At 46.4% G+C, this 65,579-nt stretch overlaps 4 protein-coding genes across 9 annotated transcripts in view; 3 read left to right on the top strand and 1 right to left on the bottom strand.

Annotated features, from left to right (window-relative positions):
- The first annotated feature begins 26,297 nt into the window (after positions 1-26,297).
- On the top strand, positions 26,298-33,895 carry casc3 (casc3 exon junction complex subunit). The gene is made up of 12 exons (XM_040031791.1): positions 26,298-26,507; positions 27,866-27,890; positions 27,977-28,032; positions 28,125-28,355; positions 28,473-28,621; positions 28,891-29,064; positions 29,233-30,113; positions 30,446-30,619; positions 30,773-30,871; positions 30,986-31,152; positions 31,308-31,515; positions 32,053-33,895. The coding sequence occupies exons 1-11, from the start codon at positions 26,322-26,324 to the stop codon at positions 31,452-31,454; spliced, it is 2,289 nt and encodes a 762-aa protein (XP_039887725.1). The 5' UTR covers positions 26,298-26,321; the 3' UTR covers positions 31,455-31,515; positions 32,053-33,895.
- Positions 33,896-35,055: 1,160 nt separating this feature from the next.
- med15 (mediator complex subunit 15) lies at positions 35,056-45,804 on the top strand. Of its 5 annotated transcripts, none has more exons than XM_040031783.1 (18): positions 35,056-35,754; positions 37,596-37,689; positions 38,085-38,136; positions 38,681-38,704; positions 38,872-39,036; positions 39,243-39,529; positions 41,415-41,711; positions 42,050-42,181; positions 42,474-42,596; positions 42,792-42,892; positions 43,085-43,212; positions 43,423-43,557; positions 44,062-44,125; positions 44,397-44,463; positions 44,548-44,705; positions 44,779-44,945; positions 45,027-45,125; positions 45,472-45,804. In XM_040031783.1, the coding sequence occupies exons 1-18, from the start codon at positions 35,687-35,689 to the stop codon at positions 45,606-45,608; spliced, it is 2,298 nt and encodes a 765-aa protein (XP_039887717.1). In that variant the 5' UTR covers positions 35,056-35,686; the 3' UTR covers positions 45,609-45,804. The 5 variants fall into 5 exon arrangements, with proteins under 5 accessions (XP_039887717.1, XP_039887718.1, XP_039887720.1 ...); XM_040031784.1 differs by having other exon boundaries at positions 35,057-35,754; positions 42,050-42,157; XM_040031786.1 differs by lacking the exon at positions 38,872-39,036 and having other exon boundaries at positions 35,057-35,754.
- Positions 45,805-46,158: 354 nt separating this feature from the next.
- Positions 46,159-50,365, bottom strand: thoc6 (THO complex 6). 2 transcript variants are annotated; one of them, XM_040031790.1, is made up of 13 exons: positions 50,224-50,365; positions 49,664-49,755; positions 49,526-49,590; positions 48,847-48,950; positions 48,729-48,766; positions 48,534-48,582; positions 48,090-48,161; positions 47,688-47,790; positions 47,527-47,576; positions 47,375-47,437; positions 46,934-47,044; positions 46,723-46,851; positions 46,159-46,363 (listed from the first exon to the last, which is right to left on the bottom strand). In XM_040031790.1, exons 1-13 carry the CDS (start codon positions 50,236-50,238, stop codon positions 46,283-46,285), a joined length of 972 nt encoding a protein of 323 aa, XP_039887724.1. In that variant the 5' UTR covers positions 50,239-50,365; the 3' UTR covers positions 46,159-46,282. The 2 variants fall into 2 exon arrangements, with proteins under 2 accessions (XP_039887724.1, XP_039887723.1); XM_040031789.1 differs by lacking the exon at positions 50,224-50,365 and adding an exon at positions 49,889-50,161.
- Positions 50,366-58,059: 7,694 nt separating this feature from the next.
- Positions 58,060-65,579, top strand: part of si:dkey-89b17.4 (zinc finger protein 646) — a 24,459-nt gene continuing 16,939 nt past the window's right edge. Inside the window, exon 1 of the mRNA XM_040031782.1 lies at positions 58,060-58,246. The gene's annotated coding sequence lies outside the window, so the exon portion shown is untranslated. The remainder of the gene's footprint in view (positions 58,247-65,579) is intronic.

The raw sequence follows: 65,579 nt of genomic DNA, 5'->3' as shown, positions 1-65,579 counted from the left end.
ACAGGAGGCTGCACCAGATGCAGTACACCACCACCATCAACTGATAGTATATGAGGTTTATACAGGTCACTTATAACTTACAAGGGACCAAATGGCAATTAACAAACATACCAATCACCTTACACTTCATTGTCATTATGCTCTCAAAGACAACCAAGACTGAGGGAAGGCAAAATCAGTAGGAAAATAACTTCACTACAAAATAATCCATTATGGTAAAGAGTTTATCAAATGAATGAGTAGCACTGCAAAGGTGACTGTGAAGACAGGATGTATGCACATCATGTCTTATTTTGAATTTACCCCCTATGTAGGCACTTGTGTCTTGCAGGGTTATTGACTCAGAGGATGTCCCCGCAGAGATGCCTTCGGCCACAGGGCGCCCACTGTTTTGGCTGAGGGCCAACTGCTCAGCCTCTGTGAGTGGTGGTGGTGGAGGACCCCCACCTGTTTTTCGGGCCTCCGCTTTTTTTCTGTTGGCTATAACGGGTCACATTTGAGCATACAGAGTAAACAAATATGTACTTGTAATGTGCTCAGATAATTTCAATAAGTGCTTACAGAAAGAAAATTAATGTAGCCTCTAACTGCAATTGATTTACATCGGACAAACAGACCAAGCACTATGGCTCATAATACAATTACACCTCACCTGTTTGGACTATATTTTTATATTTCATTTTTACTTGCTGCCAGAAACGTTTGGGGCCTGTTGGGTTGCACCTGCGCTCACATCACGTCACAAAATAAAATGTATGAAATAAAAAATAAAATATAATAAATAACGTGTTAAATGGGTGGAAATCCCTAGATCAATGTTTAAATTAACACTCATGCATTGACTCTGTCGGCTATGTTTTGCCATGCATGCTCCCTGTCTTTTGCAGCTGGGGCTGTGTTACTTTTTTTCTGCAAAATTTGCATGTTATCGGCATATGCTGCCATCAGAATTTCGGCGTCAAGCGCTGTAAAATACATTGACCGCGCCTTCTTTCCCTCCGTCTCCATGGTGACTCGCTTAATCTGTGCTCCACTGATCAGGGCTTTATGTATCCTCGTGCGCGAGCTTAACTTGGGGTTAAAGCAACTCCGCGTTGATTGAACTAATTGTTATCAGCCTTTCTGAAACCGAATATTCCGAGTTGGACAGTTCGGGGTTACTCAACCCTGAGTATCGTTTTTCACTCTGAGTTTTCTAAACCAGCTTCCTGAAACAGGGCCCTGCTCTGCAGGTAAAACTGTGTATCTGTTGTTTGATCTGCAGACACAGGATGTGAGGTTTTAGCATGGCATCTAACTTTAAACAGTAAAACAGCATGGAGTACAGCAGCCACATGTTGCTGATGACCTGTTTGTGTTTTGCATGTTGTGATTTGTTAGATCGCCATGGTAACTCATGCTTTGCCCATCAGCTGGTGCAGAGCAGGTTCTGTTCATGTTTAAAGTTTTCACAGATTCTTTTAACACTCGGAGCAGACTGAGAACACTCGGAGATGAAGAGCGACGTGAGAAAGAGGACATGAGAGGAAGAACAGAGGTTATGTTTGGACTGCAAGAAGCTTCATTAAATTTAAAGCTGACATGTCTGTCTTTTAGAGTTTTGTGAACACACTGGATCTACACGTGCTGCATCCTGTTGTTGTTTCACATTGTGAAACATCCTGCTAAACATTTTCATGTACACTATCTCTGAGTTATTAAAGGGCTCCATGAAAATACATGTAGTTTAATGCTAAAGTGGTCGGTTTGCCGCACTGTGGTGATGTTTACAGTGATGTTATTCATGGTCAGTGTAACCAGTCAGCAGATACTAAATTTAAATTTAAGCTGTTGAATCACTCGCTGAATTCCTTTGTGCTGCTTTTAGGAGTGTGAATCAGCAACAGCAGCTCAGCTCATTCAGTTTTATTCAAAAAGCACCAAATAACAGCAGCAGTCACCTCGAAGCACTTTACATTGTAAAGTAAAGGCCCAACGATAATACAGACAAAACCCCAACAATCAGACGCCAACAATCAGACGCCCCTGTGAGGAAGAGGTTTGGCGACAGTGGGAAGGAAAAACTCCCTTTAACAGGAAGAAACCTCCGACGTAATTAGGCTCTGTCACGGTTGTGGTCAGGAACAGAAAAACTTTATTCACTGACTGGAGCTCTGGACATGTTTGATCAGTCAGCCTTCTGGTGGAGCGACACTGTCACACTTTCCGGGTTGGGCTCGATTTCCTCCGTCTCCTCCTGCAGACAGGTAGCAGCTACAGTCGTCTGTGTTGCCATCCTGTCAGTCAAAGAGACCACGCCCCTAATAATGCTTTAAGCCTTAATGGGTTTATAAAAACCTTCTCCCCCAGTACAGTTGTTATTAAGGAAGAGATCAAAACAATTTTCTATTAGGCTGTAAACTAACGTTAGCCTGCTGCAGCTAGCTTGTTTTAGTTGTGGTAGCTACCTGGGTTATCTGCCACTTCAGTATCTCCAATGAACTACTGCTGTGTAATTTATTACTATTACTGAAGGCTGCATTACAACATGCTAGCAGCAAATAATAATGTGAAGTTATTATTTGCAAAAAAGCAGAAAGAAAACATGTGACCGATGCAGAAATAGTTTCTATACGAGATCGCTGCAAAAAGTGCAGCCTTACCTAACGTCCACCTACTGTTACTCATTTATATTAAGGTTTAAACATCTAGTTGGTGTTGGTGTGGAGAGTAGCCTTCAGTAACAGTAATAAATCACACAGCAATAGTTCATTCATGTAGCTGTAAAAAGCATGATAATATATTAAGTAATCCAAAGTATTCAGAATAGTTACTCTCATTGAGTAACGTAACAGAATCTGTAGTGGGATACATTTGAAATGTAACCCTCTTGGCTTTCTAGCACCAGTCATCTTGCCTGCAAAGCTTTTGTTGAAAGATCTCTGTAACGAGCAGCATGGTTGGGACAAGGAGATCAATGAAAAGCATGCAAAAATTTGGAAAAAATGGAAAGAAGACATTGTACTCCTCTCCAACTTCCATGTGAGTAGATGCCTAAAGCCTACAGGTTTCGGATGCACTGTTGTTGCGCAGTTGCACCATTTTTCCGATGCTTCAGATTATGCATATGGAACTGTCTCTTACCTGTTGATGGAAAATAGACAAGGCAAGAGACATTGTGCCTTTCTCATTGGGAAATCCAGAGTTTCTCCGCTCAAGCAAGTCACAATTCCTAGGCTTGAGCTGACTGCAGCAGTGATTTCAGTGAGGATGGACAGATTACTGCGACAAGAACTTCAAGTTCCTCTGCAACAATCAGTCTTTTGGACGGACAGCACAACTGTGCTTAGATACATTGATAGCGAAACATCTCGCTTCAAAACATTTGTTGCAAATAGAGTTTCACTGATTCGAGAAGCAACCAAGCCATCGCAATGGAAGTATGTGACATCGGCAGAAAATCCTGCAGATCAAGCAAGCAGAGGCTTAAAGGCAAAAGATCTGTTGGAAGGAGGTTCATGGATTCACGGGCCGAACTATCTTCTAGATGAAAACGAATGGCCAGAACAGCCAGTGAGAAAGAAGGAAAACCTTCAAAATGATCCAGAAGTCAAGACTTCAGCAACGGTTAATATACTGACAGTTGAGGAAGGCATGGAACCAATGAAACGTGTGATAGACTACTATTCAGACTGGAATAAACTGAAAAGAGCAGTAGCCTGGATAATGAAGCTAAGGAACGTGCTGTGGATGTTAAAAGAAGAAAGAAAACAGTACTCAAAAATAGTCCAGAAAAATGAAAATGATCCTGAAAAGCAAAAGTTAAAGTTGCAAGTGCACATGAGGACATTTAAATCTGCAATAGGAAAGAAAGCGCTTGCTTTGGAGGATCTTGGGGCTGCCGAATCAGTAATCGTTCGTTTCAGCCAGAAGCAACATCATGGAGAGGAGATCAAAATCCTACAGGAGGGAGGACAGCTCAGTTGTAGGAGCCAGCTGTTCAAATTAGACCCAGTTCTTCGGGATGGGATGCTGAGAGTTGGCGGCAGACTCAATAAATCAGGCTTGCCAGAAAATGCTAAACAACCAGCAATTCTTTCTAAACACAGCAAAATCTCTGAAATCATTTTGAGAGACATCCATCAACGAACTGGTCACTGCGGTCGCAATTATGTGCTGGCGCAATTGCGATGCAGATATTGGATTCCTCAAGCCAATTCGGCAATTAGAAAGATAATCAACAAATGTCAAACTTGCCGTAGGATTTCTGGAAGGGTTGGTGAGCAGAAGATGGCAGACTTACCTGAAGACCGTCTTCTACCAGACAAACCTCCGTTTACAAACACTGGTGTCGACTACTTTGGCCCATTTGATGTCAAGCGGGGCCGGGGTACTGTCAAAAGATATGGTGTCATGTTTACAGTGGGGCAAAAAAGTATTTAGTCAGCCACCGATTGTGCAAGTTCCCCCACCTAAAATGATGACAGAGGTCAGTAATTTGCACCAGAGGTACACTTCAACTGTGAGAGACAGAATGTGAAAAAAAAATCCATGAATTCACATGGTAGGATTTGTAAAGAATTTATTCGTAAATTAGGGTGGAAAATAAGTATTTGGTCACCTCAAACAAGGAAAATCTCTGGCTCTCACAGACCTGTAACGTCTTCTGTAAGAAGCTTTTCTGTCCCCCACTCGTTACCTGTATGAATGGCACCTGTTTGAACTCAGCATCTGTATAAAAGACACCTGTCCACAGCCTCAAACAGTCAGACTCCAAACTCCGCCATGGCCAAGACCAAAGAGCTTTCGAAGGACACCAGGAAAAGTATTGTAGACCTGCACCAGACTGGGAAGAGTGAATCTACAATAGGCAAGCAGCTTGGTGTGAAAAAATCAACTGTGGGAGCAATCATCAGAAAATGGAAGACATACAAGACCACTGATAATCTCCCTCGATCTGGGGCTCCACGCAAGATCTCATCCCGTGGGGTCAAAATGATCATGAGAACGGTGAGCAAAGATCCCAGAACCACACGGGGGGACCTGGTGAATGACCTGCAGAGAGCTGGGACCAAAGTAACAAAGGTCACCATCAGTAACACACTACAACGGCAGGGAATCAAATCCCGCAGTGCCAGACGTGTTCCGCTGCTGAAGCCAGTGCATGTCCAGGCCCGTCTGAAGTTTGCCAGAGAGCACATGGATGATACAGCAGAGGATTGGGAGAATGTCATGTGGTCAGATGAAACCAAAGTAGAACTTTTTGGTATAAACTCAACTCGTCGTGTTTGGAGGACGAAGAATACTGAGTTGCATCCCAAGAACACCATACCTACTGTGAAGCATGGGGGTGGAAACATCATGCTATGGGGCTGTTTTTCTGCCAAGGGGACAGGACGACTGATCCGTGTTAAGGACAGAATGAATGGGGCCATGTATCGTGAGATTTTGAGCCAAAACCTCCTTCCATCAGTGAGAACTTTGAAGATGAAACGAGGCTGGGTCTTCCAACATGACAATGATCCAAAACACACCGCCCGGGCAACAAGGGAGTGGCTCCGTAAGAAGCATTTGAAAGTCCTGGAGTGGCCTAGCCAGTCTCCAGACCTCAACCCCATAGAAACTCTGTGGCGGGAGTTGAAAGTCCGTGTTGCTCGGCGACAGCCCCAAAACATCACTGCTCTCGAGAAGATCTGCATGGAGGAATGGGCCAAAATACCAGCTACTGTGTGTGCAAACCTGGTAAAGACCTATAGTAAACGTTTGACCTCTGTTATTGCCAACAAAGGTTATGTTACAAAGTATTGAGTTGTATTTTTGTTATTGACCAAATACTTATTTTCCACCCTAATTTACGAATAAATTCTTTACAAATCCTACCATGTGGATTCATGGATTTTTTTTTCACATTCTGTCTCTCACAGTTGACGGTACCTGCCTCACTCTCAGAGCTGTGCATATTGAAGTTGCAGACAGTCTTGACACAGACTCCTGTATCAACGCGATTCGACGTTTCATCTGCAGAAGAGGTCAAGTTACCATCATGAGGTCAGATAACGGCACAAACTTTGTGGCAGCGGAAAGGGAGTTGAGGGAAGCCATTCAAAGACTGGATAACGACAAAATAGAAAGAGTCCTACAACCAAAAGGTATAAAGTGGATTTTTAACAGCCCGGCTGCTTCACATCAAGGTGGAGTTTGGGAGAGACAAATTCGAACAGTGCGTCGAATTCTCAGCGCTCTCTTGAAGGAACAAGTGCCAAATGAAGATTGTCTTCATACAATAATGTGTGAGATTGAAAGCATCATTAATGGCAGACCTCTCACAAGCATCTCAGAAGACATAAATGACGTTGAAGCTTTAACGCCGAGCCATCTGTTGCTGCTTAAGTCACAGCCCCTCATGCCTCCAGGTGTCTTCAACAAAAATGATGCATACACCAGAAAAAGATGGAGACAGGTTCAATATCTAGCAGATTTGTTTTGGACCAGATGGACTCGTGAATATCTTCCACTTCTGCAGGAGCGCCAGAAGTGGCTGAAACCAAGAAGAAACTTCGTGGTCGGAGATCTTGTGCTGCTGGTGGACAGTTCTTCTCCACGCAACTCCTGGCTCATGGGGAGAGTGGTTGAGACGCTGCCAGACTCAAGTGGAACAGTCCGAAGATTGAAAGTAAAAACTAAAAGCAACATCCTGGAAAGACCTGTTAACAAGTTGTGTCTTCTGGAGGAGGCTTCATCCGAGCGATGAAGAGAAAGAATGTTTGTTCATGGACATTACAATTAGGTTGGCTCTTAATGATTAATGTGTAAGTTAGTAATTGTTTAGTTCTCTCGCCTAACCAATTAGGGGCCGGATGATGTAAGAGCCAATTAAAGGTTAATTTTATTGGTACTGGTAAAATGATTAGAGGACAAATATATATGTTTGATGTTAAGAGTATAATTCTAGTTGATTTTAAAATACTGTTTGTTAAATGTATAGAATAGAGAAGTGCAACATTCTAAAGCGCTTTTTAGTATTTTGGGCTTCCGGCGCACTGTAGTTACGTAGTTGAGGAGTTGGATAAGCTGGAAGCGACACAGTTTTTTGACCGAGTCTTGCCATGTAAACTAAAAGTGTCAATAAACATATTGTTTGCAAGAAGGATACTTGGACTTGCTCGCGTTTCAATGCATGTTGCCGGACTGACTCCTAACGGCGGTACAGAAGAGTGAAATAGGGACGGAGTGCCGCCGCTACATGTAACCTTCCCAACACTGAGCACATTTATTAGTAGATTAGCATCTTAACCTTTATAAATCACAGAACGATAAAACACAAGGAGAAACGTCAGGGTGCTACCAAACAGAAGATTTTTTAAAACTGCAAAAGTATAAAGTTGGAGCTGGTGCAGATGGAACAAGCTTGGAGATGTCCTTCCTAAATGTCTGTCATGAGTTTGTTTGTTTCTGTGATGAGCTCTGAAACCTGACTGAAACTCTTCAAATAAACCTCTGCAGATGATCTGTTAGCTGTTTGACAACTACTCTTTCAAGGATGTTTGATATAAAGGAAGGTTGGAGATTGGCCTATAATTAGCTAAGACTGCTGGGTCTAGAGATGCTTTTTGAGTAAAGGTTTAACTACAGCCAGCTTGAAGGCCTGTGGTACATAGCTGATTATTAGAGATAGGTTGATCATATTTAAGATCGAAGCATTAATTAATGGCAGGACTTCTTTGAGCAGTTTTGTAGAAATGGGGTCTAAAAGACACGTTGATGGTTTGGAGGAAGTAATTATTGAAGTTAACTCATGTTCTGGCTTTGTGGAGGGCTTTCTCATAAAGCAGCAAACTATTTCTCCAGGCTAAATGATGACCCTCTAAATTTGTGAGATGCCATTTCCTCTCCAGCTTACGAGTCGTCTGCTTTAGGGTACGTGTTTGAAAAAGGCCTGTGTGGGAGAGGTTTACACAAATGTCCCTTTATGAAAACTAACCACAGATTTCAGCTTCATCAAATATGCAGAAGTCCCAAAAGAGAACTAAACAAACTCTGCTGGGTTGTGGTGACAACTGACGTAAATTCAAACAATGTTCCATTTTCATACAAAGTTCTTTCTGTTGACTTTAATTTATCAATAAAATCTGTTTTCTGTTGCTTTTATAGAGCAGCAGGTAATAGGAAGAGTTTGTTGCTCTATAAAAAAGCTCTCCATAAAACTAGAACATCTTATTATAAATCACTGATCACAAAAAAATAATTATCCCAGGTTTCTCTTCAGCTCTGTGGCCAGGCCGACAAAGAGCCAGAGCTCTGTGGAGTTAAGCATGACTTCATGAACTTCTTCACAAATAAAATCTGCTCGAGAACATTGACAACATTCTGGATGGGTGGAGCAGCAGGTTTAGGGTGTGGTTTCAGGGACGCTAGGTGTCAGCGCCAGTGAGCATCACCTAATCACGCCGAAGGAGAGAGCAGTGGATCGGATCAGCTGACGGAGACGCTGAAAAGTACAAGCAGACGAGAATAAAGTGTCGTTTGCAGCAGTTATATCTGGGTCGTCCTGGATTGTTGGGACCTTCTCCTCAGTATTGTTAAAACATTGTGAAATGTACTATAGCAGCTGTAGAATATGTAATGTTGTTTCATCCATCCACAACATAAATTCATATATTACTTAAATAATATATGAATTTATGTATTCTATATATAATCACATATGTCCAAATGGTAATTATTTAATGTTGAAACCACCTTACCATGATGGAGGGGAGGAGTATGACCTGCTTGGCCTGCTTGGGTAAGTAGCACCCACCCATGTGATCAGGAGAGATGAGCCCACCCTCCCGTAGGCCCACCACCCACAGGGGCAGTCTGGTGCAATGTGTGCTCAAGGATGGAGGCGTGGCCGTTTGATCCCCAGCTATCAAGGCCAACTATGAGACGTGGATGTGTCACTAGGGCTGGGTACTCTCACTGATTTCTAGGATCGATTCGATCCACGATTCGATTCGATTTGAATCGGGGAAATTTAGCCTCAGACAGTCAGAAATTTATAATTCAGATCATGCATCAGTACATTTCCATATTTTTATGTCTATAAAAAGGAAGCTGACACTTGTGAGACTTTATCAAAGGTGTGAGCGTCACAGCAGAGGCCTTTGTGTCAAAGTAACTGAAGATAAAACACAGAAAAACATGAAGGAGATTTTCCTGGTCTGGGATTTTATAAAAATATTCTGCAGTCGATCAAAAACGAAAGAAAACCATTAATGAACTTATGAACATTACCTGATGCTGCTGAAGTGAAACAGAGCAAAGTTATATTAACACAGCGTTTTGCAATTTTGCATAATTTAAAGTTTAAATTTGTTCAGTATTGAACGGCAGAAATGAGGATTTCTGTTCGGAAGTAAGTAAAAGGAAAAAACAGCGGCCGACAGCCAGTAAACAGCTTGTGCGTAACAAGCAAGCGAATAATGAAGAAAACAGATTTTTAGACGGGAAACAGAGAGAGAGAGAGAGAGAGAGAGCTGTGCATGAAGTGTGATTTTATCCTGGTGGAAGCAAAACAGCAAAAGTCAGAGTGAATCCATGACGATGTTTATGTGAAGCGTAGTTTGGATCTTCTTTTGCTGCTGGTTCGGTCAATAATGTTTGGAGAGAGATCACACTAACAGCTTCAGAATCAGCACAAAAAGGGCGTGAACACAAAGCTCGACCCGCCGACAGAGTCAGCGAGCTGTCGGCTTTCAGCCCCGACCGTGTCCGTGCCGTCGGTGAGAAAGTCACAGCTCACTGATCCTGATGTGTCGGCGGGTCGAGCTTTGTGTTTACGTCTCTGTGCAGAAGCCTGTACCTGCCCTCAGTTACTGTTTTAATGTTTGGTGGTTGTTGAAGTTTTGTGAGGTTTAACCGGAGATTCTGGCGTTTCGGGCAAAATAAATTTATATTTAAAAATCGATTCAGGATTTGAATGAATCGATATCATGTAATCCAAGCTTTAATCGATAAATCGATTATCAAAACCCAGCCCTATGTGTCACCTCCATGGTGGAGAAAGAGCCTGAGTGCCTGAGGTGGAGAGATGGAAGCTAGATACCCCAGCGCCCCACTGCATGCTGGGCCCCAGCACCAGTTCTCTGGACAGGGCCTGGACTCTTCCAGTCTACAGATGCCGTCCATGAGAGACAGTAAGCTGGGGTGGTATCCTTGTATCCCCTCGGCTTGATAAGGAGGACTCGAATGTGTCCCATCTGGTAACTCAGTGGTCCTACTAGAAAACCTCAACACTCACATGGGCAATGACAGCGACACCTGGAGGCGCTTGGTGGGAATGACCTTCCTGACCTGAACCCCAGTGTGTTTAGTTATTGGACTTCTGTGGAAATCACAGTTTGTCTGTAATGAACTTCGTGTTCTGTGAGTTTGCTGTGAGTGCATGCAGCTCCAGCACACCATAGCATGAGTCAGATCTGCAGCTGCATATTCAGGTAGAGAAGAGCTGAACTGTGAACTGATCACCAGCTGGTGGCAGGTAAGATGTTTGACGCACCTAAACATGTTGTGAAGGCGTGCTGGGAATGTCTGGCAGTACGGGTAAAGAAGTGCAGAATATCTTCAGGTAAAGGTTCCTGCACCTGCAGCTGACAAACATGTCACCATCATCCTGGTTCTACTCACCTTTCTCTGTGTGCTTGTGTTAACCACGCCTCTGTTTGCAGGGGCGGGGTCTCTCCAGGATTCCCGCCCTTCGTTCCAGCACACCTGGAGTTTATAAGCACACCTGTGCTCCATCTTCTGAATCCACTGCCTCTGCTGGTAGTCTTTCATTGGTTGTTGAATCGACAGCATTAGTGTAGCTGACCTTTGGCTTAGTTTGTGCTCGTGGCTGGAGCTCACCTTCTTTCTCCATCTGTGCAGGATGTTCTGTATGTTCTGGGAGAAAGTTTGTGAATGGATCTGCTGTGGAAGGACCTCGTTTACCTGACTGTATGTGGACCTGAACTAAACAAACAGTGGAGCACATTGTGCCAAACGAGGATTGTTGCCTCAAGTTATATTTGCATGATTTGTCTTGTAACTAAACAGTTAAATTATTATTCCACGAGTCCTGGATTTAAAGCCACCCTCATCTGTGACTAAATGATGCAACAAACGCCACCATTTTCCTGCTGGAGCTCCAACTTCTAAATGCAGAAGTTATAAAAACAAAAGACTTTTTCTTTATTTTAAAATATGGAGCAACTTGAGCTTGGATTAATATCCTGAGCTTCCTTTTTCCATCAGCAGGGCAGTATTTTATTTTCTAATCTCTGACTGCAGGTGTCGGTCTTGTTGCGCTGCAGTAAAAACCACAGGTGTTCAGTGTAACTCAGCAGCTGAAACACAGAACAGGTGACGAGCAAAAGAGAATATTTGAGCAGGTTACCTGAACCTGAAGAACAGGCCCTCTACAGAGGGACGACTGTACTAGATGACGCTGCTGTTTGTGTCTGACTATGTTCAGAGCAGAGAAGCTGCAGACTACACACAGTAACAGCTGATGATTCTCTTCCCTTAACCGGACAGATCAGTGTGACGTTAAATGGATTCACTGGTTCTTCAGAGAACCTGTTTTCGCTCTCTGATGGGTTTATTTTGATCCTCCACCTACAGGAGCTTCTTGTGTGGTTTTCCATCGCTGGCACAGTTTGTGCTGATGATGATGCCCAGAGAGGTTCGATTCTGCAGCTGAGAAACTGTGGGTTCCCCGTGGGCAGTAACACAAAGCTCTGATCATGTTTCCATAAAAGCAGCAATGATTCAGTTTTCAGCCCAAACACAAACATGAAACACGTTTTAAAGCGGAGCTTCTGACACTGAACATGCTGTTGATGCTTTCTATGCTTAATATTAAACTGAGATCATGATCTTTGTGTTGAATGAATGTTTTTCATAAAGCAATAATTGATCAGCATATTCAGTTTGTCTTACCTGGTAATACCAGGGTCAGTATGTTGGTTTCAATCAGTCTCCACTCCTGAGTTACACCAACGGTCAGAATCCTCACAGGAGGATCAATCTCCCACAACTGATCACAGAAACAGCTTTAGTGAAGTTTACAAATGACCTGCTCCCTGCCTCTGACACTGGACTCATCTCTTCCTGCTTCTTAACTCAGATCAAACTGAGGTTATTGAACTCTGTCCCTAAAAAATCTTAGAAATGTGGCATCTGTGTTTTATTTGAGTAGATTTTTTTTTACTGCTTTTCCTTCCTACATATATAAACAAATATCTGCACTTTGTACGGCTCAGATTTTCAGAACAGACTCGTCACTTTTGGTTTAATGGACTTGGGCCGGTTCATTATTCGACACTGTGAGCTTCCAAACATCAAACCGATCTGAGCATAAATAGAAACACGTGAAGGGAAATCCTGTTCGATTATTAATCACCAGCAGGTGTTGCAGAACTGTGACACAGTGGGAGGTGACACAGCACCAGAACAAGTGCAGGTTGTGTTTGTGGAGCGTCTAACTAGCCCTACAGAAGAGGAGCGAGCATAAAGGGAGCATTGCTGCTGCATTTCATCTGAAATGCAACGTTTCTATGAACTCAACAAACATCAGCAAACAAACAAACTGTGTGTGTGCAGTTTGTCTCACAGTGTGTTGCAGCTAAAGCTCCAGCTGCAGGCTGTGGTGATGCACACACACACACACACACACACACACAGACACACACAGAGGCTCTGTTAGAAGCCATCGAACACTTCAAACACATTTCATGCCATCCAGAGGGCACATACGTACATTTAACAAACAAAGCCTGTACATCTCTGCCTTTGTATACGACGTCTGTGCGGTGAGAAGGTGGATCTTCCTGTAGACTCTGGAGCCGCCCTGTGTTACGCTCCCACTCTCACTGAAATTACAGCCTGTATTAGGAGGGAGCCCCACCTGCTCTGTCTCTGCAGCAGGACACGTTCAAAGGGAGAATTTCACCGTTCCTGTCCTGTACTCACACGGCCAAAGGTTCAAACATGGTTTCCTATGATCAGACTTATGTGAATTTACTGGCCAGAGACCTAATGAGTAAATGAAACATACATTTCGAGGCTGGGGGCAGGACCACTCACTGAAAGTTCTCTTTGACAAACAGCACGTGGCTGCACGCCTCCAGATGCCTGTTTTGGCTGCTGACGGCCTGCACTGATGAGAGGCATGAGGAGGAGTGGTGCAGAGCTGAAAATGAAAAATAATAATGGATTGGATTTATATAGCGCTTTACAATACCCCTATTCATTCACTCTCACATTCATACACTGGTGGAGGCAGCTACAGTTGTAGCCACAGCTGCCCTGAGGCAGACTGACAGAAGCCAGGCTGCCATATCGCGCCATCGGCCCCTCTGGCCAACACCAGTAGGCGGTGGGGTGAAGTGTGTTGCCCAAGGACACAACGACCAGGACAGAGAGCTCGGGGATCAAACCGGCAACCTTCCGGTTACAGATACGCTCCCCAACCCCCTGAGCCACGCTCGCCCCAAATTAAAACGAACTAACTGTGCAATGTTTATTTTGGGAGCTTTACATTTGCTGTGCTTGTGATTTCACTCACCGAGGAACAAAGAAGGAGTTGGATTCACCCCACACGTCTCTTGCTCGGTCTACTGACTGCAGGTGGGAACACCTGGGAAGCTTTGGTTGTCATGTTGTCCTGTAAACTTAGTGTGTTGTGATTTGATATGTAAACCAGCTGATTGTTATTATATCAGGGAAAGATGATTATAACACACGTGAACAAAATGCTGCAAATGAGTGGAGACTCACACAGACTGAGCTTCCTGTTTCTGATGTATGTGAAACTTGCACGCAGACACACACACACAGACACACACACACACACACACACACACACACACACACACACACACACACACGCACACAGACACACACACAAACGCACACAGACAGACACACACACACACACAGACACACACACACACACAGACACACACACACACAGACACACACACGCACACAGACACACAGACACACAGACACACACACACACACAGACACACACACGCACACAGACACACAGACACACACACACACAGACACACACACAAACGCACACAGACAGACACACACACACACACAGACACACACACGCACACAGACACACACACACACACACACACACACACACACACACACAGACACACACACGCACACAGACACACACACACACACACACACACACACACACACACACACGCACACAGACACACACACACACACAGACACACACACGCACACAGACACACACACGCACACAGACACACAGACACACAGACACACACACACACACAAACGCACACAGACAGACACACACACACACACACACACACACACACACACACAGACACACACACACACACAGACACACACACAAACGCACACAGACAGACACACACACACACACAGACACACACACGCACACAGACACACACACACACACACACACACACACACGCACACAGACACACACAGACGCACACAGACACACAAACGCACACAGACACACAAACGCACACAGACACACACACACACACAGACACACACACGCACACAGACACACTGAGAGTAACAGACCCGGGGGAGAAACTCACACTCCAGGAATAAAACTCTGAGCTGTGTCTGACAGTGAACATTAGTGTGTGAACTGTGCAGCTCTGTGCATTCAGGTGGAAGCATGACATCTGCTGTGATACTCGGAGCGCTTGTGGGCAACCAGCAAATATGATGTGGAGGAAATGAACGGGGGCAGTGACTCTTAGGTCTGAGTTCAACATCAGTAACCAGTTAAAGCCAGAAACAGTCAGTGCAGCGCCGTCATGACACCGAAGTTCTAATAACCCACATTGTTCCACCAGGAAGCGAAACGTCAGCGTCATTTATCTGCGTGCTGGTGTTTTGTGTTCTTAGGTTGTTCTTAGTTTTGTTTGTTTTGTCTTTCTTTGTGCTTGGACATGTCCCAAACCAGGACTAATATTTATTTATTTTTGGAACAGCGCACTTAAAGAAAACCGGTGTCATCCCTGCAGGGGCGATATTTGTGTCAATGATGTATTATTATCATTATTATTATACATTTTATTTGAAATAATAAGTAGACTCAATGACACTGTACACAGCAGAATAATAAAAGCAACATCAAAGCAAGAAGTTCACACAATCCTAAAATCGTAAAACAGATTTCAAATAGCAGAGTGCAGCGTTTGTGTGGGATGAGCTATTTTGAACAGGCGAGTTTTGAGTCTACACTGAAGGACGTGATATTCCTTACATCAGGAGGAAGGTGGAGGAGCAGAGCAGCTGAAAGCCCTGCGCCCCATGGTGGCGACACGGAGATGGTGATCTGGGCCAAATCAGAGAGAAATGCAGGAGATGAATAGATTTAATATCAGCTCTCTTTTAAGCAAGGTTAGAATAGAATAGAATAGAATAGAATAGAATAGAATAGAATGGGTTACAGCGGGCTTTGGAGAAGCTCACTTATTCGGGAGTCCTGAGTCTGACAGAGTCCGACTCACCTCATTAATGGCGAATGACGTCACTCATGGTGTCTGAAGCCATCAGTGACCAAGATAACAGACAAAGACCAACTCACCGCTTTAATGAGACGTCTTCATCATAAATATATTTTTACTCATTCTTTTCTGCTCTTTTACTTTCCTGTGATCAGATTTTATGTTCTCGGTATTAGGAACAAAATAAAGTGGGTTTGTGAATCGCCTTCATCAGCTGTGAGAAGAAACCACCACTTCTCTACAGCTGAGTGCTGTCTGAGGGAGGAACAGAAGCTGTGGGTCTGCACAGATGTTTTAAAGATAACAGCACACAGGATGTTTCTGCTGTGGACGTATGTTTGCGTGTGTGGTGGGTGAGACTCAGAGATGAAGTAACGGTAATGAAACAGTCTGCAAACATGAAGCTCGTGCTAAGAAGCCTGCTTCTCACCTCGTTCTGCACCATCTCATGTTGGAGTGAGTAGAAACAGCTTAATATTGTTTTCATGTCGCTCTCATCTTATTGTGTATTTGTCACATGTATGTACAGGATGTTGTATTTGTGTTAAATGTTATATACTTATGTGGTACATGTGTGTTGACTTTTGTTGCCATGACGCCAGGTCTCTCTTGGAAATGAGATAAATAAAGGACTAATAAAAATGTATTACACTTATGTTCTTTCTATGGTGACAAGTAATGCAGGATGTTATTGATAAGTGATAAATGAATGTATGTAGGAAGTCTGTGACTCTCCCTCATTGTGTCGGTGCTCAGAGCACTGAGCAGCAGGACAACAACTGCGTTTAAAAAACGTTTAAAAGAAAACCTGAAAATATGATCATCTTTATTTATGATGTTTGTTTTTTATTTATGACATAGCACTCACTGTGATGCGTTTAAATGCTGGTCTCTTGTGCTGACTCACAGGTTTGTGTCTCTTGCAGCTGTTTTGTCTGGCACGTTTGTTGTGACCCAGAGTCCAGATGTTTCTGTCATGGAGGGAGAGACAGTCAACATCACCTGCTGCTGGGCAAGAACGTTTGAAAGAAGTGGAGTAACCTGGCTGAAAAATCAAACAGTCATTAAGAAGGAGACCAACATAAATCAATCTCCAGAGTCTCTGAAAAAGGAGGCAAAGACCTGCTCATCTTTGAACTTTTCAAACATCAGAACAGAGGATTCAGGAACGTACATCTGTAAAGTGACTGTGGAGATTCCATCTTTAACTGAGGCTACAGGAAATGGAACCATCATCACAGTCGGAGAGAAGATGATGAACAACAACAACCACACAGACTCCAGTAAGTGAACAGGTTCAGTTTGGTGACCAACGCACCTCCAAAATATGTGAATGTCGTCTTTTACAGATTAAACGCTGTCACACATTTGTTGTAGTGAAACTACCTGAATGTCTGTCAGCTGAAAACCTTCAAACTTACAGATGTCTGTGACGATGGGCTTAGAAACATGTGAGCCTGTGAATCTGCTAGAAAAGCTTTTGTTGTAGTGAAACTACGGTGATGATAAAGAACGAATGAAGAGCTGAACTTTGTTTTGTGTGAATTTCAGCTCCTTCATCATCGCCTGTCATCTTCGTCCTGAGGAGTCTGCCCTTCATTCTCCTTGTTCTGATCTTCTGCTGCTTTAGAAACAAGTGGACCACATCACAGCGTCACAGGTCACTACAACACATCTGAACCAGACTCTGTTACACTTCATGTGTTTTGTGCTTCTTGTAGTTTGTCGGTGTGAGTTGGTGTTTGTTGGCGCGTCGCTTTGGTCCAGACTGAAGTACCAACGATGGGATTTTATATTCATGCTCCTCAGAGGATAACCCCGTCCCTGAGGTTTGGGGGTTTAGTGACGACTACAACTTTTACTACTGATAACTACGGATTATGTTCCCAATGAGATCGTCTGAAACGTTTCTTCATAGAGAAATGTTTGACTAAATGTCTTGAAGGTACCATCAAACTTTATCATGTTTAAAGCTAATTACTAAAGACAAGACAGATGTTACCAAGGTAACAGGCTAGCTTAAGGTGGCTAACAGTCATATGTTGTATCACTGCAGGGTCTTTACCTTACAATACAGAAAGCACCATGTCCATCTTTTATACGCTCTATGGTGAAAAATTAATTTGGTTTAAAATGATTAACGCTAATGTAAAAAAACTGAAAAAAGCTGCACTGTGTCAGGAGTGATGTGCAGACTCAGGGATGCGCAGAGTGATGCAGACAGCAGCAGGAAAAGACCTTAACAGAAAACGAGTGATTCATTTAGATGGATGCAAAAGTGCAAAAACACAAAATACTGAACGATACACCGAAGAAAAAACACTGAAACACTGAGACACTGAGACACAAGGACAGCTGGACCAATGCTCTGATGAGGGACAGAGAGAAACACAGCCAGTATACTGAAGGATGATTAGGGAAGTGGAGACACACGGGAACACAGCTGAACTGATTAAGAGACAAAGGAAGTCAAATTTAAGACACTGCACAAGGAGCACGAGCTCACCAAAGTAAAACAGGAAGCAGCAGGACACAAAGAGCAGGAGTAAAGCCCGACACACATCACAGAGTAAACAGTCACGACTGGACTGTGGAAAGGAGGAAACACAGCAGAGAGTCAGAGGAAACAGGATGGATGAACTAATATGAAGAGTCTATAGAAGGAAGTGACGCACGGGGGCGTTAAAATACGTGTTTGTATTGTTCTGTGTCAGCTGTGGTGAAGTTATTTCAACAGAACATGTTGTCACAGCATCATCAGTTATAATCTTGTAAAATTACAAACGCGTGCATCACTGTGAACATGCAAAGTGTAACTCGTGTTTCATGTTTCAGCTGCTGGAAGTGAAAGCATGTCTGCCCAGAGAGGAGACCAAGAAGAAGAAGAAGTGAGAGAAGAAAAGTGGAAACGCTGTAGAAACTTGTTCAGCGTTTTTGGTTTTAAATTTATCTGATGATTCCAAAAACTCTGCTGATTAAAAATGACTGATTGACTTTTGACTGATTGTCTCATTTAATGAAATTAATACTCCTCTGGGTTACCATAGTAACATGACCAGCACAGATGCTGTGGCATGCAGACTGGAGCAGCAGGGATCAGACCAGCGACCTTTCTGTTGTCAGGTGACCTGCTCCCTCCTGAGCCCCACTTCTCATGACCAACGACTCACTTTTCCCTTTCTGTTATTCTCACTGACACTTGAGGATTCATCATGTTTGATCAGGTTTTCTTATCACGTCTCTGTTCTGTGTTGAACAGATTACACAACACTGACACAATGTTGTGGGTCTGTGTAAACAGTGTTTCTGTGATGACTGCAGCTCACTGTCCCGATCGTTCCCTCTGTTACCGTCCTCCCTGTTAAACATGTTAGCATGACCTTTGCTCCAGTTCATCACCGGGTCCCATCATGCTCTGCAGCTCTGTGGGTCTGAAAACACTTTGTAGGTGTTGTTTCCTGAGCTGCTGCTAATTCTGCAGCCACAGGATGTGCCGAGGCTCAGGGAGGGGCAGCCATGTGACCAGCTGAGAGAAAGAAGACATCAAAGACGTGCTGTGGAAGAGCCAGATATGAACAGTGTTGGGTAAGTTACTTTAAAATAGTAACTTAGTTACATTACTAGTTACTTCTCTCAAAAGTAACTCAGTTACTTCAAGTTACTCGTTACTTTCAAAGTAACTAGTTACGGCAGCCTCGCCTCTGTCAGTGCGCCCCAGGGTGGCTGTGGCTACAATGTAGCTGCCATCACCAGTGTGTGAATGTGTGGATGACTGGATGTGTAAAGCTTAGGGACGAGTAAAGCACTGTACAGATACAGGCCATTTACCATTTATTTAGGGAAAGTAACTTTGGTTTTACTCAGAATTCTCTTGTTAATGTGTTGCTTCCATAACTTTGCAGTCTTCTAGCTTGCTTACTTGCCACAGTGCACTGTGCCACCTACCAACAGAAAGGAAAAGATAATGTGCATATTTCCACGAGAGAAATCCCACGCCTGGACCGTCATTGACCGCCGCCATGATTCTAGCCTACGTCACAGCGTCATGTGCGCTTTTTACATCCAACACAAAAACTGCAGTCGTGGTGCTTTGATTGTACTCAGAACTCGGAAGTTCTGCCTTCTGAATAGGAAGATGTAGGTAACACCAGACTGCAGATGAGCTGCATACAGGGCTGGACTGGGACAAATAAATCGTCCCGGGCATTTTGACTAGAGACCGGCCCACCATTTTAGGAAAAATCATAAAGCCTTTGAATGAAAACAAACACTGTTGTGACAGTGATGTTCACTGTTCTGATGGTATATATGCATCAATCTATCAACCGTTTGTTGTAAGATTCAGATAATTATTTATTAAAAGTGAGACATTTTAAATGAGAATAAGAAAGTATGTCTTTGTGCCCCCCTCTCCCTGTTAATGCCCTACCTGCCCCCTGGCAACACTTTGCTAGACCCGCCCCTGCACAGTTACCAGCTGTCAGCTACATAAAAAAAGGATCCTGGTGTTATTTGTCTCTCAGAAACAGTTCATAACTTCAACTCTTTCATGTCACCTAAAAGGTAAACCTGTTTCTCCATCACAGCTCTGATGATTCAGTAAGGACATCTCCTGGTTTCATCTTCATGTTTCCAAACCGACATCCTGACCAGCAGCTTTACAGCTGTGGCTCCAGCAAACATCAGCTGATACTAGAAATTAATATTAAATAAATTCTAACAACAGCTGATCAAGCTTAAACGTGCTGCTGTTGTTTAGCGCGACATCCGCTGGTTTCCTCTTTATGGTGCAAAGTGGACGATCAACAAACAAGAGAGAAAAGCCGATCAGCTGATCATTGATCAGTTTCATGATTGAAGTAGAAACGGGAGAGGGAGGGGGGAGAATGAGAGAAGAAGAGGCAGCTGTGCAGCGTAAACACAGAATAACTCCAGCTTTGTGTCTTTTTCATTGTAGCTGAATTACGGGACAAACTGTTCCTTTTCACCTCAATAAGAAACGCGTAATATTTTCTCTGAATACCAGACGGGACGGTTGCAACTCTAATAACTTATGAACAAAATAAAGTTAAACATCATTAACATCATAGCACCCACCCAGCTGTGTAGAAACTCCGTCATGCTAGCTAGCACGCAGTACGGAAAAAGTCAGAATAACGAAAATAAACTCCACCTAAACTTGGTTCATATCTGACCCAGACAGACTGCAGGTCATAACTTCTTACCTGAAGTTCAGTTCACACTTGGACCAGCGGCCGCTTCGGGTCTCTCCTCTTGCCTCCCCTTTCTCTCCTCCACCTGCTGGCCTCCACCACTTGCTAATGTTACTGAATCTGTGGAAGCTCCGCGATGCCACCACACGAAGTAACGAGTAACGAGCCTATCTAAATCCCAGTAACGAGTAACGCGTTCCTGGTTTTGGCATAATAACTAGTTACCGTGCTCGTTACCACAATAATAACGTAGTTACTGTAACGCGTTACTTAATAACGCGTTAGTCCCAACACTGGACATGAATAATAACTAATGATTAAACACGTGTATTAACACATAGTGAGTGAAGAAGAAACACCCAGTGCATCATGGGAGTCCCCCAGCAGCCTACTGGGTGGTTGTTACATGTACAAGATTCAAACTTGTAATTTGAACTAAATAATTTCATGTTTCTATGGTGAACATAATTAAATCATGTAGCATCTGCATGAAACTCAGCAACTTCATTTGTTCTTGTTGAGATGACAGGATACAATCTAGTCAGAGTGGTTCGTTGCTGGACTCACAAAGTTCACAAGATCACTAAGATAACCTGTCAAGGACAAAAACATACAGAAAATGCTGCATCAGTCACAGCTTTCCTGGTTGTGTTAAGCCTGGGGTGACAGCTTGGTGGTGTGATGGTTGGTGCTGGTGCCTCACAGCAAGATGGGCCTGGGTTCAAATCCACAGTCTGGCTGGTTTACAGTGTGTAATTAGAGTTATTGGTGATTCTAAGTTACCCATGAATGTAAGTGCAAATGGTTGTTTGTCTCTATGAAATCATCAACCCCAACAGTGGTTCATTAAGCAAGACTAGCACTAATCGCCTTGATTAACAAAGTAGTTGTTCAAACAACAGGATTTCATTGAGTTATGCTGAAGCTTTTAACTTGTGTTGAATGAATTAAAACTTTCACTCTACATACTTAAATAAATCACTTCAAGTCAATGTAAGTATACTACATTGATCCAAGGTAATCTGATTACATCAAACCACCAAATGCCAAATGTGTTGGTTTGACATGGTTAAAAATGGTTTATTATACTTGGTTAAATCACGTATGGGTTAGGGTTAGGGTGCCGTGACCTTTGAACTGGCGCCACATGCAGCTGTGCAGGTTAGCATCATGCTGGTCCACTCTCCCAGCCAGCTGTTGGCGGTAATGCAGCACCAACTGCTTTTGTGGAGGATGTTTTATGCATCACAGAGGAGAGGACATTTACTCAGCAACAAAAGAAATGTTAACTGAGATCAATCTGACAAACGTTGTCTCCACTGATGGGTCAAAGGAGCAGTTACTCGACTAAAAGAGGACAACCCGGACCTGCTATCACATCACTGTGTTATCTGTTCTATGCTCCTCACTCTCAGAGGGATACAGAGAGGCCATGAATACCGTCGCTCAACTTAACTTTCTCTGCTTCTTCATCTCATCAGCATCACCTGCTTCGTATTTTAGCACAGGTGAGCGACTTACTCCTACACAGCAATGTCAGGTAACTAAGTGCTGGGGCTACGTCCAGTGGTGGTCAAGTTACATGAAAAAAGTAATTAGTTGGTAATTACTGATTACTTCTCCAAAAAAAGTAATCCCATTACTTTACTGATTACTTATTTTTCAAAAGTAATTAATTACTTAGTTACTTTTTAAAACCATGGTACACAACCTGAATATGTAATAAAGCAATAAACCTTTCAGCCCAAATCTATTTTATGCATAATCCATCATATAAAACTGAATCAAGCAGGAAGAAAACACGACCACACTGCTGTCGGGAACTCCACAGCGTATCCTTTACTGCACCTTCGCTCATCAACCATACAAGGTCCGGTTCAACGACTGCTGCTTATCAAACACGACGCAGTGTTCACACAACCCGTAAGGTTGCAGAAGTTTACTAAAGAGGTAAAACATGTAAAGCCCACAAAGTCACGAGGCCATCTGCTCCTGCAGTTTCTGGAGGATCAGACGAACATTGTTGCTGACATCACACCTCAGTGATTTCCATTTGTGATTATCATGAAAGAACAGCTCTGTGTGTGATAACAGCTGTCCAGAGAAAACTTGACATTTTAAAACAGCATCTTCAGCAGGACGGTGCACGTTTCCCCTCAGGGAAAGAAATCCAGGGTGCTAACATCACCTCACATGCTGCATTTGCACAAAAACTGACGGAAAACTTTAAGGATCACTTTGATGGCTTCGCTTTGGAAGCTCAGCTCCACCTTTTCATGAAGAATCCCTTTCTGTTGAAGAATATCACTGCATTCTTACAGGAGGATGTGCATGTCTGTAAATGGGTGGATGTAGGTTCTCTGCAAATGGGACTTGTGTATTTCCAAGCTGATATACAGGAGCAATGTGCAGCGTCTGATCCTGCTGCCTTCTGGATGCAGACTGTGCCAAAGACTACGTTTCCAGGACTTACCAAAGTTTCTGTTGCCTTAACCATGTTTTGATCCACATGCAGTCGTGAATCAGTCTTCTCAACTGTTAGCATGATTTAAAAACAACTGAGTAATGAACATTTGCATACATGCTTACGAGCTGCATGGACCCCGTTTCACCCAGACTTGACTGACCTCAGTGAGAGGCAGCACTGTGCTTTAAGTTACACTGTGATGAGTTTGTCAAACCTTTTTTCTGCACTTCTTCATTTTCCTGAATGTTGAGGATTTTGTTAGGAGACTCTGTTGCACCATAATGTTCGTTTATATAGATGCTGCAAAGATTATTGGATAATTTCAGTGTTAAACAGTTTTTGTTTAATATCGGTGGTTGAACTGCACTTTTCTATTCAGCAGGTGATTTAATGGGCAATGAACAAAGAATAATTGATCCGTAGTTACAAGAAAAAATCTGTTAAATGTCGAACTGACTTTTACACTAAAGTGCAAAACTCTGAGATGTTTGTCTGGAGTCTGCAGCTTCTCTGCTGCTCTCGTCTAAAACAGCAGCAGCGCCGCCACAGCGCCATCTAGTGGTGGTTTCACCAAAATTAAGTGTCACGTCTTTGCTGTTCTTCGGGTTCAGGGGATCAAACCTGTAAAAGTCCTGTTTCACGATCACCTGGTTTGTTTTTCATCTTTATGGTTAATATTTATCATGGTTTTTGCTGCACTACATCACAACGTTTCCAAAGATGAGCTTCAGAGAGTCCGCGACGGAAGTTTGTTGATATTATATTTAGAACAATTTCAGCACATTTACTAAGTAAAGTTTTTATAAAGTATTTTTACACTTTGACATAACAAAGCACCGTGCAAAGAAATAAAAGCTCAGAATAATCACAGCAAACGATCATATATGAAAATGCAATTGATCGCAATACAAACTGAGTTTAAACACACAAGACAAGAATGAAAGAACAGAAGGTAAAAAGAAAGAAAGTTATAATCAGTAAGAATTTCAACAGGAAGTCTCGTTAAACAGAAACATTTTCAAGTCCACAGCTTTGGTGCCTGAAACACTCTGAACGCCACAGGCGTGGAAGCGCAGGCGTGGACGTCAGGCACATTTTATATTCTGCTCTAACTGTGCTGCTGCTTTTGTTCTCATCGTGCATTCGTCTTAATACATTTTCATAAAACAGAAAGTTTCATTGCATTCAGACTAAGCGTTATCATTTCAGCACCACGGACAGCGCATCAGCTCCACGCTCTGTGACCACATCAGTCACTCACAGCTTTGTCTTCACTGTTAAGCTGAATCACAACCTCCAGCTTTCTTGTTCAGAGCCACGTGAAAAGTGAAAAGCACAAAGCTGATGTATTTGATTGCAGAGTGAAATATTCTGCTGGGCTTTTTTACACTGTAATCCATGTAGTGCTTTACATAAGCACGAGAATATTTAAATGAATATATATTTAGGAGAGTATAAAATATTAGCCGGAAAAGGGTGGAGTGCCCACTCCGGGTCCGGGATGAGTTCCTGCCCCAAGTGGAGGAGTTCAAGTATCTCGGGGTCTTGATCGCGAATGATGGGAGAAGTGAGCCGGAGATCGACAGACGGACCGGTGCAGCAGCTGCAGTGATGCGGCTGCTGCACCGGTCCGTCGTGGTGAAGAGGGAGCTGAGTGTAAAAGCGAAGCTCTCAATTTACCGGTCGACCTAGTGTGCAGGAGTTCACCTGATTCGTGATTTCACTCCTTTTGTGTTAAAATACATATGTGTGGTTAATTATGATTATAAGACTGAAGTTAACCCACTCGCATTTAAAGCCAGTTACCCACGAGTCTGTCAGTGTCTGTGTTTCTGTCACTCCAGCTGACAAACACCAACATGTATTCTGGGGTCACTGAAAGGCCAATTATTTTCTTAATCGAGGAACAGAGTGTCAGGAAATTCCTAATTTTCAAAGTAAAGGTTCTGTTACAGGGGGGAAAGGTAACTAAAGGAAATGGTCAGGATCCTTCAACATTACACTTTTGCAAAACAACAGCCTTCGATTATCTGTTGGACGTTATCGATGATCTAAAGCTGTGAAACTGTTGTCTCCCTTCAGCTTATTAGCACGATGATAAATGTGTTTACTCTCCTAATAAACTCAACTGTAGAAACAACAGCAGAAGTGTCCTACGTGTGGAGAAATGTGCATCACTGGGTTAACAGAGAGTACAACAGGACACACTGACAGGGACGAAGGGAACTCAGGTCTGTGTAAACAGTGGGAACTAACTGGGGATAGGAAATAGACAGGGAACAGCACGCAGGTGAAGACGGTCGGACACACAGGAAGTCAAACTAAAGGTTAAACCTGCTGTCTGGAACAGGCACGCCCTTAAAAAGCACAGATGCAGTGCTGGGCTCCCCTGAGGCCTCGGACTTACTGTGGAGAGGTTATTCTGCTCTGAGCCAGCAGCGCCGTCTAGTGGTGACCGACGGAAACGCGCTACTCTGACGTCTTACCTGTTCCTCAGGTTCAGGTACATACCTGTAAAATATCCCCTTTTGCTTGTCACCTGTTGCTGTGTCAAACTACAAACATGTAGATTTTACTGCAGTACAACAACACTGAAACTCACAGCTCAGCTTTAATCCAAACGTGATATAAGCGTGACCTAAACGTTAAAATAAAATAAAATAAAATAAAATAAAATAAAATAAAATAAAATAAAATAAAATAAAATAAAGGGGAGACGCTCACGTTTCAGAACCACCGCCTGCCTGAAGAAAAATCCTGCTAAAGCTTTGCATCATCCATCAGCTGCACATCCAGATACTTTAAATACTTTGAGTGCTTTTACCTGAATACATTTACTTTACTAAAGTCAGACCCGCAGAACTCTGTTTGTTGTTTTCTTTAGATTTTTATTACCCACTTTGTTTCGTTTCTGTTGTACAAGTTACGTTTTATTTTCTATTTATTTATTTGTCGCATTTTCAAGCGTGTTAGTAAAAGTTTACAAACAGTAGATGGCGGTAGAGAGAAAAAGAAGCTCTTAATCGTCTCACTGAAGAAGAACTCGGATACCCATAATCCTCTTCTTCTTCCGTTTCCAACCATTCGAGTCCTAAGATGGCGGACCGGCGGCGAAGGAGGAGGCGCGCGTCCCAGGACAGCGAGGATGACGACGAGTCCGGGTCGGGTTCGGACAGCGGGAGGTCCGGGTCCCCGTCCTCGAAGCCCCGGGGACGGGAGCCCGACCCGGCGGAGCCGGCCGCGAGCCGGGTCCCGGCGAAGAGCGACGTGGAGTCCGAGTGTGTGAGTACCAGCTAGCGGCTAATGTTAGCTCCCAGAGCTCGCCCGGTCCCGGGCGGGAGATCAGAGCCGAGCTTTCCGGCGTTAGAGCATTTATTCCGGGCCAGAGACCCGCTCCGGGCCCGGGTCACTGTGGGAAATGAACCCTGGATAAAACAGCAGGTGACGTGTTCGAGTCCCACAGACAGCTCGGTGTTTGTTCGGCGTTAGCTCGAAGGAAACGGGTAACGGCTCCGTCTGACGGTTCTGGTCCATGACCCCGGGCAGCCTGGCGGTTCGAGCTGGAACAGACCGAGTAGCTCGCTTTAGCGCTTGTGCCCGAACCGGAAAGGCTCAAACTAACACGGACACCAAACGTGACACAACACCAAGGTGTGAGAGTGATGTCCGGGACCCCCGGGCTGGCTGCATCACGCACCTCCGCGTGACCCGAGGTCTGAGAGAGGCTCTGGGCTGAGCCTCCATTTTGTGGCCGTGGGTCTGTCTGAGATCATCCCGGGCCCCTGTGGTGGTGTTTAGCTGCCGTTTTTGGTCCCCGCAGCGAGGGGAAACATGACCGATTCAGTCCGAGCGCAGTGCAGGCTGAGGCGGGTTTACTGGCTCCAGGATGTTTACATGACAACAAACAGCAGATTAGTAAGAACCAATCAGCAGCAGGCTTGTTGATGAGTGTGCTGAAGTGAAATGTGAGTCCTGCCTGTGATTTCAGACCTTTGCTGTGTTTAAGCGCTGTTACTTTGGTTCCCAGTTTCCGGGCTTCTGCTTCATCTGATCTCTGCTCTCCTTCGGGTCGCCACGGCAGCTCTGCCTCCACCTCCTCCTTTCCCAGCATCCTCCTCTGTCACTCCACCCCTCTGCATGTCCTCCTTAACTACATCCATGAACCTCCTCTGAGGTCCTCCTCGTCTCCTCCTGCCTGGCAGCTCCATTTTCATCATCCGCCCTCCCTCCTCTGCACATGCTCAGACGCTCTCTGACTCCGAGCTGTCGCTCATTTCTGACGCTCAGTTGCCTTCTACAAATCAAACATCACAGCAGGTCTCACCACCTTCTCATAAACCTTCCTCTTCACTCTTGTAAATCCTTTTTTTATCCGGATGCACAGACACAAAGTGAATCTGGCTGTTGGCGTGAGATCAGACCGAGCGCTGGTTTAAAGAGACTGACTCTGTGAGACGTTTGATCTTTGAGCTGCGTTCAGACTCTGCTGAAGTAATCCGAGCTGTGCTGTTGGTGGTCTGTACGGCTGAATAACGTGCCCGGCGCTCTGTGACGCACTCGCAGCAGAGCTCTGACACAAAGACGCGTCTGATCCTCGGCGCTTTGGAGCTTAACGTTGGTTTTCTTGTTTGTCGTTGCAGGAGAGTGAAGACGGCGTTGGAGAAGGTAAGCTGCTTCTTTGCACCACTCTGAAGTCACAATCTGGGAAATCAGGCCGCTGTCGGGTGATTTCACTCCTCTTTGTTTTTCAGCCGTCCTCTCAGATTACGACAGCGCCGACCCCGAGGACAACGGCTCGCATTCAGAGGTACGACCGCCGACTCGCCGCTTCCTCTCGGCTGTGACGTCACGTTTTAGCCTCTTTAGGGAGTGTTTCTCCTAAAACTGTGTCCTCCTCAGGGAGTGGAGGAGGAAGAGGAAGCAGAGCAGTACAGCGACGAGGAAGCTCCAGCAGCAGCCAGCGAGCCCCAGCCCCCCACTACAGACGGGCCTGTGGAGGGAGCGCAGGGAGAGGAGGAGGAGGGCGGAGAAGCTGAGGAGGAAGAAGAGGCTGGAGGGCGGAGCAAAGAGGAGAGCAAAGCAGAGGAGAAGGGAAACCTAGCAGGAGAGCGACAGAGCGGAGACGGACAGGTGAGACAGCAACAGGAAGTGAGCCTCTGCTCAGGCAGAAGGGTAACAAGAGCGAGGGGAGGGATTAAAGATGGTACCTGCTGTCATCTGATTGGTCTGATCTGAACTTTCATACAGGAGTCGACGGACGACCCGGAGACGAAGGCGGGGGGCAAACCGGGGCAGCAGCTGGACGACGACGAGGACAGGAAGAACCCGGCGTACATCCCGAGGAAGGGTCTGTTCTTCGAACACGACGTCAGAGGGCACGCTCAGGAGGAGGAGAGGTAATAGCTCCGCCTCCAGATCAGCTCCGAGTCGTTTAAACAGACATTTGAAGTGAAGCACCGTGTCTGCTACGTGCTGCACGCTGACAAACTGAAGCGCTGAGAGTTTAGGGAGGAGTTAGACGGGCTGGAACGCTCCGCCCACAGATTTGCGTCACTGCTTGCACGGGTCAGTCGTAACTCTGCGCAGGTTAGGGCTCGTTTTTAAAGCCTCTCTGCTGTTACCTCATCGATGTGATGTCATTGATGTCCTCTCCGTCTGTCTTCAGGCCGAAAGGCAGAAACAGGAAGTTGTGGAAAGATGAGGGCCGCTGGGAGCACGACAAGTTCAGGGAGGAGGAGCAGGCGCCCAAGAGCCGCGAGGAGCTGATCGCAATCTATGGTTACGACATCCGAAACGGCGGCGGCCCCGGAGACCGAGGGTACAGACAGCGGAGGCCCAGGTGAGCGGCGTGTCGGCTGAACGTTGAACGTCTCCAGAGCTGCGAGCTTTGGGACGTCCGCGGGTCACCTCGCTAAATGAAGTCACTTTGAGTGAGGTCATCACACTTCCTGTAATGAGCGTAGCTGCTGTCGGTTTGATGTTTCACCTCCGTCTCTGTCTCCTGCAGACCGACTTCGTCTCCCAGCAGAGACAAGCGGTGGCGAGATGGAGGAGGCGAGCGGCCCGTCCGGTCCTGGCAGAACAGGGGAGGAGGTCTGAACCGAGGAGGAGCTCCTCCACCATCATCTGTCCACCCCTCCTCTTCGTCGCCATCCTCTGCACAGCGAAGCGGCGTCCCCTCCAGACCGCCTCCCTCCCGTAGCAGACCACCCCAGAGTAACCTGCACCCCCCACCTTCGTCTCACTACAGGAACAATGAATCAAACGCACCCCTGGTGCACCACCGAGAGCGGCCGGGTCCTCGGGCTCAGGCGGAGCCTACAGGGGAAAGGGGAGGTGTCAGAGGAGGGCGAGGAGGAAGGGCGCCCTCTGTGGTCATTGAGGACATTACAGTCAGTCAGGGAGGGGCCACGGAGCAGGACTTGAGCGTTGGCGCCGTAACGCCGGCAGCGTCGCCACAGCCGGGCGGTTACCAGTCCACTTCGCCGAGACGCCAGCAGGAGCAGCGAGGCGGCACGGACAGATCTGCATCAGGATTGGCCGCTTCCTCTTCCAGCTCCGACCCCTCCCTTCAGTCGGCAGCAGCGACCAATCGGGAAGCTTCCCCTCCCGCCGAGCGGCCAGTGGAGCGCAAGTCTTACTCGCTGGCTCGCAGGACTCGCTCGCGTCCCGCAGACCTGGGCAGTAAACAGGCGTCTGTGGAGGAGTCCGTTGCCGGGGGTAACACCTCTTCTCCCAGCAACGTGGGGGGAAAGAGCTGGTCGGGTGGAGGCGACGCGCCGAGCCAGGCGGGAGGAGGTGTGACGGAGCTGGACCAGGACGTTGCTCGGCTCAATCTGGCCAGGCAGAGCTGGAGCCCGACCTCGTACGTGCGGTCTGAGATGAGAGGTGAGCGCTTTTACACCGTCACCTCACAGGTGGCGCTCACGAGTCAGGTGGTTCGTGCTAAATGTTGACTGAACAGCTTCACCTGAGGCGCCCGCACCTGCGCAGCTTCCTGATGTCTCACATTCTCTCTGTAGATGTTTGGCTTTTTCTAACTTTGTCATTGTTCTGAATTCTCATGCAGACTAAATCTTACGTGTTCCATAAAAGTCAACATTTGAATGTTGTTGATGATGAATGTGGCTCCATGTTGGGCCCTGTTATTTGGCGCCATCGGCTGCAGGCCCCCGAGCGCGTGTGGTTGTCTGTCGTTAAACCAGTCTCTCTGACCGCAGGCCTTCCTAACCCCCTGCACATGCCCAGCGGCCCGCCGCAGTTCTCCAGCATCGAGGAAATGGGTGTCGGCAACAACCGGGCCAAACGCTACTCCTCCCAGCGACAGAGAGCCGTGCCCGAGCCGGCACCGCCCATGCACCTGGGAGTGATGGAGGGACACTACTATGAGCCCAGTAAGCCTAAGATCACGTGACCAGCACCACGTGGCTACGTCACATCAGTTTCCAGCTGTTGTGAAACAGCGCAGCGTCCTTTTATGAAAACGAGCTGCTGGAGAAGAAAACGTCGCCTCGCTGTGATTAACCCGCTGTCATTTTCTGTCTCAGTGTCGTACCAGGGACCAATCTATGCCCACGGGGATAGCCCCGCCCCCATGCCGCCACAGGGCATGCTGGTGCAGCCTGAGATGCACATCCCGCATCCCGGTAGGTGGAGTTTGCAAATAGCAAAGAGAAATGAAACATGCATGAAAGAGTTCGGGTCTTAGGAGGTCAATGGATGTTTTCACGCAGTGACCTCATGTCTTCGTCTCTGTTAAGGTCTCCATCCCCACCAATCAGGAGGCCCCATCGCTAACCCCGCCCTATACGGAGGCCCACCAGTGTCTCTTTCACCAGGGCAACCACAGCAACTGCTGCCACCGCCTTTCTACCCTCCACCGGGGGTCATGACCTTCCCCTACCCCACCATGTACCCAAACCCACAGGTACTGATGTCAGTTTAAAAGGTGGCGTGGAATTCACTCTGATTGGTTGTCTTCCTGTCTTTGAGCCTCAGTTTGTGGCCAGTGTCGTGTTCTGTGCAGGAACAATAGAGTGAGAGTTTGAAAGTGTGATCCAGGAGCTCTCTGATTGGTTGCAGGGTCAGACCCAGGTGACCTACGGAGGCGTGACGTACTACGACACGGTGCAGCAGCAGGCCCAGCCCAAGCCTTCGCCCCCCCGCCGCACATCCCAGCCCGTCACCGTCAAGCCCCCCCCTCCAGAGGTGCCCTTTGCCTCAGAGTGACTCTGCCCCTCACCCCTCCCTGCCACTCCATCTCAGCCTCGCTCTGGTCCAAAAACTGTAGGTGAGTAACACCTGAGGGGGGAGTAGTGGGTGTTTTTAGGAGGCTAATGCGAACGAGGAACGCCGCCCTCTACAGGTGGGCGCAGGAAGTGCACAGGTCGTTCTTTGTAGGCTCAGGCTACGTCCACACGTAAACAGCGTTTTTACGTTCACGTGTTGACGAGGAAAACGTAGGTTTAGCCGCACATCGTCAAACATGTGCGCCACTGATTCAGGTCAAATTTACAGACTTCTGATTGGCCAACATGTCGACACGGTTTGCATTATATCGCCACCGGTTGCTGTGGCGTGTTCTTCACAGCGTTTGACTTCGTTTTTTGTGTTTAGATGTGGACGCAGGTCCTTTTCTTTTTCCCAACTGTACGTGTGGACGTAGCCTCAGTAAGAACTGTGACGGAGGAGAAACGATGCGCAGGCACAGAACTGATCCAGGACTCGTTATCAAAGTTTCATGCTTTAAACTAATCAAGTCGTTTAAACAAAAACAAACAAACATGATTCTTGTTTCCTTGATGTTCGTGTGTCCCTCTGTCCGCAGGAGCGGGGTGGGCGGGTCGGTGAGGAGCTGCGGTCCAAAAACATCCACCATGGTAAAGGAAGGAGGGCGGGATGGAGACAGGCTCCGCCCACAGCACTGGTGGATTCAGACTTTCTCCCCCTTTTTTTTGTTTTTTCTTTAGCCCGTGTAGCAGTCGGGCGGGTCGGCGGTTCGATGCTGTATCTTTGAGCAAAATGGGACTGACGAGTTGACGAGGAGTCGACCTCGGCGCTGTCGGTGCTCTCAGAGTATTTTTATTTGTTTTCTGTTGAATCTTGGAAACGGTTTTCTGCGTCAGGCGCTCCTCCTGCAGGAGGACGCGTCGTCGTCCATCCGTCGCAGTTACAGAGTTTGAAGACAGCTCGGCTTGTTTTGGCTTCTGCTCAGTGCTCATTCCTCTAACTTTAACGTGTAATCAGCAGATAAACATGTAATAAACGGTTAATAACACTTTATAAAGGTGCGGTAACTCACGTGGGCGCTCAGAGGTGCAGGTAGAGCAAAGATCGCTTCCTCCGTGTTCGGACGGCCGTAGTTTAGCGAGACGTCGCGTGTGTTTCAGCGTTCAGTGAAACTGCAGTTCAAACTTTAAACGAGACTTCAAACCTGGAGGAAACAAAAACAGCTAGAATCAAATCCAGAGCTTCTCTCTGACAGCATCACTGCAGCTAAACGCACTCAAACATTCCTGAATGTTTATAATCCGGATATTTTGCTGTGTTTCATCAGAACAGTCTCACACGTGCGACGCAGACGCGTGAGACTCGTGAATAAACTGAGTTTAGCGACTTGTTTCTGTTTAAACGGATGGTTTTGACATTTGAGTGTTTTTGAGCTTCAGGAAAATAATTCCAGCTTCTCGTTTTTCCTTATCGTAAAGATTCAAACTGCAGACCTGTGACGGGGGCGGGGTTTAGGGTCCAGCATTAAAAGAAGAGTTATGTATTTTGTGATAAATGAAGAGAATAATTAGCAGATTAAACATCAGATAGTTTAAGTTGAATTAAGCTGAACTTTCCTTCATCCTTTATGAAGGCCTCGAGTCCTGTAACGGCGCCGCGTCCCTTTTAACGTGCGGCTGTCTGCCCTCCTGAGCGTACACGTGTCACTTCCTGTTGTGATGGGGAGTTGGGGCAGGTGGAGGCGGTTCGTGTTGCTGTGCAGGCGTACGTGTAAATAGAAGCTGCAGAGTAGAAACATATTCTAATAGGCATAGAGGAGCTTCGGCAGGGACCTCGAGCGAATCGATGGATGATGGAGAGCGGCCGTGTGGGTTTGGTTTCCTCTGTTCTCACGTCTGTTTCTTTGGGTTTATTATCGTTGTTGTTGTTGTTGTTGGGGGTGCGTGCCGCCTCGTCTCTTTGTTTTCTGCACGCAGGAAGCTCGAGCTAAAACTTGATGAAGAACACCCGGCTGTCATGTTTCTGTTTGTTTGCGCTCCGTGTTCTGGGAGCTCGTGGTCGGACGTTAGCGTTCCTCCTCTCGTTAAACTCGGGGAGTTGTTTGACTGATGGGTGAGGACAGAAGCGAGTTGCCGTTAGAAACGCCTGCCGTTCAGCCCTTTAGCAGGGTCGTCAGGAGAAAACAGGTTGAATTTAACAGGAACATTAATCGTTCCTGATCCCCGTGCTGATGTTTGATTGGGGGGATTCCTCTGATGGCGGGGCTCGGATTCAGTGGGAGGAAGTCGGGGTTTTGGTGCTTGCATCAGAAACGACACCGCTCTGATCTTCGTTCGCCTTCATCGGAGGAGGAAGAGGAGGCCTTCGGCTGTGACGGTAGCTTCAGCTCCAACCGTTAATGTCCACAGATGTTTCAATAAAGTTTAGAGACGTCTCCTGTTCTCTGGGTCTTCCTCTTTGTTTTCTTCTCTCAAATAAATCCTGCAGAGCTGGAGTTGGGCTGACTGCTGTGACCTTTGACCCGAGCCGCCCACACTGCTCACTGTAGCTATGTCCCAATTCATAGGCTGCATCCTTCAGAGAAGGCCGGAAGTGAGCGGCTGTGAAACAGGACGGTCGAGCCTTCAGATCTGCGTCACCGCTGTCTGGGTGGAGTTAATAAACTCGGCGTCTGCTCCTTGCTGTCTAAAATATAACAGGACACTGGAGGAAACTCTCGACCGTCTCACACTTCTGTTTATCAGTTTTCCGTTTGACGTTTATTCAGCTGTGTGGAAACTGTAACTTTGATCTCAGCCACACCGATTTACTCACAAACAAATAAAACACTGAAAACAAACAAACAATAACATTTTTAGGTTGTTTAAGTGACTCATACATCACGTTTAACCTGAGCAGCCAAAGACCGCAGGGGGTTTGAAAGCGATGTGCCGGGAGTCTCGGCGGCTCCAGTGACCCTCGAGCTCCCGGTCAGCGATCGAGCTGGTGGGTAACAGACATCCCTGAAAACGTCGCAGCACTTTTGCAAATATGTGGTGTCTTGATAAACAGAGCAGATATTTGAAGTTTACACAGCTACGTTCTCACCAGGAAATATGTTAAAAGTTTATTTTGTGACCCAGAAAGATTAATAAGAGTGATATTAAAACTTAGTAGCTGCCGCCATTGTTGGAAACTGGAATTGGCTGGGCCACACTATGAATTCTGGGATAGGTGGGCCACGAAGGACACACCCGACCCATCCTTCAAATCTGGGGAAAAGGAGGACTCGTTTGGAGGAGTCTTCGAATCGGGACAGCCTTTGTCACCTGGCTGTGATGTAATCGGCCTATGAATCGGGACATACCTTGTGACCGCAGGGCTGTTGTTTTACAGTGATGATGATGACTGCATTGATTTGGTTCTGTTTCTATGTGGAGAACGTCGTCGTCCACGCAGAGGGTCAATAAAGAACCTAAAACATGTTTCTGCTCACTGTTTAGATTTATTTTTTAAATAATTTTAAATCCAGCAGAAGCTTCAGGAGGGATTTTTGTTCAGCACCAACAGCTCTTCAGATGTATTCAAATCAATCATCCAGCATCTGAGCAGGACGCCTCCTGGGCGAGCCCGGTGGATCCAGAACAGTCTGCTCACATCCTGTCGGTCCACTCTGGTGTCATCAGGTGTCGCTGAGGTGTTCAGGACACTGAGCGGCTGATGGGCAGAGCCACAATGAGGCAGAATCATAAAATCACAGACTTATATAAAAAGTAGCCAGCGTGCTGTCAGTTTTTGACTGCACTAATTATTCTGAAGCCTCAGTGTTTGTCTTTTGTTTGCTGCAGCCAGCATTCACATATTTTGTTTCATTTATTTAGACTTTTGTTTTCCATGAATAACCGTGATGATGAGAGCAATGCAGTGAGTCAGGTGTCAATCAGCACCTGTAAAGAGGTAAACATCTCAGACAGAAGCAAATGACTGTGAAAAATGATCAAAATGGACATCACAGCAGTCCCTCTGCAGTCTGGGGTTCAGGCTCCTCAGTGGGAGTTTGGGGGGGTCTCGTTGGGCCCTTTGTGTCCTCGTGGCCGCCCCAGTTTTCCTCGGTGCAGTAACTATTCCGTCCAGCAGGCGGCGGCAGCGCGTATTGACTCAAGCCGCCATTATCCCGTAGTAGAAGGAGGAAGAACAGAGGGGAAGCATCCAGGAATTCTGCCACAGTTCTCCTGAAAAACCTCCTCTGCGCCATGGAAATGTCGGGAGCGGACAGCGACTGGAGGAGCCCACAGTTCCGACAGAAAGTCGTGGCTCAGATGTGAGAAAGTCTCTGTTGTTCTGTTTAATGTCACTGTTTTGGTTTGTGTTAGCCGCTCAGGCTAAGCTAAAGGCGGCGCTGTTAGAAAATGCGTCATGTCTGAGCAGGCGTTTAGAAAACGTTAAATTAAGAAAAACCGGTAAAAAAGCAAAGCGAGCTCGGATCTGATGACACGACGGGACACAGAGGACGAAAGGTCCGGATGGTGGCTTCTATTCGGCGAAGAGAAAATGGACAAAATGACGCTAACAGATCATTTCTGTCAACTTTCATTGTTAGCACCATTAGCTGCTGAAGCTAATGAGTTACAGTTATCTGCGCTGTGAGAACGTTCACCTGCATGACTGAAAGTCAGGCTGTGTAGTGTGAATAAGCGGCTACAGTCAGCGTGAGGTCACGTGACGCTCCCGCTCTTCTGCTCGTACACAGTCAGGAAAGTAAAAAAACAAGCAGCTCAGTGCTGCTTTGGTTTAACACGGGAAAGGTCGCCGGTTCGAAACCGGAGGATTTCTTCAGGTGGGTCGTGAACATGTGCGGATTAATTCCTGAAAGCAGCGGATTACAGCAGTGAGGTCCTTTTAATAAAGATTAGAGTGTCCCCATCTTTATAGAGAGAAATGCTGCTCATCAGGCTGAATGGGTTCAAATCCACTGTCACAATGTTCCATTCACTCCCATAAGGGACGCTGAAAAAAGGCAGACCTGAATCTAAATAATCTGAAAGAGGTGTTATGATCAGTTTGAGTCAGGATACTCTGTTGATCCTGGGTTCAGATTAGGTTTAAAGTGGGCACGCTGTTTGAACTGTCCTCCAAAGGCTTCTGATACAGTGCATTGATGTACTGTCCAAGTAAAAACAGAAGCAATAGAGCTCAGCAGAGCAGCTCTGTAAGTGAAGATCACATCATAGTCTTCATCCAAACTCAGTTTTGTGGAGTCTGTGAGGTCGTTCGTGTCATTTCTAGTGGAAAGAAATCTGTATGTTGATGTAAACAACAGCTCCTCGCGGTGTACCACAAGGCTCTGCTTTAGGTCCACTGCTGTTTTCCACCTGTGCCGTTTTTCCTTTATGCAGAACAGGGAACATTATTGTTGACGGTGGGAAAGATCCAAAAGCTTTTGTTGCATTTAGGAAAGACGTGACATGTCCTTTCTGCCAATAATCAAAAAGTTAGCGAGGTCTGAAAGCATCCGAACAAGTAACGTCGGATCAAAATATACGAGCATGGGAACCTCCACTCTGTCCCACAGCAGCAGCAAACAGGTCATTTATAGAAGATACGTCGTTATTTTTCATCATGATTCAGACTTTTTTTCATTATTAGGTATCAGAAACCTGTAATATACAAAGATTACAGCAAACAGCTGACACGTGTGACTAGTTTAACTGTTGTAGAAAAAGATCTGGATAACAAGTGCTTTTATTTCAATAAAGAAGATATAAAACCTGCCCTCACAGTTGTAACAAAATAAACACATTTTAATACGTTAATAACTTCCTGTAAAACACCTTTCCCGTTCAGCTACGTTTCCCCGGCTCAGCGATCCTGACGTCCCCGTACAGTCTTTATCCGTCAGGATCCTTATCCACATCCAGACTGTGGTGTTCCAGGATTGGTTCAGCGTTGCGATTTGAGCCGTGTTAACTTAACATGTTCGCTGCTTAGAGTCATTTCTGTGGTGTCTTCTCAGAGGTCCGGTTCATGTGCAGCGTCGTGGTTTTAAATGATGCATGTGATGCTCACGGTGAATGAATGAGTGTAACTGGGGAGGTGGGGGTGAATGCAGAGACCGATGAAGATATCAAGGTGTGTTTGTGACGATGAGTGTGATTCCTGCAGCGAAGAGGCCATAAGGAAGGCAGGAACCTCGAACACCACGCACAAGTCGGGCACGGACATGGAGAACCACGTCTACGTCAAAGCCAAATCCAGGGTGAGTCCCGCCCACCGCCGCCGCGTCTGGATTAGTTACTGCTGACGCTGCTTTCTGAAAATGATTGGCTTACAAAAGAAGTGAAAGTTGTTACTGATCAGTGTTAACGCCACCTGCTGGGCAGGTTTGAGGGGACAAAACAAACACAGGAGAGCCAGCTCGCACCAGCAGACTGGTCATTAAACTACAAACTGGGACCGTTTATGAGTTATTTGTGGAAGCAGATCACTGGTTTTAGAGGTTGTTTGAAGCTAGAGAGCTGCATTTTTATATCACGATAAAATGCAGAATAACAGAAGCAGGTTTAATGCACACTGAAGTATTTAAATGAAGCCGTGAATGTCGCCGTTCTGCTGAAATGTAAATTCTGCACCATGTGTCTGGTTTTTCCTCAGGAGGAGTATTTATCTCTGGTGGCCCGGCTGATCATTCACTTCAGAGACATCCGTGAGTATCCGAGGAGCGCATCGTGCCTTAGTGATCGCAGATCAATGACCTGTCGCCGATCTTATGGGTGAAGCTGGCGTTGGACTGCAGGTCACAGTCACGCACTAATCTGGTCGTTTGTTGCTTTTGATTCATTTGAGCATCAAATTCAGGAAAAACAAGAAACACAATTTTATATTTCATGTTAGAAAGACAATGTGCTCAGCAGTCGGCCTGAGAGCAGAACGCACCCTCCCTGATTTACCTGCCGGCGGGCAGGAAGTGAGTCTTTACAGACTCCATCCACAAAAGCAGAGTGAGCAGGAAGTCTCGTTCCTGTGGGTACAAACGCTTTTTCAAATCAGCAAACGTGACTTTGACTCACATCGCTCATACAGCAACCTGTAAATGTCTGCTGTTTATTCACACCTGTGCTGTTCAGAGAGGGGGCGGAGCTAGTCTCCACATTCATATAGATGAGTTGTTTGTGTATTTTGCTGAGTGGATCTGCTGCTCAGCCCTGAATCCTTGATCAGAGTTATTGACGGCTGTGTCCTCTCTGCAGATAAGAAGGCTCTTGGAGGTTCAGGTAGGTGGGCTTCGTGTCTCTCTGGTCTCCCCTCCCCCGCCCCATTTGTTTTCTTTGCTGTGTTCTGTCCTCTGCTGGACCGGTCTGTACCGGACTCATGGCGTTCATGATTTCTGCTGTGCATGTTGGAGCTGCTTAATATGGTCTGTTGTCTACCCTTCTGCTAGATCCCATGAATGCCCTGAATACCCTGACAGGGGTTGGAGGGGGTCCTGGCGCCATTGGCATGGGGCCTCGCCCTGCCGTTGCTCCAGTGGGTGGCATGGGGGCCATGGGGCCGATGCAGATAGGCCAGCATGCCATGGCAGGGGTGGCTGGAAACCCACAAGCCAGTGAGTGTTTCCTCCATGTGGTGTTTGCTGTAAATGCACATCTTCCGAGTGTTCGGTGGAGGCTGGCTGCGTCTACATGCCACGTTTCGGCGTCAGAGCCGGCCTGATTTTCAGTCTCTGCTTTAGCACGGTGTGTGTCTGAGAGTCCAGAGCTGGCCTCGGACGCTGGCCCGCTGCTTCATCTCCCCCTCTCTCTCCCCCTGCAGTCGGCGGACCGGGACCTATGCCCATGCAGCAGTTGGTGCAGCAGCAGCAACAGCAGCAGCAGAACGCCATGCAGTTCCAGCAGTTCCAACAACAGCAGCAGAACGCCATGCAGCAGCAGCAGAACGCCATCCAACAGCAGCAGCAGCAGCAGAACGCCATCCAGCAGCAGCAGTTCCAGGTGCAGCAGCAGCTGAGGGCACAGCAGCAGCAGATGCAGCAGCAGCTCCAACAGCAGCAGCAGCAGCAGCAGCAACAGCAGGCCCAGAACCAGCAGCAGCAGAACCAGGTGAGACCAGGTCATACTCCCTGCAGGCGGAGTAAATGCTGCGTAGGTGCCAGGATTAAAGTCCGATCCTCTCTGCATAAATCAGCTCTATCCAGAGACGGGATGAGTTGTTGTAAACTGTGAGAGCAAATAAACAGCTAACAGATCATCTGCAGAGGTTTATTTGAAGAGTTTCAGTCAGGTTTCAGAGCTCATCACAGCACAGAAACAGCTTCAGTGAAGGTTACAAATGATCTTCTTATGGCCTCTGACAGTGGACTCATCTCTGTGCTTGTCCTGCTAGACCTCAGTGCAGCGTTCGATACTGTCAACCATAATATCCTATTAGAGCGATTAGAACATGCTGTAGGTATTACAGGTACTGTGCTGCAGTGGTTTGTAGTAGGGCTGCCACGATTTGTCGACTAGTCACGATTACGTCGACTATCAAAATCGTCGACGACTGATTTAATAATCGACGTGTCGTTTGAAGCTTTGTAAGATCGCAAAAGACGCAGGAATAAGTAGCAGGATTTAAGAGTGTAATAACGGACTGAAACAGAAGATGGCAGCACTGCATGTACAAGGATGCCAGCTGCCGTTAAACCCCGAAGAAGAAGAAGAAGAAGCTGTGTCCCAGAATTCATAGCGCGGCCCAGCTTAGTTTCCAACAATGGCGGTAGCTAGTTAGTTTTAATATTACTCTTATTATTCTTTCTGGGTCACAAAATAAACGTTTAACATATTTTCAGGCGAGAATGTAGCTGTGTAAACCTCAAATATCTGCTCAGTTTATCAGGACACCACATATTTTCAAAAGCGCTCCGACGTTTTCGGAGACGTCTGTTACCCACTAGCTCGATAGCTAGCCGGGGGCTAGGTCACTAGCGCTGTGAGAACACCGGACTCCCGGCAAATTGTTTTCAAACCCACCGCCGTCTTTCGCGACTCAGGTTAAATATATATGAGTCACTTAGATAAATTAAAAATGTTGTTGTTTGGCTTTTTTTTTTTTTTTTTTTTTTTTTTTTTTTCCCAGTATTTTATTTGTTCCTGAGTAAATCGGTTTGGCTGAGATTAAAGTTATAGTTTTTACACAGCTGAATAAACGTCAAGCAGACAGCTGATTATCAGAAGTGTGAGATGCTGGAGAATATACTCCAGTGTCCTGTTATAGTTTAGATAGCAAGGAGTTTATTAAACTTCACCGAAACAATCTGCAAATTTCATTAAAATTAAAAAATCTATCATCTTGTCTTTATTTTTAGTTAGCACCTTAAAAGCTTAAAGCTGTAAGCTAATGATAGTTATATAAGAGCAGATGCTGCTGGTGCAATAAGCTGTAGTTTTACGTCCAGTGGATGATGATCTGATTAGTCGACTAGTCGACTATCAAAATAATCGTTTGTGGCAGCCCTAGTTTGTATCATATCTATCTAATAGACTCCAGTTTGTGCATGTAAATGGAGAGTCCTCTTCACACACTGAGGTTAATTATGGAGTTCCACAGGGTTCAGTGCTAGGACCAATTCTGTTTACATTATACATGCTTCCCTTAGGCAGCATCATCAGAAGACATAGCATACATTTACACTGCTATGCAGATGACACCCAGCTCTATCTGTCCATGAAGCCAGATAACACAGACCAATGAGTTAAACTGCAGGAATGTCTTAAAGACAAAAGAAATAATCTGACTTTCAGTGATCAACAGTTTCTGCAAAATCGACTTAGGGCACCGCTGGAAGGTTAGCTTTAAGTTGGCTTACAGAGGATAAGTTTAATGCTCCGAGCTCACAGCTGCGATCTGGCCACCCTGAAACCACCGCTCTGATCGCTAGTGGCTGTGAGGGGAGACGAGTGGCTTTCCTCTCATTACTCATCAGCTGTGTTTGTCTGATTACAGATGCACCAGTCCAGGCTGCAGCTTATGCAGCTCCAGCAGCACGCTCAGGCCCAAGCTCAAGCCCAAGCTCAAGCCCAAGCCCAGGCTCAGGCCCAGGCTCAGGCCCAGGCCCAGTCCATCCAGCAGATGGTGCAGCAGCAGCAGGTCCAGGCTCAGACTCAGCCGGTTCAGATGCCTCCTCACTCCCAGCAGCAGCAGCAGCAGCAGTCGGGCATGGTGTCTCAGTCTCTGGCCGGACAGATCCCATCCCAGCACGTCTCTCTGAACCAGCAGCAGCAGAGGCTGCAGGCCTTCCAGGTGAGACAGAACTGCAGGTTTGGTTCTGTAACTCCGACTGAATCACAGCCAGACAGTCGGTGTCTCAGCGTTCAAAGTCCAAATCGAGTCAGAGAAATTGTTTTTAAGATTGTAATTCATAACATAAGTTAGCACAGTTTCACTCAGTGCTGTCATTTAAAGAACTGGACGTCTGAAAAAGCAGCGAATCAGATTTTCAAAGTAAAACAGGAAGTGTGCAATGAAAATCCGACCAGAGGCTGTGATCAGTCTGCAGTTCCTGTTCCAGTGGTCTGAATTTTCTCAGTGCTCCCTTCCTCTGCTTGCATGCTTTGCTATGTGTGTGTGTGTGAGAACAGGCCCGTGCAGCCTTGCAGCAGCAGCAGCAGGCAGCGCAGCAAGCTCAGCAGGCCGCAGCGCAAGCACAGCTCAACGCAGCCGCCGCTGCAGCCGCCGTGCCGGGACAGGTGAGGACGCCGCCACAAACTCAGGTTCATCAGCTCTGAGTTATTTAGACGATCAGACAAACGGCAGGAGATTGTAGAGCAGGTGTCGGGAGTACGCTTCACGGCAGCAGAAACAGGAAACTCAAAATGACAGGTTCGCCTGCTCCGGGGCGACCGCTTCCTGTTAACTGTAGGTTAAACTGTCCACACCTGATATTCTCACTGCTCAAGTCACAAAGCTGAACCTGCAGGAACATCTGACCTGGTCCTCACAGGTGTAGAAAGACGGAGGTCTCACCTGTCCTCTCTGCTCACCTGTGCTTTGTTTCTTCTGAAGCTGGTTCGTCCTGGGATGCAGATTCCAGCCCGGCTACCTCGAGCACCTCTGAACCCCATCCCTCCTCAAAACGCCACCACCGCTGCAGCTGGCGTGGTGGGAGTGCAGGCCATGACACCGCAGGTATTTATCCCCAGTGTGACCTCTGACCTTCACCTGCTCGTCCTCCTGTTTCTTCAGTCTGAAGCAGCTTCATGAGGTGGAGACAGTTTCTAACGACCTCATGGAGCTGCTTCACGCACACAAACATCGTGCCTTCCCCTCTGTGCTCTGATTGGCTAGTTTGTCTTTCCTTGTCTGTCCAATCACCTCGAGCAGATGTCATCGCCCTCACCGGTGCAGGTCCCGACTCCTCAGTCGATGCCGCCTCCTCCGCAGCCGTCACCCCAACCCCCGACCTCACAGCCCAACTCGGCCAGGTACGTCCAGTAAATAGACCACAGCGCTGACCTTTCGGGACAGCAGTGGGTCAGCCAGTCGTCAGCCTCTGGCTGAGGCGAGTTCAGATTCACGTCTGCGTCTGGTCTCTGACCCGCTCGGTGTCACAGGACAGAATCAGCGCAGGTTACATGTCTGTCAGCGAGTCTAACTCCTTCTGGCTCCTCCCACAGCTCCGGTCCCACTCCGTCTCCGGGGGGTTTCCAGCCCAGCCCGTCTCCTCAGCCGTCGCCGAGCCCCGCCAACTCCAGAACCCCCCAGAACTACGGCGTGCCCTCCCCCGGGCCACTCAGTACTCCAGGTAACCCCACAAACATCTGGAAGGAACTTTTCACAGAGCTCAGAATAACGTGAACGCAGCAGCTCCGTCACGCTCGCTGACCACGCCGCTGAGCGGCGCAGTCGTGTGCGCCTCGATCACAGCTACACACACACTGAGGTCAGAGAAGGTGAAACTCACGTCTGTTTTCCCTCCTCAGAGTTTCACCGGCTTTTATTGTGAAACTTTCAGTGAACCCGAGCTCGGTGATGAGTCCGGCGGGGCCCACGTCTCTGGAGGACCAGCAGTACATGGAGAAGCTCAAACAGCTCTCCAAGTACATCGAGCCGCTGCGCCGCATGATCAACAAGATCGACAAAAACGAAGGTGAGCCGCTCGCCTCGCTGACATCACAACCTCCTTCCGAGACGCCACAGCACACACATGCACGGGTTCCCAAACTGAGGTTCGTGGAGTTCATCTTTGGTAATGGTACACTTGGAGATTTAAAGGATAATTCCTCTTCTTACTAAAGTAACGAAAGCACGATGATCATGACTGGAAGAGTCGGAAAGGAAAAATGTTCTGATAGGAAACATGAACAGGAAGACGATGTCGAGGTAGGAAGTGGAGGGGAAGCGACGAGCTCATGATTAGAAGGGCAGTCATGTGACACGAAGTGAGGAGAAGAAGAAACACATGATCGAGTCATTCATGGTGATGATGTTCAAACACGAGTCCACTGCAAAGTCACAGAATCAGCAGATCGCTCGAAAGAAGGGAAACTTCTGCTCCTGAACAGGGATGCGTATCGTTTAGGTTTGATCCGGTGCCCGTCCTGAACGCATCCACGCGTGGTTAAAGTTCAGCTGCTTTCTTCTGTGTTTTCAGACAGGAAGAAGGACCTGAGTAAGATGAAGAGCTTGCTGAACATCCTGACCGACCCCAACACCAGGTGGGATTCATTCCTTTCAGGTTCGATTTGTGCGTGAAACAATCCAAACTCAGCTGACGTGGTTAGCCGCCTCCACCCAGAGCCTGCTCCACGTCTTCACATCAGACACTAGGAGTCCGGCGTTTTCCAGCTGTGGTCACGTGATCACAGCTGGAAAACACAAACACTGTAGATACGGGAAGTGATGTCAGCCACGCCTCCAAGCTCACAGCTGAAGCTGCTGCTCCTCGCTACACTTCCTGACCTCCTTTTCCTGACCTTTGACCTATAGGTGTCCCCTGAAGACGCTGCAGAAATGTGAGATCGCTTTGGAGAAGCTGAAGAACGACATGGCGGTGGTAAGGCGAGCGCCTCCTCTCATTTCTAATCTTCAGAGGGTCGACGCCGGTCTGAGCCTCTGTTTGTGTTTCCTGTCCTTTCAGCCGACGCCCCCTCCCCCGCCCGTGGCCACCAACAAACAGTACCTGTGTCAGCCGCTGCTGGACGCCGTCATGGCCAACATCCGCTCGCCCGTCTTCAACCACTCCCTCTACCGATCCTTCGCCCCCGCCATGAGTGCCATCCACGGACCACCCATCATGTAGGTACCACACACACGTCGCGCTACACTTTACAGCTCAGAGGTCATATTCACAGCGTCGCGTCCTCCTCAGGGGCCCGAACATCTCCGGGCGCAAGAGGAAGCACGAGGACGACGAGCGGCAGACGATCCCCAACATCCTGCAGGGCGAGGTGGCGCGCCTCGACGTCAAGTTCCTCGTCAACCTCGACCCCTCGTACTGCAGCAACAACGGCACCGTGCACCTCATCTGCAAGCTGGGTGAGAACACCGCCGCCCACTGCTCCGCCCACTGCAGATCACACAGTGAAACCTTATTGGTGTTTGATTTTTCTCTTTCAGACGATAAAAACCTTCCCAGCGTTCCTCCGCTGCAGCTCAGTGTTCCCGCCGATTATCCCGACCAGAGTCCGCACTGGGCCGACGACGGAGAGCAATACGGTAAGACACGCCCACCGCCGCCGTCTTTCATCACCCAATAGAGCCGCGCGTCCACAGAGACGTCCACAGGCTCAATAAAAATATTAATAAACAAAATGCAGATAAATAGGTGAAAACACTCTTAAAAGCATAAATTCACAAAAGTCTAAATTAGAGCAGGAAATAAGAGCGTTTGTGAGGGGCAGCCAATCAGGATGCCACACAGAGGCGTGGCCTTGCAGAGGGAGGATAGAGTCAGAGTAGAAACGTTTCTATCAGATGGCCGTCGGACATTTAAAGTGTTTTTGTCTTCAAACTTAAATCTGGGAACGTGTGGTGATGACATCATCGACTGCGTGCGTTTCAGGTGCGAACAGCTTCCTGCAGACGGTTCACAGGAACATGACGTCCAAACTGCTGCAGCTGCCCGACAAACACTCGGTGACCGAGCTGCTCAACACCTGGGCTCGCAGCGTCCAGCAGGCCTGCCTGTCTGCAGCCTGAGACCCCGCCCACTGCTTCCCGTGCATGCTGGGTAAGACCTGCAGATGGGCGTCATCAGAGCCGAAACCCATTACCGATTTCTCTGCTGCTCCTTGAATGCGTCATGAGTCTGTTTCTGTTAGTTTAAATAAAGTTTTAGTCCCTGTTTTGTATGACGTCTTTTTGTATTAAATAAAATGTGTTCACTTCAGTCCAATCAGCTGTTTTCTGTTTACCTGCTGCAGGTGTGAACACACACCTGTCAATCAGCTGTTTACTTCCTGTTCACTCACAGGTTCATCTGTGTCAGTGAAAGAGGCGGAGTTTCCAGCATGTGACTAATCAGAAACAAACCGGTGAACTGACAGAGTGTGCGTGTGTGCTGTGTTAATAAAGTTTATTTAAAAGCTTTCGTAGGAGCGGCACAGCGCTGATTTCAGTTGGGAACACTTTCATGAGCGCACACCTGTGATCAGAACATCAAAGTTCAATTGTTCATCACAGGGTGGGCTCTTCGCTGGTTGGTTTAATCAATCAGAGCTCAGCTGGTGAAGAACAATGAAGTGTGGCGTGCTTTTATTTTCATACGTTTATTCTCACAGACAGCTGATACAAAACGCCCAAAAACGAATAAAAACATGGAAAATGAACAGACAGTTTATCGTGCGTGCGTGGCGTCTCATGAAGTTCGGAGTTCAGAATCTGAGGGAGAACGCTCTGTAGGACAGGTTGGTGAACACGTCGATACGGTCGCTGCTGCCGCCGACCGTCAGCACCTGAAACACACACGACACGTTCACTAACACTGGGGGAAAAAAAACCTGACGTCGCTCTGTCTTCATTCACATCCTCTCTCTTCTGGCCACACCCCTTGCTGACTTTTAATGTGTAGGATGTTCCGGTTGTCTTCTCCAGCTTCAACCAATCAGCACTGTACTGCACTGAGCCACATTGTACTGTCCCGCCGTGTTTGCACACGCTCAGTTTGTCACGGCTCAGGTCTGATATGTGGACTTCTGAAATCGGATTTTGAACCAGCGATGTGTGAAACGCGTTAAACTTCACTCGTGAACCTGTCGTGTCATTTGACCTCCGTGTTTGCGTGAGGATGTGCGTGCTGCATTCAGGGTCTCACCCGGTGCTCGGTGCTGTTGTTGTTGAGCTGCAGCGTGTTCAGGCTCTGTGGCGTGCAGGGAATCTGAGCTTTGACCTCGCCGCCCAGCAGGCAGTGCGACACGAACGCACCTTCACCCACCGTTAGGATCTACAGGAAATGCATCACAGGAAGTGAACCAGAGCGAGCACCGGCACAGATGGACAAACACTGACTGAAGCGTCTTCCTCACCAAGTCCTGATGGAAGGTGGACTGTCGTTGGCACCCGCTCAGGTTAAAGATGGAGGTCGGTGACAGCGAGCGGAGGTGCCACAGAGACAGAGACGGTCCACCGCCGCACAGCTGTGGGAACAGGAAGTCAGACATGTTCAGAATCTTACACATCTGGAATCTAAGGAAACATCTGTAAAAACAACAAACCTCAGAACAAGAACGAAGGAGAACGTTTCATCTCGCAGTTTAACGTCACCTGAACTCACCTGGAGTCCATCACCTGTTTCTAACACAACACGAGTCCTCTCAGAGTCTGACTCAGAAATAAGACTTTCATCTTTAGAGGTTTTCACGGTTAAAGCTGTGATCAAAGATCAAAGATGACATCATTTTCATCAAAGTGAACTTTGATGGAAGGAGGGGGAGGAGTCACAGCGATGCGAGGAAACGTTTTCTCACCATCCAGTCCGAGTCGGTGGTCACGCAGCTGATCCATTTACCGTACTGAGGACGCGCACACTCCTGAAACACACACACACACCTTTGTTTATCCTCAGATAAAGAGGAAGTGACATCATCACAGGAAGTCTGCGACGCTTTCCGGCACTCACCTCGTACTTGTAGACCTCGATGCAGTGAACACACTGACCCGTCCTGCTGTCTGCAACAGCAACACATCACCTTCATCATCACCTCCATCACCAAAATCCTCATCGTCACTAATATCACCATCATCATCCTCCCAACAGCCCCATGTTTCCTGTGAACTCACCCCACAGCCTCACTGCTCCGTCCTCTCCCCCCGACAGGATCTCCGCCTCCCTCTCTCTTACAGTCACGCAATGGACGTAGTCCGAGTGACCCTGAAGCACCGTCTGAAGACAAAACACAAACCTGTCACCATGGAAACACAGAACTCCCCCAACAGACGCTGCCACGAAAATCAGATTGAAACAGTTCAGTGCACACACGGACGTCCAGGCATAAAACCTGCAGTTCCTCTGACATCCAGCAGAGGCTCCAGCAGTGAGTCGTTCCCCACAGACTCACACGTTAACAGCAGAAGTCATCATTTACACACACACACACACACACGACAGCGACGTGCTGTAAGGAGAAAAATACCTCAGCGGCTATAACACAAAACATGGAATCAACCTTGTTCCCCACTCACCTTGAACACACCGTTTTCCAGGTCCATTACATGGATGTTGTTATCGCCTCCTCCAACCACCAGGCTGTTATCCTGACACACAAACACAACTCCTCATTACACGTCGGAGCGACACGTCCGACAGAAAGACAACTATCCTCATTATCATCGGAGAAAAGGCCCCGACTGCAGCTGCATCCCTTCTACAAACAAAAAATTAAATAACATTCAAAAAGAATGAAAAGAAAAGAAGTCAGAATAATAAAAGGACCTCAATAAAACATACAAAAACAAATAAAGGTTTAGTAAAAGGGTGGCTCTGACGACGAGGATGATGAGGAGGATATTCTTCATACTGTCACAGGTTTGTGTTTTATTTCAGGTTCGAGTGTTTTCTGCTCGTAGAGGCGGGCCAGCTTTAACGCGATGAAGAGAAGCAGAGCAGACAGGTGGAGCTGTACTCACTCTGGGGTTGATGGTCATGGAGTTGATCTCTGGGATCTCCAGGCTGGATCTGTAAGGAGACAGCAGATGCGTGAGTGAGGAAGCAGACAGGAGGCAGACAGGAGGCAGACAGGAGGCAGACAGGAGGCAGACAGGAGGCAGACAGGAGGCAGACAGGAGGCAGACAGGAAGCAGGGGTGGAAGACTGGTTCTCACTTGTAGTTCGGTCTTCGGGTCCACAGAGGTTTGACGTTCTGAGGAAGCAGAGACACAAAAATCAGGCAAACTCGTTTTTCCTCTCCATCTATGTGTCCCTGAAGGCGTTCCAGGTTACCTTCTTGGTGAGCTCGCTCCAGCTCCAGGCGCTGATCTCGCCATTTCCCGCGCTCAGCAGGTGGCAGTCAGTGGACAGAAGGGAAAAGACCGGTCCCTCATGAGCTGCAGGACAAAAAGACCAAAAAGGAATCTGTGAGGACAGTGTGTCCAACATCAACACGGACACAATAAACGGCCACTAAAGTCCCAATGAAACCAGAACTCCCCACAGGGCTGCAAATAAAAAAATCACAATAAAATGAGCCTCAAAAATATTGACTCACAAACACACCTGGAACTCCACCTGCAGGCTAAATCCAGAGTTTTGGTTTAAAATCAGCTGGAACCTTCACGTTTTCACTGATTCTTTATTTCCAGCGTGTTTTCAGCATGACGCAGATGTTTGTCACCAAACACACTGACGCTTTAGCGCCTCACAAGAGCGTCCAGTGTGACGGGACGTTTAGCGCCCGTGTGCAGGAAACAGACAAATGTTTGGATCTATCAAACAAAAGGCTGGAAGGTGAGTGTGTTTTCATGTGAGTGAGCTCAGACTTCCTGGGTTCTCATCACGTTGTTATTTTTTATGCCACTGTTCGAGTCTGCAGGTGTAAAACACCAGCAGGTACGCCTGTGACGCCCTCGCCATACTGCAGAGGCTCGGTGGGTTTAGGGCGACCTTTGGCCCGAACACTCACCTGTGAAGGTCAGAACAGGTTTCTGGTTGAGCGCGGTGGCGTCTGGACTCAGAGCTGCAGACAAACTGAAAAAAACAGCAGTGACAAATGAGAGGTGTGGCCCTCGCAGCCGAGTCGAACCAGGTGCGTTTGACTCACCTGAACACTGCGATCTCGCCGTAGTTGTTTCCAGCTGCCAGGAAGCGGCCGCAGGGAGAGAAACTCTGAGAGAACACGGACATGTGCAGCAGCTGCAGACACAGACAGGTGCGTTAGTCCAAGCGCCACAACACAGGTGAGCAGCCACACCTGTGCAGGGACATCTGGACACTTAGTTACCACGTGCTGTAGGACATTCAGTCATGTGACGTCACCTTTATTCACCTGAGTGTAAATCAGCTTTAAATAAACAGTTTGTGAATGAACGTGCATGTCTCTATAAACAGATGACTCGGAACAAAGGCTGTTATTAATACTGACCACTTCCGGTCAGTAAATCTATCGCACATCACATTCACCTCAGCCTGAAACTTTTTAAAGACTCGAATTTAAATTCAGTGGAATTTTTAACGGAGTTTGTTTTCCGGTAAAACCTGGATCTAATCCGAGCTCGTTCACTTCTTTGTTTCTATCGTTCAGCACGAAGCTCGCTTTACTCTCAAACATCAGCCGGTTTCTCTATTTCCTGTTTCCGGTGAGATAAACGGAGCAAGCCTCACCTCCACGGGACCCATGCCGCTCCCACAAACACACCGAGCTCCTTTAAAACGAACGGGCACAAACACCCAAACAGAAGCAAAGGAACCAAAACTTAAACAGAGGAGGGAAAGAGCGGACCGGGGCGAGGGAATGTGACGTCACCAACACTAGCCCAGAGGATTCTGGGAGACGTAGTGTAGAAGCGACAAGATGCTTCTTTTCCTCAGCGGCTCGTCCTCCTCTGCACATCCTCCTTCACTGCATCCACGAAGTTTCTCTGAGCTCTTCCTCTTCCCTTCCTGCCATCAGATTAATCATCATCCTCCCTCCTCTGGACCGTCTCAGCCTCCCTCCTTCCTCCTGCAGATCACAGAGTCGCCTGCCTGGCCTCATCAGCCATCCCGTCGATCAGTACTGCAAAAAAGCAGGGGCTCAGAGCAGATCCCTGATGTACTCCCACCTCCAACTTCAGCCACCTCAGCGCTGGCCTCATACGTATGCTGCACCACCCTCACATACTCCTTCATGGTTCCTCGTGCAGTACCGTCAGTCATCTGCTTCCTCTGATCCACAAACACACAGAAGCTCCTTCTCATCTACATTTCTCCATCAGGTCTAACGTCACAGCTCTTCCTCAGCATAAAGCCACATGTTGGTGGTGTGGCTCACCAGCGTCATCCTCTCTCCTAGACTTCTCCACACCCACAGAGGTACACTGTACTGCCAAAAGTATTCACTCGCCCATCCAAATAGAATAGAATAGAATAGAATAGAATAGCCTTTATTGTCATTGTAAAGAGTACAACGAAATTGGAGTGCCACTCCCTTGGTGCAAGTTTCAATAATAAATATAAATGTAAAATATAAAAAGTACAAAAAAACAATCGTAAGTACTCAAACAATAGTATGTACAATATATACAGGATAGCAGCATAATATAGAATAGAATAGAATAGAATACTTTTATTTGTCAATTTCTTCAAATGTACTTGCCATACAAAGGAATTGAAATTACGTTTCACACTGTCCCAAAAAAATGCGTAGGCATTGACAACAATAAGGTGCAGATGCACAACAAAAACAAAAACAGCCTAACAATAAGATAATAAATAGTAATATAATAATATAAATAGTGCTACAAGAATACTAAAAATATATATAATATAATGACTGTATGAATAGCAGCATAATATAATGACAGTGACGGTATGGAATAGGTTCAATTGTTTTTGTGCTTATTTACTACGGTGATAGCTCTGGGAAAGAAGCTATCCCTGAATCTGTTTGTCCTGGTTTTATGTGACCTGTGCCGTCGGCCTGACAGTAATAGTTCAAACAGTTGGTTGCTGGGGTGAGAGTGGTCCTTGATGATATTGCCAGCTCTGCTGAGGTACCGAGAGTTTGCAGTGACCTCCAGGCTGGGCAGAGAGCAGCCAGTGATCAAATCATTGAATCCAGGTGTCCCAGTCACCTCCATGACCTCCATGACCGCAGGTGTTTAAAGTCAGCAGCTAGGCATGCAGAAATAATGTGTGGAAGCAGGGCTCGCTCTCAGGAGCTCAGGGAACTCCCTCGTGGCGCTACCATAGGATGCCTCCTGTGCAACAGGTCCAGCTGTGGAATTTCTTCACAACTTAACATTCCACAGTCAGCTGTTAGTGGAATTATAACAAAGTGGAAACAACTGGGAACGCCAGCAGCTCAGCTATGAAGTGGTCGACCGTGGTGCGAGGCGCAGAGTGCACAGAGGTCGCTGACTCTGCAGAGTACGTTACTACAGACACCAAACCTCACGTGGCCTTCAGCTGAGCTCAACAACAGTGCGCGGAGAGCTTTTTGGAATGGGTTTCCATGGCGACCAGCTGCATACAAGCATTACATCATCAAGTGTTTAATGCAGTGGTGTAAACCACGCCACTACAATTGCGGCATGTTTGCCGGACTGACCAATCACGCTTCTCCATCTGGCGATGGACGAACGAGTCTGGGTTTGGCGGTTGCCGGGACAACGGTACTTGTCTGACTGCGCTGTGTAAAGTTTGGTAGAGGGGGGTTATGGTGTGGGGTGTTCTTCAGGAGTCTCCGTGCTTCAGCAGACCGAGACACTGCGGACACCTTCGTGTTCCCAGTATGTGGGACCAGTGTGGGGATGGCTCCTTCCTGTTCCCACATGACTGCACACCAGTGCACAAAGAAAAGTCCATAAGGACACGGACGAGCCGGTTTGGTGCGGGAGGACCGGCCTGCACAGAGTCCTGACCTCAGCCTGATCCAACACCTTTGGGACCAATCAGAGCGGAGACTGTGAGCCAGGCCTTCTCCTCCAACATCAGTGTGACCTCACACATGTGCTTCTGGAAGAATGATCAACACTCCCCATAAACACTCCTGAACCTGAGGAAATCCTTCCAGGAGACGTCCAGCTGCACACGGTGGGCCGACATCATATTCACTGGAGTTCATGGCAGAACGGTGGATCTCATCTGGACCACTCGCCTTTCCACTCTCCACCCTCGTCTTAGCTGCTCTCAAAGTTATCATAGTTTTATACTCTCCAATGATTTTTTATTTTTATTTCATTTTGAGTTTTTAATTCGCTTTAGTTTCCAGAGCACATTTTCTTATTTCGGTTTGGTTCAGTCCACAGCACAAAAAATCATCGGCTGCCCCCTGCCCTCCTTGTCTGCTGTCTACAACTCCCGTTGTCTCAGCAGGGCCAGAAACATCTCAAAGGACACTACCCACCCCGCCTACCATCTTTTCAACCTACTGCCCTCTGGCAGGCGTTTCAAATCCATTCAGGCCAGAACAAACAGACTCGGGGAAGGCTTCTTCCCCAAAGCTATCACCATACTCAACTCAAACTTGCACACAAGGGCGTAGATTTAGCGATTATTGAATTGTCCCCACCAATAAAGAAAAACAAACCCGATACAAAGAAAAAAAAACGATCTGTCAACGTCTCATTCACCCAGCGGTGCAGAAAGAGTGAAATTAGTTCTCTACTGGAGTCCTACCTCATGTGACAAATATGGCCAATGTGATTGGCTGAGCCTTTCAGGGAGCTCTGTTTAGTTTTAGCAGCGGCAAACCTGCGCTGCGAGGAGGAGGACGGCAGCAAAGAGGAAGAACCTGGATATAAGAAATTATTTTTCAAAGAAACCTGTAAGTTAGTGCTGGGCCATATCATACCGTTCACGGTAATACCGGTATAATGTTGGGCAACGATAAGAAAATGAAATATGGCGTAAATATGGGTAACACGCGCATGCGTGTTTTCATACGCAGATGGTGTCGACGCAGAACGAGAAGAGCGAAAGTGGATCATTGAATGAAACGATGAACCAGAACTGGTTTGTAAAAATGCTGCAGCTTCACTGGTGTGGAACTGGTTTAGCTTTCGTCCGTCAGATACACAACAAAGCACTATTTTTGGTAGCGCATGCTAGCGGGCCGTCGTTATTACCGTGTTGTTTGGAAAATACGGCGCACTTAAAATCAATCCTTTGATTTTTCTGAAAGTCGACAGAGCCCCTTATAATCCCGTGTGCCTTATGTATGAACTCTGGTTGTGTTTACTGACCTCGAAACGATTTTATGTAAACTGCGCTCGAAAATCTGTCAAATGTTTCAGTACGACTTTGCTAAGCTACGAAGCCGCACCGCTTGATGGATTGTCGGAGCATTACGGTTATCGTAGGCGGAGCCTCGCGGAGTGATACGTACTGTGCTTCAACATAATATTACTGTATTGTGTGTGTATAACCTCTTTAAGTTTTGTGGATATTATACATGGTTATGCTGAGGATTTGTCGGCCAGTTTCCACTGGAAATGCCTTTTGGTTAAACTGTCAGCAAAGAATTTGCATAAAAAACAGCTGCTTGTTTAAGTGAAAATACATTAATGGGGTTTTTGCACTAATACAGTTGTGGAGTTGTAAAGTATTTTTTTCTAGTGTCAATTATATTGTCAGTTATATCGTTATCGCAAATTTTCAAATGTATATCGTGATAAATATTTTTGATCATATCGCCCTGCTCTACTGTAAGTCACTTAAAACCAAGTGCTAGGCTTTGGCCCACATCAGTCTGAAACTGTATGTAACCATGAATAACGTGTTTTGGAAACAGGCAGCACTATTAGTTCTCTCAGTCTCAGAGGAGCGTTTCTAATTTTGATTGAAACTGTCAGAGAAAACGGCAGCCTCGAGCAGCCAGGATATTAGTTTACACAGGCTGTTAGAATTATATGTCTAACGTTAAAATGTTGGTGACACAATAATTTCATCCTAATGGCTCTGACATATTCATAGGGTTAATTTTTGAGACAATGTATCATGACGTAGTCCTGATTTTGCATATATTCCACCTTGTAGTGCAGTTTGCACAAATTGTTTTAAAAATGCACTCAGCCTACAAACATTACTGATGAGTCAAGATCTGCACAAAGTGACAGAAACACTGAAGCAGCTCCACATTTTATTCTTGTTGTCATGTATGTCCTATTTGTCAGGTGACAGAAGAACCAACACAGAGCTCAGAGAGCAATGGTGACACAAGATCACAGTAGTTCATGTTTAGAATAAAACATCCCAGCTCACTGAGTTGATCGGGGCAACAGTGCCTAAAATGTTGCATATATTTGCTGAGAGATCTTTTGTGGTCATCTTAGACGAGTAGTTTTATGGACAAAACCCAGCAGGTCATTCAGTGTTCCCTTAGTGCTGATGTGTCAGAGATGTTGGTGTATTATAACTGAAGTAATGTTGGTAAGTCCTTAAAGTCATATTCTTTTATTGTCATGACTCTATTTTTATGTTTGTATGACACCTGATTTATATTGAATATGACTGAAGTAAACTAGTCTCAGGCTACGTCCACACGTACACGGGTATTTTTGAAAACTGAGATTTTCCGTTTTCGTTTAAAAAAAATAATCCCGTCCACACATAAAGGCAGAAATGAAGGAAAACGCTGCTAGGAACATGCCAAAGCAACAGGTGGCGATATATTCGTAACCGTGCAGAAATGTTGGCCAATCAGAAGTCTAGAAGCCTCGGTGGGAAAAAGTAAACAAAGCTGGGGCATAGAAGCAGAACCGAGTCGTATGTGTGGAGGGACAGTAACTGTGTGTATATGTGAGCATATAAACACTGCAGAGAGGACAAGTAACAGTATTGTAGAAATTCATTTCACCGAAACAATAACGTGGCGCACAGTGTGACGTCAAAAAAGGCGCACACCTTTGACTGCGTTTTTCTCGTCCACACGTAAATGCAAAAACTGAGTTTTTAAAAATCTCCGTTTTCAGTGACCGAAAACGCCGTTTACGTGTGGACGAAAGGTGCAAACGCATAGAAAAATCTGTGTTTTCAAGAATACCCGGGTACGTGTGGACGTAGCCTAAAATACTTAGTCATTTGTTTAATAGTAATTTAACATTATATAATTCACATATAAAACTATGAATTGTAATTTTAAATGGTCTAAAAGCATATGTCTGTGAAGGTTCTCAGTCATCCAGGTCATCGTAGTCAAAGGAGCTTCAAAGAAAAGCGTCTGGACTTCTTTAAGTTGCTTGAAGACGTTTCACCTTCATCCGAGAAGCTTCTTCAGTTCTAAGGTCAAATGGTGGAGAGTCCCAGATATAAACCTAGTGGGAGTGACCCCCACAGAGTGACAAAAGGACCCCCTAAAAGCAAGTAGAATAGGATATGCAGGGAATTATATTTCTCCTTTATTTTATCAAGAAGCAAAAACAAAAAGGAAAAAAAAAAGAAACGGGGCAGGGTTCGATGGTTGAATCATCCGTCCCCACCAACGCCAAAACCAAATCTACGCCCTCGCTTGCACACAAGTAATCTGCACTGAAATATCATCAATTCTCTGCCTGTCTGTCTCTGTCATCAAGTACTGTACTGTGTATTTATATTTATATTAAGTGCATCTCATTATACTATGTATAATGACAATAAAGACTTTCAATTAGTTCAAGTTTTTCTTACTTTTAGTCTTTCTAAGTATTATTATTGGCATGAGTCAGTGCAGGTAAAATAAAACAGGATTTTACGACTTTGGATGTAGAGAGAAACCAGTCGGGACAGAATTCATTGCAATATTTACATAGTAACATTTCCTCTTCACCGAACTTTCCTTCTATTATTATTTTATTTTGTTTTATTTTGTTTTGCAAGTTTACAAAAATAATTCAATTTTTACTTGAGTTGATTAAAAGGATTTTTCACACTTGGCTTCAGTTAGCTGTGATAACCTCGGCTGACCTCACTTCCTCCATCCTGCTCTTCATCCATCAGCTCCACACAGAGCACAGGTGCTCGTTAACCTGACCATCTCATCTTTACGATGTGCATGTTTGCTCTGACATCAGATGGACTTCCTGATAAAACCCTCCCAGTTTATCTGAACCAGGACTACACTGGCTTGTGGTCCCCATGTGGCTGGGTTAAGAGACATTGTGATATTATGAAAATAATAAATATAAGACAACAAAAGGGAGATAAACAGTATTCAGTCTTCATAATGCGGGAAATTTTGTACAAAAAAGGGAAAAAGTGCTGATACAATGTTGTTTCAGTTTAAAACTTTTTGGTTTTTCCACCATCTCACCAGCGCAGCTGAAACATGTCGATTAGATCTGATTAGACTTTTATTGTGAAGTATTACTTGATGGGACTTTTGGGATTACTTTATATTCTTTAATTTTGGTATGAGTTTGTTTTTTCTGACAGTCAGCTGACTGATGAATGGACCAGCTGAGGTTTGCATTCACACTGATTGTTCCTGCAGGGACTCGTCTGATCCTCGTGCTCTGCAGATCAATATGTTTATTGATTTCATGACGTTTTATTGGTGCTTCATGGAGCTGTTGTATAACTTTAATGAAGGACCTCCTCAGAGTCTGTGAGGGGAGAGCTGCTGGCCCACTTCATTCACAGCAGGCTCGGGATCGCATTAATGCTCCATCTTAAAATGACGACTCGACACTGGTTTGTTTGTTAGAACTTTGACACCAAAGCATGGGTGCTGTCTGAAGTTGTGTTTTTATGAAGGATCTGCAGGACGAACACAGTTTGTGGGAAATGTGAGCATGCTCTTACTGAAGGGAGTCAGCTCCAGGGTGGACTCAGAGATTCAGAACCATCTGTATACCCCAGAGACACAACATCAGCTACAATGTATGAATGATTGAAAATGATGTGCTGTACCGAGAAGGCTGGTTTAGACTTCTTTGTCCATCCCTGTTGTGGGAGACAATCAGCAATGCAGGAACGTGCTGCAGCAACATCTCCAGAAACCATTACACCTGTGACACCTGTATCACATATTATACACCATATATAACATCATATCACCTGGGTTTGTTGAGCAAGGTTTACTACAGTGTGTAAAAGTCCCAAAGTTACGTTATGATGCAGAGTGTAGCATGTTTCAGGTGTGTGTGAACCTGCTGCGGGGACAGAACAGCACAGGTGAGTGTTTAATGGTCACACTGCACACTTCCCAGTCCTGAGCACGAGTCTGTGCGTCATGCAGACCGGCCTCACCTTCACCTGTGTGATCGGTGCCGCACTGAGTGGGATAATAATTGGCGGCTGATTAGAGGGCACAGGGACCGACACAGAGGCGGCTGCAGGGCCCAAGGTGTGAGCGCCTGAACGAGTCCCTCGGCTCGGTTCTGTTTTTCCCCGACGGGCCGAGCTGCGGTCGGTGTGTCTGCGCCAAAATGGACACCGCTGAGTCCGAGCCCTGAGAGCCCGGCGCCGCCAGCGCGCTGTGCCGCTACAGCGGCGCGAGGACTTCACTGTGCGTGTGATGACGCGCGTGCGACCGAGCGGCGCTGCGCTCGGCTAGCAGCGGCAGGAAGTACGCTGCTGAAGCGGCGGCAGGGGGACCGAGCCAACAACCAAAAGTCGGTGATGAGCAGGGGAGGAAAAATAATCATGCCTAATCCGTGAAAGTGGCTCATTTTGCATCTCCGCGCCGTGCATCGTTCACCCTGCGGGCGCAGAGGCCATTTGAGGGGTAAGTGTGCGCTGCGAAACGCCTCGAAAACGCGGTTTTCCATCAAAGGGGGCCGCGGTGTGTTTGTCGAGATCTTTGTGTCGCTCCGGACTAGCCTGGGGTTGCTAAGGCTAGTTGGGACGCTAACCCCTGCGAGTTCCTGCAGCTTATCCTCGCTTGTGAGTAAAGTGCGGGCTCTCGGTGGCGTGTGCGGCCCGGCCACGGTGTTTTTGTGTGTCTGTTTGTGCTTTTCTTGTGTTGAACTTCCGTTATACCCCCTTTCTGTCATAGCGGGGGGTTGCTAACGGGCTAGCCGCGTGCTAACGTTAGCGTTAGCTCGGCCGTGTGTGTGTGCGTGTGTGCGTGCGCGTGCTTTCAGCGCCTCTTCTCCACAAAATGCGTCTTATACAAAGACGGAGACGGTCGGGACTCACTCCGCCGTCAATCTGCGTCGTGTTTTGCTCAGTGAGCCCCGCTCGGCCCGCAGCTGGAGACCACCAGCGGGCTCCGTTTGCGGGGCTAAAACGCGAGCTAACCCCCGTTAGCTGGGGGAAAATGGCTCGCTGCTCGAAAGCCATTTTCCGAGTGAGATGGGGTCTCAGTGAAAGTGGGCTGATGGCTGCCGGTGATCTACCAGCTCTGCTGGGAGCATCACATAGGAAAACAGCCACAGGCGTCTCCCCCATCGCTCACCCCGTCCTCCTCCAGCGGCGGAAAGCTGCGGTCTGGAGGAGGAAATATCGGCCGGGTGTCGAGGAGAAGATGCCCCGCTTTGTCCCAGCAAATCCCGACCGAGAGGAGACAAGCCAAGGTCAGGGAGCCCCGCTGCGCACATTGGAGGCAGACCTGCCTTCGCCGGGCAGAGAGGAGCGGGGAACACCGCGGCGGGAGCGAGCGCAGCGGCTCTTTTGATCCTGCGGTAGTTTAACGAAGCAGGGCGGTTTGTTTACATGATGGAAGGAAAAAGTGACAGGCTGCTGATTGGCTGCCGCTCCCGGGCCCGATCACATCCCAGTGTGAGTGAGACGCTTCGTGTGGAAAACCTGACCCACATTATCGCCGTGGACGTCTCTGTGAGCAGCCTCGGGTCCGTACGTGGGCTCCCAGCCACAAAGCGGCTCTGTTAAGTGTTAACAATGTGTTGCAGTTCAGCGTAATCCTTAAAGAGTGAAACACCAGATGGGCGCTGAGTTTATCTATTTATTTATTTATTTGTACAAACTGGGTGAGAGGGGGGTGGCCCACAAAAATTCAGTTGTTTATTTTACTTTTAGTGGAGAGGTGTGTAACTACACAAACGTTTAGATATGATACAAAGTTGGGTGGAGCTTCTGTCCACTCTGTGTGACATCATATGAATCCATGTGTAGAAAAACTGTATGAGCCTGAGTGTCAGGTATATTTTTAAACTTTCGTTTGTGTCATTATTCAGATATTTTCTGTTTTAACATGAAGAAAATGAGTTTGTTCTTTTCACACAGGGGAAAAAAACTGAATAGGATCTGAAATGTTGAGAGTCACTTGGGTGGGGAAAAGGTTTCGTTTTCCTGAAGATATCAGATATTTTTGATTTGCTGTAACATGAAAACACAAGTTTCTAAAGCTGTGATGCTCGTGGGACGGAGGTGAAATCTTTGGTTCAACTAAAAGTTCAGAGACGCAAAGCAAAAGCAGGAAAATTAAATGTGGACACTAAAATCTCAAATAACTCTCTCTCTCTTTGTTATACAGTTTCTTCCTTTTAATTGGATTTTGTTGAACTGAAAGGGTTTGAAGCAGATTGCTTGACTTGGTCCTGCATAAATTCACTTTATTGATTGTATACGAGGGAAAAACAGTCTTTTTGTCTGAAAAAGGAAGTGATGCATTGTAAAAATAATTGCTGATTTTTCTTTTATTTGAGTAATTGAGCTCTAATCAGTGTTTAACTGTTATTTAATAATATGCAAATCTGAATACTGTAAGATAAGCCACATGGTCAAACATGAGGGCTGTATTAGCTGTTATTCTCATTAGGTAGGTTGTTCTTTGTTACTTCATTAAAAAAAACCTCAAAGCTGAAAGTGTTCAAATCAATTTCTTTGCCTCCAAATATTCACTTTATTGATCATGTATGAGACGGAAAAGCAGCAGAGAGGGAATTTGGCTTTTTCTACAGGAATTTGATTAAATGTGATTATTTTCAGTGTAGTCTCTGTAAATTTGTCCTCTGATTATTCTGTGAAGCACTCGGAGGTAAACGTGCAGAATGCATTAAAAAATAAAATGCAGATATTCTCGATCATGCGCAGTTTGAAGTAATCTGAGTGTATTACAGAAATATTCCAGCGTCTCCTTTAAGTTAGTCAGAGAAACTGAAGCTCAGTGAGGATCTGAGAGCCACCGTGGACCGCACACACTTCAGCTGTTTGATTCATGCGAGCCACAGGTAGAGCTGCGCCTACCTGTGGCTGATGGCAGAGCGCTAACAAGACGGTTTAAATTTCAGGTCCCTCTTCGTGTTTCAGATTCGCCTCGCCGCAGCCAATAAAACATGAGCACTCTGTGAGCATTGGAGAGTCGAATCACTGATATTTAAATGGAGTGTGTGATTTGTTCTTGTTTGTAAAGGAGAAATAAATTTGCAGCACTTTAATCTGCGGTCTGTGTGACTGAACAGCGAGGAAATAAACGCCAGGTTACTCTGTAATGAAATCACGACTGGCCTGTTTCCCTCGCCGGTGGCGTCTCCTGTTGCCTCTGCTACTGCCGTGGGCTTTCTTTGTCCTCACATCAAACATCTGGCCGAATGCAGCACCTCCTCCCTGTTTACTCCCCCCGCTCCTCTCCTCTCCATCATTAAAACTCGTCGCAGTGGCGGTCTGAACGTAACCTTGGCATTTAAGGGCGACCTGCTCATTTCCGTTTATTCCTGGACTCTGCTACAGCAGCGCGATTCACAGAGTCCCTGTTTAACACACTGGGAGGCTTCACGCTTTCATGTCTTATCTTCTCCTCGATCGTTTCCTTTACATGAAAGTAACAGAGCACGCTCAGGTGTCTGCGTTCATCCTAACCAGCACATATTTAGGCAGAGAAAATGTCTCGCTGCCATATTAGAATAAAAGATTTTATTAAATTTGTAAGAGAGAAGTCTTAATGTAAATGAGCTGGGGAATTTTCAGCAATTTCTAGAAAGCAAATTTTTGCCTCATTAGGTTTAAAAAAATAAATAAATAATAGGAATGCGTCCACATCTTCTGTTTGGCTGTCCCAGCTGGACAGCTCTGTGACCTCGTAGAGATGCAATGGCATGAAAACACTGATAAACTGAGTGTCAATCAGTCTGCAGCCTGAACTTGGGGCTCTCAGGGATTACTGTACATACAGTGGGCTCATTATTAACTTGGCTGTGTTTAAAATGGACATCCATCAGTGGAGCAGGAGACACATGACAGGAAGTAATGGGCAGGCTGGTTTTAAACACGTGGCTGGTAACAAGTCCATCTCTCCTTTACACGTCGGTCATGTGTTTTACTTCCTCACACGTGCAGAGTGGACAGTAAGTCATCAGCGATGCAGTGTCAGATGCTCCGTTTCCTACTGAGAGTCTGAAAAATACGTTGAAAAAGTCGTCTTTTTTTCAGCTGTTTTTTTTCTTGAGTAACGACTCATCAGTAAATGGTCCTTACAGATGTGCCAAACTTTATTAGCAGCTACTGCTGTCGTCTTTATCCTGCAGTAAACATGTTATGTTCTGCTGTACAGTTTTAACTTCTATGGGAGTCTATGGGGACTGAGGCACTGCTGCCTCTGCTGGACCCCAGAGGAACTGCAAGAAGAAAAAGCAAGAAGCAAAAAACAGAAAAGTGCCCGAGTTCACAAACGAAAAGCTTCATAATGATCAAGAAGGATGATAAAGATAACAAAGTCAGCTGAACACGTTGATGCACCGCAGCTCTGATAAACACAGCACTCGCCTGCTCTGAGGCGATGATGCTGGGTTATGTGCAGGAAAAGGCACCGATCTGGTTCTTGTGTCCCCGCTGGTGAAGGCATCGTGCCGCCTGTGGGCTGAGGTGGGGGGCTCTGCAGGTAAAAGCTCTGCAGGGAGATGTAGAGGAAGTTTCCCCTCACATCCTTCACTCGCTCCTGCTGCTGTTTATTTTCCTTGCTGCCTTCCTGCCTGTCAGACTGCAGCTCGTCAGCGCCTCCCCTCCTCCTCCTCAGGTTACCTCTCCTGCCAATCAAACCCTCCTCCACACCTTTATTTTCCACTGCAGCCCCCCACCCCAACCCCTCCTTTTCCCCCTCTTTCTGTTTTTCCCCTTCCTTCATTCCTTCCCCTCCCCCACGCCTCCCCTCGTGTCTCACCTCGTTTCCTGCTTCCTTCCTTTCTTTCTTTGTTCTTCTGTTTCTCGCTCATTACCGGTGAATCTGTTAATTGCTCATTAATGAAACGACTGTGGTGATAGCGGTACGACGGTAAATATTTTTGTGTGGAGATTGGCGTGTTTTTCTTGCGCAGACAATCCGTCTCTGCTTCCTCTTGAATCGTTTTAATTGAGTTCCTGGACCGATTTGTGCTGCTCAGCTCAGGTTTTATATTTAACAAACATCCAACAACATGTCGACTAAACCACAGACACGTAAAGCTCCAACCTGCAGCACCACATTTGAGACCCGGGTGACCTCTGTCCTCTCACAGGTAGCTCACCTTTAATGAGACATGCACTGATCAAACATCCGTGGTTGATTGGGTATATTTGTGTCTGATCAGCCCTGTAGTTTAGCCTCACCGCTGATATATTCGCTGCTGACTGGGTGCTGTTGGGTTTTAGAGCAAGTTTGTTTAGCTGAATTCCCATAATTCCTCTCTGTTCAGCCAAAGAGAACATAAACACAAACCCAAGACCTTAAATCCCACCTGATGACCAGGTGGTGTCCTCGTAGTGCTGACGCTATCGCCCGTGACGGTTTGTAAACCATTTGATCCTCCTTCCTGTCAACGCTCTTTTCCCGTTAGCCAACATCTGTATTCCGGGCCTTTTCCTGCTCATAGAGATTCTCCAGTGGAGACTACACACATAACTGTGATATGTTATTCAACACAAATCTGGGTGTTTCCTTCTTCACGAAACGCCTGAGCTGTGGTCCATAAAGTTAAGCTTTAAGATTTATACTGTCTGCTGCTGCATCACAGTCGGCAGTTTGAAGCTGAGGTGGTGATGTTTACGTAGGACCCAGCTCGGCGGTCCATTACTATGTCTAACAGGAGGTTTCAGCCTCTCGGTTTGCTCACATTTAAATTAAGCTGAAATCTCAGATCAGTCGTTGTAGATGTTGGCTGTTCTATAAAAACCATCGTAAGCAAAGGCTGGTTCAGTTGTAATGCCATCAGAAAATCTGCCCATGAGACCCTTTGTGTTCTAAACGCTTCAGTTCCTCTAACATCCAGCAGAGGCAGCAGAGAGCCCGTACCCATTGACCCCCATGTTAACAGCCTGATACACAAACTGTGTAGGTTTATTTATATATTTCTTTTTCATAAAGTCCTGCACACGGAGACGATGTTTGGACTGTGGCTTTGGAGGACTTTATTTTAATTGATTTTTATGGGCTCAAATTGTGGTCATAAATATTTTGTACTTGTAAATCAGGATTTGTATGTGTAAAAAAGATTTGTGTGTGGACTTAGCCAAAAAATACGTGTGAAACTCTGCACTCAAGTTTCAAGTTACAAGTACGAATTTTGACCACAATTTGAGCCCATAGATTTTAAGTGACAGTCAAGTGACAGTTCTTTAACTCCCTCAGAAAACGTAAGAAACAATATTTTACATTTTCACTCTTAAAAAATAATAATTCTCTGAGTTGTCAGTTGTAGAAAATCTAAATCTGTGCGTCTCTGCTGTGATTCATGATGTTCAGATTTGTTCATATGCTCGGTTATTGACGTCACCGACGTTATGAACGGTGTTTAAGCCAAACACTGGCCGAGGCTTGAACCTGCAGAGATGAGCTCGTGTTGGAGTTTTATAGGGATCTGTGTTATCAGGAGAAACCTGGAAAGTCTTTGAGTGGGCCTCGAGCCAGTGTTTGAACCCAGCTGTGTGTAATGAGATGAACACGAACGGCTGCTGTAATCTGCCACAGATTACAGATTACACATGAGCCTGTTAAAAAGGACGCAGACACTTTAATCCCACTGAAGGATCTGTTGAACTGATTCCTGATCAGTTTGTGTCAGACTTCCACCAAATGTCTCACTCAGAAAAATAATCACAAGCATTTTAAACTGTTTTTTAAGATATACTTTTGTATAATTCTGCGAGTTGTGGTTTTGGAGAGCACATTTTAACGAGCTGTAGTTAAATTTCAGCCGTTTCTGAAGTGGAGCTGTGGCTTTTGTAGAGTGAGGATGTTTGAGCTGTCGGTGGAACAAAACGCGACACCTGAAGGCCAAGCTGACCGACATTTCCTCCACTTGTGCTTCTTTAATCTGGAAAATAAGGGAATTCTCTATTTCCCAGTGAAACTCGCTGACAGGTGCAGCGCTCACTGTCACGCGATGTCTGGACAAACCTGAATCTCACGCCTCCACAACCAGCAGAAACACAGCAACTGCTCCTGGAACCATACAATAAACCGGAGCATTTTTAGTCCCAGCACACCCAAACAGGACCGATTCATCAGCGCGTCCGCTTGGACTGCTTTCTTGTCTTTAACCGACTGAGCCTGTCCTCTTTAAGTGTCTCATTTTCTTCTCACACTTGGCCAAAGAAGCATTGAGTGAGTGCCATGCTGCCATCCATCCATATTTCACAAAATCCACTCCTCCTCCTGCATGATGGGTCTGAATTTAATCCAAACAACAGTGATTATTTGTGGGTATTTACTCACGTTGTGCTCAATGCAGGGGTCCCGTTTGTAGTTTTATAGGCAGTGCAATGCACAGTGAGGCGGATCAGGTCCTGCATCACTGATATTCTGGTTTTTCAGTCATACATGTAAAGTCCAACTAATCTGGACTTTAGAGGTTCGGTCTCTGATCGGTTAGACTGCATCCCACTGGGGTCCTTACAGAAAACACAAACTATTTGATTGAGGCGGATTTTAATCAAACTGTTGTGTCTAATGAGTGAAAAATAAACTTTTACATTTTTTCCCTTCTCAGAACATAAAAGTGATCCAACCGTTACTGACACGGAAAAGCAGCACATTTTTCAAACTGGAAATTGATGTTTTAAATATCAAAATAGTTTCAGAATATCTCTCTTAAAATATAAATGGAGTTGCCTCACACATTGGAGGGGTTACACAAGTTTTAACAAGTTGTCACATTCAAATAAATCAGGAGGTTGAATTACACCTG

Source organism: Simochromis diagramma, unplaced genomic scaffold (assembly GCF_900408965.1).
Source record: "Simochromis diagramma unplaced genomic scaffold, fSimDia1.1 OVJJ01000228.1, whole genome shotgun sequence".
Classification (NCBI taxonomy): domain Eukaryota; kingdom Metazoa; phylum Chordata; class Actinopteri; order Cichliformes; family Cichlidae; genus Simochromis; species Simochromis diagramma.
Note: the sequence above shows the minus strand (reverse complement) of the source record. Positions and strands in the feature narration are given on the sequence as shown.

Excerpts from the sequence above, each read along its gene's own strand:
- casc3 (XM_040031791.1), top strand. The coding sequence starts at position 26,322 with ATGGCGGACCGGCGGCGAAGGAGGAGGCGCGCGTCCCAGGACAGCGAG. Across the intron at positions 30,620-30,772 it reads GGGACACTACTATGAGCCCA|TGTCGTACCAGGGACCAATC; the intron begins GTAAGCCTAAGA and ends TTTCTGTCTCAG. Across the intron at positions 31,153-31,307 it reads CCATGTACCCAAACCCACAG|GGTCAGACCCAGGTGACCTA; the intron begins GTACTGATGTCA and ends GATTGGTTGCAG.
- med15 (XM_040031783.1), top strand. The coding sequence starts at position 35,687 with ATGGAAATGTCGGGAGCGGACAGCGACTGGAGGAGCCCACAGTTCCGA. Across the intron at positions 39,530-41,414 it reads ACCAGCAGCAGCAGAACCAG|ATGCACCAGTCCAGGCTGCA; the intron begins GTGAGACCAGGT and ends GTCTGATTACAG. Across the intron at positions 42,597-42,791 it reads TGCAGGCCATGACACCGCAG|ATGTCATCGCCCTCACCGGT; the intron begins GTATTTATCCCC and ends CACCTCGAGCAG.
- thoc6 (XM_040031789.1), bottom strand. The coding sequence starts at position 49,936 with ATGCACGTTCATTCACAAACTGTTTATTTAAAGCTGATTTACACTCAG. Across the intron at positions 49,756-49,888 it reads TAAAGCTGATTTACACTCAG|CTGCTGCACATGTCCGTGTT; the intron begins GTGAATAAAGGT and ends CTGTGTCTGCAG. Across the intron at positions 47,791-48,089 it reads TGGAAAACGGTGTGTTCAAG|ACGGTGCTTCAGGGTCACTC; the intron begins GTGAGTGGGGAA and ends TTTTGTCTTCAG.